We start from the raw sequence: 72,089 nt of genomic DNA on the forward strand, positions 1-72,089 counted from the left end.
AAGTTATTTGGTTGTCTTGTGACTTCAGCTTTCTAATAGGTTCAAGAAAATTATGAATTTGCAATCTGTCTGGCATTGTTGTTGTAAAGGTGGAAGTGATGCACTTTCCAGCTTTGAATATTTGTATAAGTATAAATAGGGAGTAAACAGATTTTTTCAATGAATAAATGAATGATCCGTTGTCCATGGGTAAATTTGATATATAAGAGAAGAGAAAAACTTATTTAAATATTACGGTACATCACGTACTTCACAAAAATGTTTTTGTATCTTAGGTAAACACCTATTCAAAAGATAAGCTCTCTTTTTTTCAAATTTGAGATCACTTTTTTTTTGAGTAGATCCCTCTACAGAGTGAAAATATAGAAAGCAATAGCTCTAGGCCCTTGAGCTCTAATTTGGGAATCTTTTGGAAAAGCCTAGATATGCTTCAGGTTAGTCAGAATCTTTAAATTGTAAAACTCTCTCCTTACACAGCCACCAGTTACATAGAAATGAACTATAATAATGTATTGGTAAATCTGACCTTGTTATTTCTCAACGTGATGCATCCACAATACCCAGTTTTATTGAGTCTTCCCATTTTGGTGAATAGACAATGGGTGTTTTAAGATATCTAAACACTTAATGTTGTCATTGTTATCACTTAGAACATTTGGGGACACAACTGTGGAATAGATGGACTATCTGTTTTTGGTGACGCAGGAAATTGCACCCAAAATAAACATCTTCCATTTTGTGAGCTATAATTCTAAAAAAAAAAATGTTTCATGGTTTTTACAAATGAAAGGGATTTTTAAAGATTATTTAATTCAATGTTGAGGAGGTCCCCAAAAGTAAAGTATCATAAAAGATCACATGTTCAGTTAGAAAAGAATCTGTTCAAATCTGAATCTTCTCATTCTATGCCCAAAGTACTTTACGTCACCTGCTTTACTTTTGTTTGAGTGCTTGCTTTAAAAAAGCCTACCAGAACTTTTATATAAAACATTTTTAACATCTTTTGGAACTCTTTATAGATTAACTTAGGAGTCACACACGAAAATGTCTTGTTACTTTCAAGTCATGCCTCATACACTTAAATTGTTGGTAGAAAATATGTATAAGGAGAGATTTACATTAATCAAATGCTCGCTCTCTCTCTCTCTCTCTCTCTCCCTCTGCACTGTTGGCACAAATGACAAGCATCCACAGTGCATAGTAATTATACATTCCCTAAGATTCTTTGCTCATTAAACTTAAAGGGTATGTAGGATGGTAATTGCCACTTAATCTGCACTCTGTTTTGGAGGAAAGAAATTAACATATATTTATTTTGCAAATATAGCAGTGTCTAAAATTGAACTGATTTCATAACAAGATATTTTTCATTATTTTAATGCAAAGAATGTGACAAATTTTAATACAGCTCAAAAACTCATATAGAAAATGTATTGTACAGTGACATTCTTCATTTTCCACTTTTGTTTAAAGGAAAATATTCCTATTCCCTATGACATATTAGGCCTCAGATAACAGTAAAAAATTTTAAAATATCTAGGTTTTTTTTCAATGAAGGTATATCATCTTTTGTTTATAAATGAAATACAAAACCCCAATTTCTTCTAATGGTATAATGCTGTACGATTTTATTCAATGAATATTTATTTTGCACCTACACACCTAGGTATGAGGTTATAATAGTGAAGACAAAACACAAAAATTTCTGCCATCATAGAGGTTACATTTTAATTAAAGAGGCAAAAATAATCAAAACAGGTAAAATATGTATTATGTTAAATGGTAATGTGATAAGGGAAATATATAAAGACAGTGAGAATGGTATGAAATGTTAGTGTGCCTAAAATTTTATATGGGGGGCCTGAGGAGGGTTCAATTAGAGGGTGGCTTTTGAGAAAAGACATAAAGGAGTGGAAGAAGCTAGTCATGAGTAGAGCTGAGGACAGAGCCTTCCAGAGAGAAAACAACATGTACGAAGACCCTGAGACCAGAGCATACAATGTAGGTTTGAAGAATAGCAGGGAGAAACTTGATTGGCTAGACAGCAAAGATTAGGGAAGGGTGGAGAATGACAGTACTACTAGAAAATGAGATTAGAGAAGTAACAGAGGGCTAAATCATATGAGGACTTGAAGTCCATAGTAAAGAACATGTCTTGTTATCTATATAAGATGGGAATCCTTTAGAATATTGTTAAGGTGAGAAAAGGTACAATTCAATTTATATTTTCTGTTAGAGGGAGATAATTACCATGGTAAAAATAGAACAGAGTAAGGGAGATCAGGAGTTGTGAGGATGAAGGCATATTTCAATCATAAAATGAGTGGTGAGGGTAAACTTCTTTGAAGATATAACATTTGAACAAAGACTTTCAGAGGTGAACAAGTTAACCAAATTGATAACTGGAGGAAGAGTGTTTCAGACATAGGGACCAGTCACTGCATAAACCCTATGTTTGGAGGTTCAAATGTATATCTGGAAAGTAGCAAAGATGCCAACGCGACTAGAAAGAGTTGAATATGAGGACGAGTCTTAGGAGATGCAATGAAAGAGATAATGGGATCAGGTCATGTTAAGCTTTGAAACACATAATAAAAATCTTGCATTTATTCTGAATGAGTTGAGAAACCATTCAATGAATAATTTTGAGCAAATGAATGTTATGGTCTTAGATTTTAAGGAAATCATTCTTGATATTTTATAAGAATAGACTGTAAAAGTGTCAAATAAGGAAGGAGGAGAGGAATTTTGAAGCTCTAGAAAAAAAAATCCCAGCTAAGAGATGGTGGTGGCTTGGAACAGGTGGGAGCAATGGTGGTTGTGAAAACTGGTTGAAATAAACATATATTCTAAAGGTAGAGCCACCAGGATTTGTTGATAAAGCAGATATGGAGCAGGAAAGAGAACTCAAGAGTAACATCCATATTTTCCTATTGCGGTAAAAAAATACATAAAAATTATCATCATATCCATTTTTAAATATATAGTTGAGTGGTGTTAAATGTATTCACATTTTTGTGAAACAGATCTCCAGAACTTTTTCATCTTGAAAATCTGAACTCTATACCCCTTAAATGATAACTTCCCATTTTCCCCTCTCCCTCCAGCCCCAGGTAACCACCTTTCAATTTTCTGTTTCTATGAATTTGACTACAAATACCTCATATAAGTGGAATCATACAGTATTTGTATTTTTGTCACTGACTTATTTCTCTTAGCATAATGTACACAAGGTTCATCCATGTTGTGAGATGTCACATGATTTCCTTCTTCTTTAGGATGAATAATATTTCATTGCATGTATACAACACATTTATTTATTCATTCATCCCTTGATGGATATTTGGATTGCTTCCACCTCTTGGCTATTGTAAATAGTGATGCTATGAATATGGGTGTACAAATATCTCTTCAAGATCCTGATTTCAACTTTTTGAGCACACTCCCAGAAGTGGAATTACTGGATCACATGGTAGTCCTATTTTTAATATTTTGAGGAAATTCCATACTTCTTTCCACAGTGGCTGTACCATTTTACAATCTCACCAAAAGTGAACGAGGGTTCCAATTTGCTTGCATGTTCACCAATACTTGTTATTTTCTGTTTAGCAACCACGTCATTGGTGGTTTCATGAAGTACAGTTTCAGTGGGGTAGTTGGGATAAAACTAAATAGGAGTAATATCAAGAAAGAATGGGAGGGAGGAAATTGAAGGTAGCCAGTACATACAATTCTTTTAAGTTTTGCTTTGAATGAGAGGAGATGAGAACACTAGCTGGAGAAGAAATGAGTTTGAGAAAGTTTTTTTTTTTTTTTTTTTTTTTAAGGTGAAAGCCATAACTGCATTTTTCATGCTTATATACTGAAGGGCACATTTGTTGGAGGTCTCTATTGAGAAAACAGGAAAGAAGGGAGGGAAGATAGAAAAAAGATGAGTGAGTGCGTGTGTAAATGGGAAGTGATCAGAGGAAGAGAAGAAAGGAAACTAATAGTTATTAAGTGCATTCTATGAATCTGGCACCAGACTAGGCATTTTCAGATAAATTATCTTAATCTATACATGTCTATGAGTTAAGTATTATTATTATTATTATCATTACCAATAGTAAAGTAAGGTTCAGAAAATTTCAATAGCTTGCTAATAACCTTCTAAATGTAGCTAATAAACTGCATAAGCAAAATTTAAAACCAGTATGTGGTACTTAACTTTTCAGCATGGGTATTGTGACAGTGGGCTCCCAGAGTTTCAGAGCCAAATGTTCATGTGACAGGGTTAGAAATTTTGAGATATCAAATCTCTTTTTGTCTTACTTATACCAGATGTTAGTCAGACTCTGGATTTGAAACTTTCTCAATCACTCATTCTTTCTGCCTTTCTTTCATTTAACTTGGAACCCAAGTTACCTAAGTTGGGAGGAACCTGAAACAGCAACTCCCTATGGCCAATAACAAAAGATGGTTTGAAGCATGTATGGGACTCCAGGCAGGGACACCTCATTAATTAATTATAGAGATTATTTATGGAAACAGCTAACTTAGGAGCAAATGGAAACTTGTTTTCTCATGCCAAAATAGCTTCTGATGTTCAGTACCATATAGTAATTTTTGGTACAGATACTTCAGAGATATTTTAGAGTATCAGTTTGTATTCCATTTGTTTTACTTAGAATTACATGAAATTCAAGAGATAAATTTATATCTATATTATTTCAGTCTATAGACCTAATACTATTTTAATTGAAATATCAATATTACAACAGCACTATTATCCTATTTATTAACTAACTAGAGCAATCACATATTCTTTCTCTAAGAGTTTATAGTATTTCACATATTCAATGTATCATATTGAAAATAGTTAATTCTATTCTCATCCAGTTATCTCTGCAGTCTCCTTACATAAAAACCTGCTATAATTTGTGTGAATTTTGTTCCCTCTTGACAAATTGTATTCCTTATCTCGTATACCCTTACTTTGTGGTCACTTTAGCTTCTTCATGTCTAAAACTTTTATGCTGTTTCTTCTCACCAGTCACTCTTGCTGCATGCCCAAAGCCAATTCTCACTTCTTTGGTGTTACCTGTGAGCCTGTGGCAGAGACTGGCTAACTATTCACCAAAACGATTGCTTTGCATTGAGGGACACCAGTAGACTGCCTTTCTCAGCTTCTTGTGCAGTTAGGTTTGGCCAATGGAACATGAGCAGAAGCAGTGTATGCCACTTCTAGGTTTGATCTATAAAATCCTCCCATACAATCTTTCATTCTTTCCCTTTCTTTCCATCCAAGGACCCTGAGAACCACATGAAGGAAGGAACCTACATTTCTGAATGATTATGAAAGCATAATGCCCATCATTCCCTAATAGTCCATATTTTCACACTGGCTAGTACTTATTAAGCATTCCACAAATGTTACCTATTTTTTTTTATTATACTAGGTCATATCTTAAAGCATTTCCTTTTCTCTTCTTCCATCACTTAGGGCTACCAAAAAAGATATAACTCATAAATAGGTGATGATTAATTATCTCAGCTTTCATTAATTTTCTTTTTTGGTTCTCTATAACCAAAATAAGTAAATGCATGCAAACATACATACATAAATACATAAATAAATAAAAATGGGCAATATAAATACATTAGGTATTAGCAGAAAACACCTAGTACATTTATATCACCATTTCATTACTCACTGAATATCCACACTCAGGACTGCTTTCTCAGAACGGTACTCCACATTTCAGAAGCTTCCTTCATTTACTTCTCTAATACATTCAAACTTCATTCACTGTTCCCATTCTATAGAAATGTACTGTCTATACAAACCTGGTAATTAATACCTGCTAAAGGACTAAAATCTGGTCAAATCTTATTTATACTTTAAGAAGGGGCTTACACATACCAATAAAGAACTAATAGTTGAAATTCAGAACATTATGACCAGTCAATAGAGAAAATTTGGAAGGGAGAGGCTTTTTGTACTCTTATTTTTTTTAACATTTGATTTATTTAGTATAATTTTGATTATACTAACAACTTCGCACTAAATCTTAGGATAAATAAAATATGAGTCATCTTTTTTGCATATATTTTTCTACCAAAATTAAGTGACAGCATGATGTGACTTCCTTCACTTCATGTTTAACTGACAACACCCTCATAAAGAGTAGGGGACTTTTTTGCAGAGTTTTAGAGCTTCACCAATTTTTCACCAAGACACTCTCAATCCATAGATATTCAAACCTAAATTTCAGTGCCCTGGAGTAAGTCTCAATCATCTCATCTCAGCTACAGGTTGGTCTGACACATGGCAGGTACTCAACAGATATTTCAGAATGGAGTCAAATCTAGAAGGAACAGAAAAAGGCAGAATTTGGAACTAATTGATTCATTTTTTTGGAAACTAAAAAAGCATGAATGTATTGGTTTGGTTTGATAGTGACAGAAACACAACTCTGAGCTGCCTAAGCCAAGACGGGATTTATTGGCACACAGAATCCAAACGAGGGTTGAACAGCCACATTTCAGTAGGGCTGTAAGGCAGCTGGGCCTGATGAACCATTGGAAGTAGGACCACTGTTCTCCTGTTTCTGCTCCTCTCTAAGTATTAGTTTCATTCTTTCATTATGAACTGGTTTACTCCATCTGGTAGGAAACACTGGGGCCATAGGTGTTCACATTTTTTTCTGTGCAATTTTTTTCCAGCTTCATTGACATATAATTGACATATAGCATTGTGTGAGTTTAAGGTGTACAATATGCTGATTTGATACATGAAAATATTGCAAAATGATTACCACATAGGCTTAGTTAACATCTCCATCACCCTACATAATTGTCATTATCTTTTTATGATGAGAACATTTAAGATTTACTCTCTTTGAAACTTTCAAGTATCTAATGCAGTATTGTTAACTATAGTCACCATTCTATATATTAGATCCCCAGAAATTATTCATATTATAACTAGGAGTTTGTAAATTTTGACTGACCCCATTTCCCCCAACCCTAACACTTGGCTTTCACCATTCACTCTTGTTTCCATGAGTTTGGCTTCTTTAGATTCCAAATATAAGTGAGATCACATAGAATTTATCTTTCACTGTCTGACTTATTTCACATAGCAGAATGTTCTCAAGGTCCATCAATGTTTTCACAAATGGCAGGATTTCCTTTTTGATGGCTGAATAATATTTCATTGCATATATATTCCACCTTATTTTTACGCATTCATCCATTGATAGACATTTAGGTTGTTTCTATGTCTTGGCTATTGTGAATAATGCTGCAATGAACATAGGAGTACAGATATCTCTTTGAGATAATAATTTCATTTCCTTTGGATATATATCCATAAGTGAGACTGTGGAATCATATGTAATTCTATTTTTAATTTTTTGACAAGTCTCCATATTGTTTTTCATAGTGGCTGTCCCAATTTACATTCCCACCAACAGTGCACAAGTTTTCCTTTTTCTCTATATCCTTGTCAACACTTATCTCTTGTCTTTTTGATAATAGTCATTCTAACAGTTATGAGGGGATATATCATTGTCGTTTTGATTTGGATTTCACTGATGATTAGTGATGTTGAGCATCTTTTCATATACCTATTGGCCATTTGGATGTCTTCTTTGGAAAAATGTCTATTCAGGTCCTTTACCCATTTTTAATAGGGTTATTTGTTATTTTGCTATTGAGTTATATGGATTCCTTATATATTTTGGATATTAACTCCTTATTAGATATATGGTTTGTAAATATTTCCTCACATTCCATAGGTTGACATTTCATTTTGTTTATTGATTCTTTTGCTGTGCAGAAGCATTTTAGCTTGATGTAGTCCCACTTGTTTATTTTTGCTTCTGTTGCTTGTGTTTTTGGTGTCATACCCAAAAAATTATTGCTAAGACCATTGTCAAGGAACTTTTTCCCTATGTTTTCTTCTAGGAGTTTTATGGTTTCAGCTTTTACATTTAAGTCTTTAATCAATCAAGTTAATTTTTGTGTATGGTATAAGATAAAGGTCTAATTTCATTTTTTATTTTCTTAGTGTAGGCATTTATTGCTATAAACTTCCCTCTTAGAACTGCTTTTCCTGCATCCCATAAGTTTTGGTTTGATGCATTTCTATTTTTGTTTGTTTCAAGAATTTTTTTATTTCTTTTATAATTTTTTTCTTTAACCCACTGTTTTTTTCAGGAGTGTGTTAATTTCCACATACTTGTATATTTTCCAGTTTTCTTCCTGTTATTGCTGACTAGTTTCATTCCATTGTGGTCAGAAATGATTCTTGGTATGATTTCAGTCTTCTTACACTTGCTAAGATTTGTTTTGTGACTTAACATATCCTGGACAATGTTCCATGTGTGCTTGGGAAGAATGTTTATTCTGCTGCTGTTGGAGGGAATGTTCTGTATGCATCTATCAGATCCATTTGATTTAAAGTTTAGTTCAATTCCAATGTTTCTTTTTTGATCTTCTGTCTGAATGACCTATCCAATGTTGAAAGTGAGGTATGGAAGTCCCCTACTATAATTGCATCATTGTGTATTTCTCCCTTCATATATGTTAGTATTTGCTTAATATATTTAGATGCTCCAATGTTGGGTGCCTATCTTTACAATTGTTATATCCTCTTCATGGATTGACCCCTTTCTCATTATATAAAGACCTTCTTCGTCTCTTGTTACAGTTTTTGAAGTTAAAGTTTATTTTTTCATGTTTTTATATTCCTCAAGTATTGAGCTTTTTAAATTGAGGTAACATTGGTTTATAAAATTATATAAATTTCAAGTGTATATCATTATATTCTAACTTCTGTATAGACCACATTGTGATCACCACCAAAAGTCTAGTTTCCGTCTGTCACCATACAAATATCCCCCTTTACCCCTTTTGTCTTCCCTCCACCCCCCTTCCTCTCTGGTAATCACCAATCTATTCTCTGCATCTATATGTTTGTTTATCTTACATTTGTGAGTGAAATCATACTCTATTTGTCTTTCTCCATTTGTAAAGTCTATTTGTTCTGATGTTAAGTGTAGCTACCCCTGCTGTCTTTTGGTTTCCATTTGTGTAGAATATTGTTTTCCATCCCTTCACTTTGAGCCTATGTGTGTCTTTAAAACTGAAATGAGTCTCTTATATGCAGCATAGAGTTGGGTCTTGTTTTTTATCCACTCAGCTACTCTATGTCTTTTGATTGTAGAATTGAATCCACTTACATTTAAATTAATTATTGTAGGGACTCACTGATGCTGTCTTATTAATTGTGTTCTGGTTGTTTTGTATTTCCCTTGTTCCTTTCTTTCTATCTTATGTTGTGAATTGGTAATTTTCTAAAATGGTATATCTTGATTCTTTTCTCTTTATCTTGTGTGCATATACTTCAGGTTCATTGCTTTGTGGTTACCATGTGGCTTACATAAAACATCTTATAACAATTTATTTTAAACTGATAAAGACTTAAGTTTGATCACATACAAAATCTCTACTCTTTTATTCACCACATTCCCACATTTTACGTTTTTGATGTCACAATTTGCTTCTTTTTATGTTAATATTGTATATCCATTGACAAATTATTGTAGCTATAGTTATTTGGAATACTTAGGACCTTTAAGCTTTATAATGGAATTAAATAGTTAATATACCAAGATACAACACTATTAGAGTATTCTCAATGACTATATACTTACCTTCACAAATGTGTTTTATATATTCATATGCTTTTGTGTTACTAATTAGCATCCTTTCATTTAAGCTGAAAAACTCCTTTCAGTATTCCCTGCAAGCAGGTCTAGAGGTGATGAACTCCCTCAGCTTTGTTGTCTGGGAAAGTCCTTATCTTTCGTTCATTTCTGAAGTACTGCTTTGCCAGATAAGGTATTCTTGTTTAGCAGTTTTTTTTCTTTCAGCACGTTTTTTTGAGGAAGATTAGCCCTGAGCTAACTACTGCCCGTCCTCCTCTTTTTGCTGAGGAAACCTGGCCGTGAGCCAACATTGTGCCCATCTTCCTCTACTTTATAGGTGGGACACCTACCAAAGCATGGCGTGCCAAGTGGTGCCATGTCCGCACCCAGGATACGAACCCACGAACCCCAGGCCGCAGAGAAGTGGAACGTGGGAACTTAACCGCTGCGCCACTGGGCAAGCCCTCAGCACTTTTGAACATGTGGCCTGTAAGATTTCTGCAGAGACATCCCCTGATACCCTTATGTGGTTTCCCTCATATGTGACGATTTTCTTTCTGTCGCTGCTTTTAAAATTCTCTTTGTCATTGATTTTAGATAGTTTTATTATAACGTATCTTGGAAAAGATTGTTTTGGGTTGATATCTTGGGGGTACCTATGATCTTCGTGAACTTGGATGTCCAAATCTCTTTCCAGATTTGGGAAGTTCTCAGCCATTTTTTTATTGATAAGCTTTCTATCCCTTTTTCCCTCTCTTCTTCTCCTGGGACTCCAATAATGTGTAGATTGTTTCTTTTAATAGTATCTCTTATATAGGCTTTCTTCTCTCTTTTTCTTCCTTTTTTCTTTTTTCTCCTTTGGACAATTTCAAAGAAATTGTCTTCTACTTCACAGACTCTTTCTCCTGCTTGATCCAGTCTACTGTTGATGCTTCCTATTACATATTTCATTTCATTCATTGTATTCTTCAGCTCCAGAATTTCTGTTTTCTTATGATTTCTATCTGTGTTAAACTTTTTATTTTGTTCATGTATTGTTGTCCTGACTTCATTGTATTGTCTTTGTGTTTTCTTGTAGCTCACTGAGTTTCCTTAAGACAATTATTTTGAGTTCTTTATTGGGAAAATTGCAGATCTCCATTTCTTTATTTTGGTTACTAGAAAATTGTTTTGTTCATTTAGTGGTATCATATTTCTTTGGTTTTTCATGTTTCTTGAAGTCTTACTTTGCTGTGTTTGCATTTGAAGTGGCACTCACCTTCTCCATTCTTTACTGACTGGCTTTGGGAGTGAAATACCTTCCACCAGCCCTATTTGTAATTCTGAGCCTATTCTCATACCTTTTTTATGGATATCCCTTCTCCACACTTCTTTTTTCCCCTTGTGGCAGAATTCTTAAGATTGTATGCTTTCTCTCAATCCTGAAAAGCCAGGCCAGGTACTGACTGTATCCCTTTTGCTTTTTCTAATGTAGTGCTGAATGCTCAAGCTTGTGTAATTTCTCCCAGGCCCACATACTTGGGCCAGCTTTCTGCACACACTCACTAGCCATCTGCAAAAGCCTTCTTTCACTGCCATTGAGAGTGTGTACAGGGATCCCACCTTGGGGTGAGAGGTGTGTGTGGGGTGAGGCACACAGAGCATTGAATGTGTCCATGGGCCAGTTGGAGGAATCTGCAGGCAAGGCATACCCAGTGGCTCATGATTGGACTTCCTGATGGAGTCTGTGAAGTGGTCAGTAAGATCTGTATCCCTTTGATGACCTCTGAGGGCTCTGTCTGCTGTTCTCTCACCTGTTTTCTGCTCTCTAGTCACGTAGCACATCTTAGTATTCTGGATGGGATGAGAAATAAGTGGGTGCATCCCACACAGCTGGGAAATCTGGGTGCTTACTCATACAATTTCACTTTACCCCATGGAAGAAATCACAGGCCAAGGAGGTCTCTCTGGTACTGAGCTGTGCTGCCTTGGTGGAGGGGTATTGTGGGTAGAGTGAACCTGTTCCTCTTACCCTCTTCAATGTGTCTGATCTCAGATTTTTCTTTGCTCGAACAGTGTGCTGACACTTCTCTGCTAGACTCCTAACCTTCCAATAAGACACTTTCATCCATGGGTGATTGTCTAAACCAGTGCTTCTTGGAGAGAAGATAGTAGGAAACTCTTATTCTACCATGGTAATAACATCACTATTGACTTTTTTTTCCTGATACTCCTTATATAGAGGTTTCTATCTGCAAGGTGAGCCCTGTCCCCATTTATGTCTCCATCTTATCTTATAAATATGAAAATAACATGTGCATGAAGACTTTTCTTTTTCACTGTTGTGTATTTTTATAAATCTGGCCTATCGATATATTTTATTTAGTCACAAATATTGGCAGACACTAACTGGAATGCTGATTCCAGTTAAAACTTATCTTTCACTTCTTTAACTCTAATGCATCCATTGTTTCTGTTACTCAAATAGTATCTTATTAAGCAGCGTTATTTAATAACTGATATTTTCAAAATAATTCATGGGTGTTAAATTAGAGTATAAACACATTAGATAGAGGTACTCAATGTTTTGTTAGCTTAGTTAAGGTTAGGTTAGCTCTTATGTATTTCCACAACACTTAATATACTGCCGAGCACATAGTAACAACTCAATTAATCATCGTTGATTGATTACAAAACAGAGATTTAAGATCACCACAGTGATGAAGGATATAGGAGAATTAATTGTGTGTGTCTCCTTGAGAAACACCCTTGTATTTTCTAAGACAGCCAGCGTGTGTTGCTAAGGTATTATGGAGTTTTCAGGCATGGAGGAGTAAACAGGAAAAGAAAAAAAGTAAAAGTTGCTAGTAAATCTTCCTGATCCAAGGCTTTATTCATATGTAGTAGCTTTTCTTGACAGTACTGAAGAATTTTAGAGACTCTAAGGTAGAAACTAAACAGAGAAGGCACAACACAACATTGTGTTCAAATCAAGCTCTATCTCCCAGTAAATTTGTGAGTTTGGGAATTCTCTTAAGTTTTCTAAGAGTCAGTTTTCTCGTTTATAAAAAATGAAATGTTACTTGCACCCAGGATTAAATGAAATTAGGACTGTCCCATTCAAGGCCAATACAGAAATGTTTTCAAGTGGTTTTATGATGCAAGTGTTGGTTACTTTCCACTAAAGATATAATAAATGAGTATTCATTTTACAAAATAATCATTAACTTTAAATATGGATTTCCAATAATATTTCTTTAAGTGCTTTTTAAATATAAGTATGCTTTACTTTTCTGATTTATGTAACCATTTTAATAACATGGTTAAATGTATTTTGAATTATTCATTTATGGAATTTTAAATACACATCCACACATTTTACTAAATAAAGTAATATTTGACTTAGAGTAACATTTCTCTGTGTTATATAGACTTAGTTGTAATAAACTGTACTTATATAAAGAAATATGTTTTAAGTATAAAATAAATAGGCTTCTAAGTCCATCTATGGAAAACACTTTGTAAATTGAATGTAATGATCTAACTCTGAGATAATCCAGGAGAGATAATACTAACCAACATGGCACCCTTTTTTGGGGGCAGTAAAGCCGTCTCAGGTTCAGTTCAATCAGAGGGCATAGGAAATTTCCCTAACTAGATTCCATCCAGAAATCATCTTGCCTCCAATTCTGCAGGTATGGATTTCAGAACCATTATGTGGAAAGCTTCACAGACTCCCAAATCTGATAGTGAGATAGGTAATTACCAAAATATTAATGTGTCACAGAGAAGTGATTTGCGTTCTTGGTTTAGTCTGACTATATGCATTTGAACCTCTCCTTCCCACAGAAAAGGAAATCACTGTGTAGCATTGATTCAAAATACACGTGGATGTATTCTGTATAGTAAATTCAATTCAATTCAATTTAATGAAGGTACACTATGCCAAAGTTGTTTGTATTAAAAAATATATTGTAAATGAATCCTTGCCTCAAGAAGTCTATAATTATATAAATAATTATTATAAAAAGGAAATAACTTAAGTATAATAGGAAAAACAGAAACTCTGCATTGTCACTATAGAGGTTTAAAGAAGAAAACAAGAGCTAGAGAAAGAGAGAGAAAATTAATAAGTTTAGGAAGGACTTCATGAAAAAGGTGACAGAGAAAGGACCGTACACCTAGTAAACTTTCCTATCTTAGATATTTTAGATGTTTTCAAGTCTATAATAGATCAGTGTTATTCAAACTATTCTATAGAACCCTAGATTTGATTTGAATTTGAAGTTTATCATTTAAAAGATATTTTTACTATTTAAAAATGAGATACAAACTTAAATGCATTATATACCTACTTTTAGAATTCTGGAGACCACTAAAGTATTAATATGTGTTTTCAGATGAGGATTTTTTTTTATACATGAGAATAAAATCTTTTTAGCATCTCTGTGGATACATCTTAACTTTTTATGAACATGGCATTAATTTAAAATATTATGGTTCAATTTATTTTTATTTAAAATTATAAGACTTCTGCTCCTGGCTAAGATTCTGTAACAGATGTCAGATTTACCCTTTCACTGGACACAACTAAAACTCTATGCAAAATATAAAAACAAAACAAAGCATAGTTTTCAATACATTGCAAATCAAGCAATGAAGACGTTATACCTGAGATTTGGGAAACAAATGAGTTGAAGCTTATGTTTGCCCCAGCTTTCTGCCCAAAGAGGATTTTCAGGACATGGCACAGAAAAGGAGAGAACGATTAGAGCTCAGTATTCTTTTTACTTTAGAAGACAAAGCTGGGAGCCAGGGAGACCAAGTTGGCTAGAGTTCAAAGGTCAGAATATTGAAAAGGAAAGAGAAGCATAGAGAGAGAACTCTGGAAATCCACAAAGGTCCCCCTTGAGTTTTCAGCTGAGTAGTCAACAGTACATGCATGTGAGGAAACAACCCAAGGCCAGGGGGAAAAAAACACCTGAAAGGATTGAAGAATATAGTCTGTGTAGGTCACACAAGGCTTGGAATAGTGTTATTTCCCTTTAGCTAACATGGGACACCTCATAATCCATGCAGCATAAAGTACAGTACTAAGGATTTTGCCTTAGTGGTGGGCCAAAAATAACAATAGACAATGGTACTCTGGCCCTACATAAGGAAGCTTAAAAGCAAGCCACAAAAGGATCAAACTCTTTCCAAGTAACTTTCCCATATCCTAGAACATAGCATAAGGATATTTATAGGGAAACAAAAATATAGAGTGTCTAACAATATAAATTATGTCTCACATCCAATTTTAAAAAATCAGACATGAGAAAAAGCAAGAAAACTCAACCTGTAATGAAGGAAAAAAAATCAATTAAAACCAACCAAGAGATAATATGGATGATAGAATTAGTAGACAAGGCCATTAAAGCAGTTACGTTAACTGTATTCCATATATACAAAAAGCTTCTTTGTGGGAAAAATGTAAAAGTATTGAATCCATTTTCTAAATAGCTCTAGAACTATTCAACTTTTCTACTTCTAATGTCAACTTAAGACTGTCTATTTCATCTAAACATTCAAATGTGTTGGCATTAAGTTGTTTATAATATCCTTTTATGATTTTTAAAGTATCTCAAAATTCTATTAGAGGTTCCCTTTCTTCATTTGTTCTCTCTCTCTCACCACAGTGGATTTAAACTAAAAATCAAAAATAGAAAGATAGCTGGAAATTCCCAAAATAATTAAAGGTTAAAAAACACAGTGCTAAATAGCACATGGATTAAAGAAGAAATCTCAAGAGAAAGTAAAAAATAATTTGAACTAAATGAAAAGGAAAAAAACAATGCATTGAAATTTGTGGGATGCAGTGAAAGAAGTGCTTAGAGGGAAATTATAGCATTTAATGTATATATTATAAAAGGAGAAGCATCCAAAATGAGTTATTTATTTATTTGTTTGTTTATTTTATGCTTTTTTGGTGAGTAAGATTGGTGTTAAGCTAGCATCTGTTGCCAGTCTTCCTCTTTTTTTTCTCCCCAAGGCCCCAGTTCATAGTTGTATATCCAAGTTGTAGGCCATTCTAGTTCATCTATATGGGAAGCCACCACAGCATGGTTTGATGAGTGGTGTGTAGGTCCATGCCCAGGATCCAAACTGGCAAACCTTGGGCCACTGAAGTGGAGTGCACAAACTTAACCACATGCTACAGGACTGGTCCCTAAAATAAATAATTTAAGCTTCTACCTTAGGAAACTAGAAAAAAGAAGAACAAGTTAAACCAAAATTAAGAAAAAGAAAAACAATAGTAAAAATTAGAGCAGAAATCAATGAAATTTAAAACAAGAAACAGATAAAATCAACAAAATCTAAAGCTGGTTCTTTGAAAAGGTCAATAAAATTGATAAGCCTCTAGCCAGACTAATATAAAGAGGACACAAATTATTAATATCAAAAATGAAAAAGGGGACATCATTACAGATTCCAAGCATGTTAAAAGGATAATAAAAGAATGTTATGAATAACTCTATTCCTACAAATTTGAAAATGTGGATGAAATGGACAAATTCCCTGAAAAACACAGTTTTTCAAAACTTGCACATGAAGATATAAACAATATAAAAAGGCCTATATCTATTAAAGGAATTGAATCAATAAGTAAGAATGTTCCAAAACAGAAAGCCCCAGGCTCAGAAGGGTTTAGTGGTGAAATCTACCAAACACTTAAAGAAGAAATTATAGTAATTTTCTACAGTCTCTTTCAGGAGAAAGAAACAGAGGGAATAAATTTTAATTCATTCTATGAGGCCAGCATTACCCTGGTACCAAAACTACAGAAAGATATTCCAAGAAAACTACAGACCAATATCTCTCCTGAACATAGACACAAAATCCTCAACAAAACATTAGCAAATAAAATCCAACAAAGAATAAAAATATTTATATACCATAATCAAGTGGGATTTTTCCTGGGTATCCAAAATTGGTTCAAAATTAAAAAATAATTAATGTAATTCATTTTATCAACAGAATAAAGAAGGAAAATCACAGGATCATATCAATAGATGAAGAAAAAGCATTTGGCAAAATGCAACACCCATTCATGATTAAAAGATCTCAGAAAACTTGAAATAGGGAGGAAATTCTTCAACTTGATAAAAAACAATTATATTAAAAACAATAACTAACATCATACTTAACAATAAGAAACTTGAGCTTCCCCCTAAGACCAAGAACAAAGCAAGGATGCCCTCTCTCACCACTGCTTTTTACATCATACTGGAAGTTCTAGCTAGTGCAATAAGATAAGAAAAGGAAATAAATGGTATACAGATTGGGAAGAGGGAAATAAAATAGTCTTTGTTTGCAGGCCACATGATAGCCTATGTAGAATAATATCAAAGAATTGACCAAAAAAACCTCTTAAAACAAATAAGCCATTATAGCAAAGTTGCAGTATGCAAAAGTCAACAGCTTTCCTATATACCAGCAATGAAAAAGTGGAATTTCAAATTAAAAACAGTACCATTTATATTAGAATCCCTCAAAAATGAAATACTTAGATATAAATCTAATAAAATATATACAAGATACACGTGATGAAAACTACAAAACTGTGATTAAAGATATCAAAAGAGAACAAAATACATGGAGAAATATTCATGCTTGTGGATAGCAAGACACAATATTGTCAAGATGTCACTTCTTCCCAACTTGATCTATAGATTCAATGCAATCCCAATCAAAATCCCAGCAAGTTATTTTGCGGATATTGACATACTGATTCTAAAGTTAACACAAGAGAGGCAAAAGACTCAGAATAACCAACTCGGTATTTAAGAAGAACAAAGTCAGAACAATGACACTATTTGACATCAAGACAATATAAAGCTACAGTAATCAAAACAGTGTAGTGGGGCTGGCCCCATGGCCGAGTGGTTAAGTTTGCGCGCTCCGCTGCAGGCGGCCCAGTGTTTCGTTGGTTCAAATCCTGGGTGCGGACATGGCACTGCTCATCAAACCACGCTGAGGCAGCGTCCCACATGCCACAACTAGAAGGACTCACAATGAAGAATGTACAACTATGTACCGGGGGCCTTTGGGGAAAAAGAAAAAAATAAAATAAAATCTTTAAAAAAAAACCAAAACAGTGTAGTAATGGTGAAAGAAAAGACATATAGTTCAATGGAACAGAACAGAGAATGCATAAATAAGCCCACATAGAGTCAATTGACCTTTGACAAAGGAGCAAAGGGAATAAAATGGAACAAAGACAGTCTTTTCAACAAATGGTGCTGGAAAAACAGGACATCCACATATCAAAAAAAAAAAAAGAAACTAGACACAGACCTTATACTCTTCATAAAATGTAACTGAAAATGGATCACAGACCTAGATATAAAATGCAAAATTATGAAATTCCTAGAAGATAACATAGGAGAAAACCTAGATGACCTTGGGTATGGTGATGCCTTTTTAGACACAACACCAAAGACACGATCCATGAAAGACAGAATTGATAACCTGGACTTTAGTAAAATTAAAAACTTCTGCTCTGTGATAGACAGTATCAAGAGAATTAGAAGACAAGCCACAGACTAGGAGAAAATATTTTGCAAAAGACACATTGATAACGTACTGTTTTCCAAAATATGCAAAGAACTCTTAAAACTCCAAAGTAAGAAAATAAACAACCAGATTTTTAAAAACTGGGCAAATGACCTAAACAGACACATCACCAAAGAAGATATACAGGTTACAAGTAAACATATGAAAAAATGCTCAATATTATGTGGCATTAGTGAATTGCAAATTAAAACAACAATGAAATACCACTACACGCCTTTTAGATTGGCCAAGATCCAGGACACTGGCAACACCAAATACTGGCAAGGATTTAGAGAAACAAACTCTCATTCATGGCTTGTGAGAATACAAAATGTTATAGCTGCTTTGGAAGACAGTTTGGCAGATTCTTACAAAACTAAACATACTCTTACCATGTGATCCAGCAATTGTACTCCTTGGTATTTACTTAAATGGTTTGAAAACTTATGTCCACACAAAACCTGCACGCAGATATTTATAGCAGCTTTATTTATAATTGCCAAAACTTGGAAGCAACCAAGATTTCCTTCAGGAGATGAAGGGAAAATTAACTGTGACACATCCAGACAATGGGTGATTACTCAGTGCTAAAAAGAAATGGGCAATGAAGCCCTGAAAATACATGGAGGAAACTTAAATGCATATTACTAAGTGAAAGAAACCAATCTGAAAAGGCTACATGCTGTATGATTCCAATTATATGACATCCTGGAAAAGGCAAAACTCTGGAGACAGTAAAAAAGTTAGCCGATGCCCGGGCTTAGGAGGAAGGGGAGGGTGAGTAGGCATATCACAGAAGATTTTTAGGGCAGTGAAGTGATTCTGTATGATACTACATTGGGGAGGGGTACATGTAATAATTCATTTATCCAAACCCATAGAATGTACACCAAGAGTGAAGCTCAATGTAAACTATAGGATTTGGGTGATAATGATGTATCAATGTAGTTTTATTGGTTATAAAAAACGTACCACCATGGTGTGGGGCTTCCAGAGTGCAAGTTTGTGCATGCACAGGGATAGGGAGTGTGTGGGGAACTCTGTTCTTTCTGGTCAATTTTTCTATGAACCTAAAACTTCTGTAAAAGATAATGTTTATTAATTAAAAAAAGAAACATTTGGCAAGCCTGGAACTGAGAAATATAACATTTTAAATTAAGAACTTAATAGGTATGTTCATTACCAGATTAGACATAATTAAAGAAATGATTAGTAAGTAGAGATTGAATCACTGAGAGAAACAAAAATGGAAAATTCAGGAAAAAGTATAAAATACATATAGGATGACATGAAATGTTCTAATACGTGTAATTAGTGCCCCAGAGGTGAGCAAGGAATGGGGAAGAAGCAATACTGGAAGAGAAAATGGCTGATGAATTTCTATAACTGATGAAAGCCATGAAGCCACAGATTCAAGAAGTGACACAGACCTAAAGAGGATAAACATCAAGAAAATCACAACTAGCTGAATAATATTAAAACTCCTAAGTATCAAATACAAAGAGAAAAACCTTAAAGGCAGCTGGAGATAAAAAAGACAGTAATCTCAAAGAAGGGAAAATAACGTTGATAGCTGACTCAACAACATAAACTTTGAAAGCAAGAAGACGATGCTTTGACATCTCCAGAATCCTTAAAAAAAAATACCTGCCAATCCATAATCCCACATCCAGGAAAATATAGTCTTCAAAAAGGAAGGGAAGTTAAAAATATTTTCACACCTGTACCAAATGAAATATTAAAGTCTTTTTTAAGCTGAAGGAGAATGATCCCAGATGGAAGTATGTAAAGTGTGTTTTATGGCCCATAATGTGTTCTATCTTGATAACAGTTCCACATGAGTTTAAGAAGAATGTGTAATCTGCTGTTTTCAATGAAATAGTCTATAAATGTCAATTATATCCAGTTGTATGATGTTGCTGTTAAGTTAAACCTTGTCCTTACTGATTTTCTGCCTGCTAGATCTGTCCATTTCTGACAGAGAGGTGTTAATGTCTCCAACTATAATAGTGAATTCATCTATTTCTCCTTGCAGTTCTATAAGCTTTTGCCTCATATATTTTGATGCCATTTTGTTGTTGCATACACGTTAAAGATTGTTATGTCTTCTTGAAATATTGACCCCTTTTTAATTATGTAATGCCTCTCTTTTTCTCTCATAGCTTTCCTTGCTCTGAAGTCTGTTCTGCCTGAAATTAATGCAGTTATTCCTTCTGTCTTTTGATTAGTGTTAGCACGGTATATCTTTCTCTATTCTTTTACTTTTAATCATGTGTCTTTATGTATATAAAATGAGTTTGTGGTTGACACCATATAGTTGTTTCTTGTTTTCTCATCCATTATGACAATCTCTGTCTTTTAGTTGATGTATTTAAACCATTTAAACATCTAAAGTGATTATCAATATAGAGTTGGGTTGATGTCCACCATATTTGCTACTGTTCTCTATTTGTTGCCATTGTTCTTTGTTCCTATTTTTGTCTTCCACACTTTTTCTGCCTTTTGTGGTTTTACTTGAGCATTTTATGTTATTCCATTTTCTCTCCTTTCTTAGAATATCAGTTATACTTCTTTATTTATTGATGGCCCTAGAGTTTGCAATATACAGTTACAACTAATCCACTTCCATTCTCAAACAATACTAAACTTCTTCACTAATAGTGTAAATACTTTATAACAACAAAAGATTCCTAATTCTTTCCTCCCATGCTGTGTATCATTGCTGTCATTCATTTCACTCATATATAAGCATATATATAAGTGTTTATTTCTCCTTCACTTTTGAAGGATAATTTTGCAGGTTACAGAATTCTATTTCATGCGGTTTTCTTTCCCTTAATACTTTATTTCAGTCTACTCTCTTCTTGCTGCATGGTTTCTGAGGAGAAGTTTGATATAATTCTTATCTTTGCTCCTTTATAGGTAAGGTGTATTTTTCTTGTTTTTCAAGATTTTTCCTTTATCTTTGATTTTTTGAAGGTTGAATATGATAAGCCTAGTTATAGGTTTTTTGGCATTTATTCTGTTTACTATATTCTGAACTTCCTAGATCTGTGGTTTGGTGTCTTAACATTAATTTGGGTAAATTCTCAATCATCATTATTTCAAATATTTCTTCAGTTCCTTTCTCTATTTCTTCTTCTGGTATTCTCATTATGCACATGTTACACTTTATGTAGTTGCCAACAGTTCTTGGATATTCTGTTCTTTTATTCTCTTTGCTTTTAAGTGTTAGACATTTCTAGTGTCATTTCATTAAGCTCAGAGATTCTGTCTTCAGCTCTGTCCAATCTATTAATGAACCCATTCTTCATTTGTATTATGGTGTTTATGATCTCTAACATTTCTTTTTGATTCTTTCTTAAACTATCTGTCTCTCTGCTTATATTATCTATCTGTTCTTGCATGTTTTCTACTTTTTCTACTAAAGCCCTTAGTATATTAATCATAGTTTCTTTAAAAAAATCCTGATCTGATCATTCAATATTCTTCCCATATATAACTCTGGTTCTGATGATTATTAAATCTCTTCAAACTGTGTTTTTTGCCTTCTGGTTTGCCTTATAATTTTTTGTTGTAAGATGAACATGATGTACTGGGTAACGCTGCAGTAAACTGCAATAAGTCAGTCTTTAGTAATGTAGTGACAAGATACGGGGTGAGAGGAAGAATTTTACAGTCCTGCAATTGAGTCTCAGTCTTTTGGTGAGCCTGTGCTCCTGGACTGTGAACTTTACTAGTGCTTCTGAATCCCCCACCATCCTCGAGTAGGGCAGGATGTCTAAAGGGAACTAAAGTTGAGCATTTCTCTTCTCCCAGGTTGGCTAGGCTCTGACAAATCCTCAGTAAATTAGGCTCTGGCTAAATAGTTTGTCCTGAGGGCAGACTTTATTAAGAACAGAATGATCTGGCATATTTCAAAATGGTTCCTTTTCTCTTCCCCTGCCAGAAGCATGAGGAGATTTTTCTCTGGTATTCACTCTGAGGACCTGGTAGAGCTCCTGGAAGCAAAACTCACAAAAGTGTGGGCGTCCCTCTGTGAGGAGGCCCCATGGAGTTTTTATCCCTCAGACTTGTACACACTGAGGCTCCAGCACTTCATCAGTTACACTTCAGGTTTTCCTATCCTGGCACTGATTCCCAGGGGGATTTTTGCTCCTTGGTGTCTGTTCTAAGTTGTGATTTTCTGTATCTGCCTGTTTTTCTCTCCAATTTGGGGGCAGCCGTTTGCTTGTGACCTCACTTTTCTGGTGGATCTAAGAGTTGAATTTTCAGTTTGTTCAGCTTTTTACTTGTGAAGATGGAGTGGTGACTTCTAAGTTCCTTACATGCTGAACTGAAAACCAGAAGTCCCCATATGTTTGGTATTTACAACTTCCTATTCTGTGCTGAAATTCTCATCTTAAACACATTAATTACAGTTATTTTAAATTTTGTGTTTGGTAACCTCAACATCTGGATCTCCTAAATATCTACTTCCATTATCTAGTTTTCTGTTGATATTGGTCACCTGGTCTTATCTGTTTGTAGTATGTTTATTGTTTAAATGGTATAATTACTGTTTACACAAAATAACATTTATTGTTTTTGTTACATGCCAGACATGGTGTTTGAAATGTCTTAGAGATACTTTGAGATTCAAAATTTCTGTCTTTCCTAAGAGAAGATTTACTTTTGCTTCTTGCTATCATTAGAATATAGGTATAACAACACCTCTATAAATTCAGTGATTAGTCTCATTAGAAGCTGGGTTTAATCCTTTGTGTGGTCTTGTCTATATCCAGTTCCCTCTTTTTCTTAAAGATGAGGCTTCAAAAGTCTAAAATGAAGGTCAGCTGTGTTTGAGAGAGACTCTTCTCCTTACGGGACCCTGAATTGCAGTTGTCTCCCCCAAACTCATGAGACTGCTAAAAGCTCTGATGGTCTCTCAGCCTCTCAGAAGCCACATAATAATTGGTTAATATGTTAAGGGGAAAAGTGAACTGAAATGCCAAGCTTATCTTTTAATTTTTCCCTTTGTTTGGGATCTTGGCTCTTCAGACTCTTGCTGCCTTAGTAGCTCACTCATGCCTTAGAAATATCTTAAACAATATTTTCTATGGCTTTTCTAGTTGATTTCTGTAGGATGGTTTGCCTGAGTCAAGCTGATCTGTCACTGCTGGAAATGAAATTCTCCTGCACATATTTTGATATGTTATTTGCTACAAAAGTCTTGTGACTGAATCCTTTAACTATATTTGCAGTCTTTGGTTGGAGGAGTTACTTATCTGTCCTGGGATTCAGGGTGGGAAGGAATATATTCTAGGAGTGCTTTGTCAAGTATTTTACTCTCAAGTTTTCTGACTAATTTCCTCTTTCTTCTTGTTAACAATATCAAAGGGCCTATCAGTTCAAACGGCTAGCTTTTTTTCTACTTTCTGAAGATATAACACCAGTAAATAAAAAAGCCTAAATTAGTATAATATTTTGAAATGGTAATACCTTTTTATTGATGTAAATTAGGCTTCATGGTTATGATGTGTTGTTTTATATTGTATCACCTTGACTAGACTACATTCATCATTTATTCAATCAAATATTAATCTCAGTGATGCTGTGAAGTTATATTGCTGATATAAACTCCCTAATCAGTTGACTCTAAGTAGAGGAGATTGCTCTGGATAATCTAGGTGGGTCTGATTTAATCAGCTGGAAGGCCTTAGAAACAGGCCTGAGACTACACAGAAAGAGAGGGAAAAATTCTGCCTATGGATAACAGCTTGCCCATGGGATCCAGCCGGCCCTAACTGCCTGCCTGCCTATGGATTTTAAGTTTCCGTAGCACCACAATAATGTTTAAGCCAATTCCTTTAAATAAATCTGAGGATTTATTCAGAAAGAATCTGAAGCTTTCATATATATATCTTTAATTGGATCTGCTTCTTTAGTTAAACTGCAACTGATAAAACGTCAATGAACATATTCTTCAGAAAAAAAAATGAGGTCTTATAGTGTAAATGAGCACAAGAGTATGCCATAGCCATGGAATGAAATCTGTGGTATTATATTTAAATGGGTTTCTTTGTGCTGTATCTGGCAAAAATGACTATAAGATACATAATTAAGTCAGACTTCTTTAAAGTAATTAGCTTTGGGAATAGAAATGGAAATAGAAACACAATTAATGAATATGTTAATTTCATCCTGTGAAACATCAGGGGATTGTTGATCTTTATCCATGGCTTAAAAATACATACTGGATTAAATTGATGATTCCCGTAAACGTTTTTTCATTTCTAAAGAACAAAACATAAAAATGCTATTTCAAGGTTAAAGTTAAAACAATGAGAGAAAAACATCAATTTATTATCCTCTAGATTAATTAAATATGAAGTACTATGAGAAAATATTGACTAAATACCAGAAGGCTGTATTGATGTTATAAAAGAAAAGCCAGCGAATAATGATTCTTAATAATGCCCAGTGAGAGTAAGATCCCACCACTTTCTGTTAGTACACACTGTTTTTTTGCAAATAAGCCAACATTACCATAATAAGCATGTAAAACATCATAAATAACTAAGTGTGTATGCGGGAATAAATTACTTCTATACTAAGAAACTATGACCAGAGGGAACAAATATTCTTCTGGATTTGGGGCAAGCAAAGCTTTGTAGCAAAATAAAACATTCATTCCTTGGAAAGAATCTGAAGTTTTCATTTTAGAGTGATTCCCTTTAGAAGATTTTATAAATCTGGTTTTAAGTGAATTATTTTTTTAAAAAAAATCAATCAGCAGTTATATAAAACCTTCTTTTAGAACTCCGTAAAAATGAAATCCAGCATTTCTTAGTTGCTCAAATTGGCAGTTTTTGAAAAAGTAGGTTACTACTGTAGCTTTGGTTCACATAAAATTACACTTTAAGCATGTGCTAAAGGCATTATTATTCATCTACCAAAATATAACATATTAAAATCATATTTAAATGGCAATTTTAGCACACACGTCTGGGTTAGCTTAGGCTCCATGTTTTGTTTAGTCTTACAGCTCCAACTAAAATTTTCTTTTGACCGTCAGGTGTTTTATACAAACCTCTGCCTACTGTAATATTTACATTCTTAGAAGTAAAACAGAAATCTCATAATGTTTAAGTGCAAGGAGACTGATTTGACATCCTAACAATTTTGCAAAACTAAAAAAGTAAAAGAGCCAAGGGAAAGTAGAAAAGAAATGTAACAATATGCTAACCAATGGTACACAGTATTTTCTTTCTAGAGTCAACTTTAGTAGGACTTAAAGTATTATGACTTTGATGATTGCTATTATCATCATTTGCCTCATTCAGTAGGAGACCTTGTGCTGTACAATAGTAATTATCAAGAAAGTACACTTCAGGTATGCTGTACAAACTTGTTTATAACAGCATGGAATAAATGCCAGCTTCTATTTTACTATAATGGGGATTTTATTAACAAGCAGTGGTGAGACAGAGCCTTTTTTGAAAATACAAATGCTACCATACTTAGTTCAATTATTTAGCTCCAGGTTTTAATATTTTTAATATGTCTTAAAAGGAGAATTTTATGACAAAAGAGAATTTCAAACACCTTTTTCCTTTTTAAACTGCCCCTTGAAATAAAAGTCGTTATTTGACATTTGAGAAATATTCACTATCTTAAATAATAATTTAGATTTTCTACTACAAGCATTTAACCCTAGGACTCACAGTTCTTTTATTGATTTTAAAAGGAGACCCATTCCTGATTTATTTTGTATATTTGATTTTATTCTGGATTGTAACTGATATCTACTGCAAAAAAATCAACATACTACGTGCTGCCTCATCATGGTCCTACATCATGCTCCTAATTAAGGGAGGGCAACTCTGCAGATTCTTAATAACACTTAGGATATTATGAGTATCTGAAGCATTTTGATTAATTCATCAGAAAAGTAGCATTGTCTAAATGAATATTGGTACTTCGAAAATTTAGGAAACCAAGAGGACCAAGGTTCTTATTTTCTATGTGTATAGTATGCTTTATTTCTCTCTAGAAATTATAAAAGTCATCAACCTCAAAGGTTACCTATTTCCAATAGACACTCTTACCTTTCTCACACGTATGTATATCCACAAGTCTCCCTTTCTTTTGTTAAGTTTTCTAATTAAATGACTTTGTGTTGACAATAACTCTCTACCATCATTTTCTAAGTATCATAGATATATCACAGAAGATACTCAATGCACCCAAAGTTTATATATTTTTAATGCTCTGTTATAAACTATTGTAGTATAGCATAGTCTGTTTTTTTATTATTATTAAAGATTGGCACCTGAGCTAATCTTGTTGCCAATCTTTTTTCTTTTCTTTCTCCCCGAAGTCCCCCAGTACATATTTGTATATTCTAGTTGTAGGTCCTTATGGTTGTGCCATGTGGGATGCTGCCTCAGCATGGCCTGATGAGCTGGGCCATGTCCGCGCCCAGAATCCAAACCAGCGAAACCCTGGGCCACCGAAGCGGAGTGCGCGAACTTAACCACCTCGCTACCGGGGCGGCCCCAGCGTTGTCTGTTTTTGTATGAACTATAAACCTGTAGAACCACATCTTACCAATGTGCAAACTTTTCTCTGGTAACTTAAGATGCTTCCCAATTCTTCTGTGGCACAATATTGACAACTTAGGGATGCCAGACTTCAAAAGCCAATTAGCATGAAGTATTTCTCCCTGTATTAGACACAGTGAAAAAAGATAAATTTTATGTCAATTTTGTCTTGAAAGAATAGAAAATGCAGTGACCCAAAGTTGAGAGGAGACTTTTTTAGAAGAACATCAAGGAAGGCTGTGGCTAGAGCAAATATAATAAGGGAAAAATAATAGGAAACGGAGTCAGGGAAAAGTAAGGAGGAGGGAGATTATTGTTTAGCATGTAGGTCATTGTAAGCATATTTGTTTACTCTCTAAGTAGGATTGAGAGCCGTGACAAGATCTGACTTAGGTAAGTGGATGTATTTGTTGCTATGTGAATACTAGACTGTGTATATGGGCAAAGGTGGGGAGTGGGCAAGGGTGGGAGCAACTGGAGCAGTTAGTACTCTCTAAGTCAATCAAGAATGGTGGTTTCTTGGATCATGGTGATAGTAATAGATATTGTGAGAAGCTGTTACACTTTAGATTTATATAGAAGGTGGAACCAAAAGAATTTGTTAATGGATGGGATGTGGGGAATGAGAAAGAATTGTCATCAACTAAAAGGCAAAATGACTGTAGGTGGAATCCTTTTGGCAGGGAGAAGATAAGGAATTAGATTTGGGATATATTAAATTTGAGGTGCCTATTGGTAACTTACAGCTACTGCGGAGAAACCATTTGAGGAGACCTATAGCATCTACAATCTTCATGTTTTCTTACACTATTATAAATATGTCAGTCAAGATCTCATTGACAGTATCACAAATATTGACAATCTTGATATTCATTACATATCATAGTATTATATACACTCTCTTATTGGGATATAGAATCTGGGATCTAAAAAGAAGTGTGTCTCCTTGCTATTATGGTATTGACAAGAAGTGAAAAATGTTTTCTCTAACTTAGAAGCTAGTTTAACAACCAGAAATGGCTGGGTGGAAATCTTTCCATCACAGGCATGCATTTCAGCTTTCAAGTGGAAATAGAGAAACTCAAATACGAAATTTTAAAATGGGAAAAACTCACGTGTCCATTTGTATTAAAGTACTTAAGCAGGCAAACTGTTTGTGATACCCTGTCATCTAGCCTTATGCCTAACTCCCCAAACTTGCAAAAAGAATGTTACTAGCTGCTAGTGAGTGACACTAAATCTCCTATACCATGACAGGCATAATCCTTTGATAAAATAGGCTTCTTTATCTGTAATGTTATCATCTGTCAAACAAAGTGATGTGATGTCACGTCAAGGACAGAATATAATATGATTTGGGTATGGATACACTAAGTTTTCTTTTGCATGAAATAATCTGATTTAGAGATATCTGACAAGTACTGTAATTATTTAAAGTACTTATGACAAAGTAGCATAATTTGTCAATATTACAAACATAATTGCAACGTGAGTAGTCAAAATAATTGTGATTAAACCACTCTTTAGACACTATTTAGAAGAGGATAAAATGAGAATGACAAGGAACTGTGGTTACTGAAATTTAGAACTCAAGGAGAATTTTCAACCTATCTATAGGGATTGCTTTCAAAAAAAATGTTTTTCAGTTCTGATTTTGATGTTACAAAAGTATATGATAGTGGTTGTGCATTCATATGGGATTGTCAAATAAATTTTGCCTTTCACATGATGTGGCATACAGTTTATAATTGCCATTCCATCATAATATATCCTTCGAGAAGAACTTCACCAATTGTCCTCTCAGAACCTCCTTTTATTTTTCTTTAAAGAAACCTGGATTATAGGGCAAGTACATTCCCAAATATTTATGTTAATCTTCATCTGAGTCCACTTATGGATATTTATTATTAATCATTTTATTTATACAGCTGAACTCTTTGATTTCAAATGGATATCATATTCTTGTTGCTTATTTGCCTTATGCACTTTATCTGCAACATTCTATCAACTATGCAACTATATTTACTTTGATCGTTTTGGCTGCTGTAAAGATATAGTTTTGTTTAGACTCATGACTTGGATTATTCTTCTTTCTTACCTTTAATTTTTAAGTTGTATCGTATTAAGATAGGCTTCAAATTCGAAAATGCTGATTTATGTGACCGTGACCAAAGTCACACAAGGTCACTTAGTCTCCAAAAGAAAACTAAAATTCTAGATTTTGGTTATCACAATGAACTATTGGCCTAGCAGACTGAGCAATACATAACTCATTAAAAAGCAGTTAAACACCTACTAGAAAAATCATCTCCTTCTAATACTGCAAGAAAGTTTAGTATAAGCATCGTCATAGAAATATGTTTCTAAATATGAGCTTTGATGAAAGATCGGATCTCAAACTGCACACCACCATCCACATAATCTCCCTTTGAGTAAACTGTGTGTTTGTATATATGTGTGTGTGTGTGTGTGTGTGTGTGTCCTTTATGTGTACCCTAAAGGTAGGACATACTACACTGTGCCTCAAAAGGGAAGTCATTCGTGCCCATGCCATCAAAACTAATCAGAAAATCATATTCAAGATCCTCTCTTTCTCAGAATACTTGGATCTCTGTAGTCTGGTACTCATTCACCTGAAGTTGTTTTCTGACTCCTCTATATTTTATAATCCTTGGTGTGTTCAATTAAGATCATGAATTACATTAAACTGACATTTCTATATTTTCAACTCTCCTCTATAATATTATCACAAAGCTTTAAGGCATTGAACTCGATGTTTCAAATTACATATAACAATTGGATGATACTCTATAAGATATTTCAAAATAAACTAAACAGTTCATGATAATTTGTCCAATTCCAACCTGATTAGACACAGGGCTAAAATCTATGGGAGTCCCATTATGCCTAAAATTAAGTATTGCTATGGATAAAAACAAAATTTTCAACTGAAATCTTCATCTATACTAATATTCATACATGATGGCAACTTTAAAACTGGCTGAATACATTATTTACATGCAGTATACTCCTTTTTTCATATTACTAATAACAATAATAGGTAAGATGTTATTCTTCTGGCATCTTAGTAGACATCCTTGTAAAATACATCTTGTTTCACTTATGCCAATTAGATCTATTTTGATAAATAAAATTGGATTTAAAACACGTTTCACCATACTTATTCTATCTGACTGTACCGCTCTTCATGGAAAATCAAGAAATTAGACTTGGGAAGTAAGAGGATGGGATTCTCAGATACCTTGTTTGGGTCTTTATCCTTACAGTAATTAAAACAAATGTGTTGGACAAGAGTCTTTAATTTACAGCTATACTTGATGTCTTTCAATGCATTTGTTATCTTGTTTTTCTGGTATTAGTTCTGTAAAGTGATGAGGAATAGAATTTAGGCAGCTAAGTAACTTCACAAGGCTGGGCTGATGGTCCAGACTTCAAAGACTTCATGCTGTACTATTGCTGAATTCCAGATTGCCCTTGAGCCATCCCCAGCATCACGACCAGCACTCATTTGCAGTCTGCTTGCCCCTTCATTTGTGGCTATATATGAGCTTGTCAATACATCCTGGATTTTGGGACTAAATAACTTTACTTTTACAACTAGAGAGTAGAAAGAACTTGCTGGATATGGTGCTAAAATATAGGACTGTCTATTGTTCAGAGGAAAAGGTTGTACAATACCATCTTACTTACATGCTTCTCAAGGTATAACTGACAGTGAAACAGGAGATGATGCTTGACACAGAAGGTGACCTTTACCTAAACGTTCTAACATCCAAAATATAAATACACAAGGAAACATTCTCAGACTACCTGAATTGAGCTGATTCAGATTATATCTGGTTCCAAAAATGTTTTTGGTAGAAATGTAGTCCCATCATGTAGCAATTCTTAGGTCATTACATTCAGTTCTCTGGAGAGAGCTGTAATATTTTCATCTGAATTTGCTAACAAGCTTGACAGTACTTTGTAATTGTCATATGGTAATTAAATTGGTAATAGTAATCAGTATATAACCTTCCAATTTGACTACATCAAGTGGTACCTCAGGTAATTGGATGCATAATTTCTAGTATGCTTGCTAAAAAGTCTCATTATTCCAGTTATACCTCAAACTTCAGTAGTTAAGCTTAAAGTACTGTTTTTAAGGAAGAATTGAGAAATCTCCTCCATTCCTGATTTTTAGAAATGGAGTTATGATTTCTATTCATTTTATTAGTAGATATTTCTATAATGCTAATCTTTGTTTGATATACAAACCAAGCCAACTTAAAGTATTTTCAAGGTAGTGGAAACTAGTTAAAATGATTTATTTACTTCTTCTCCTAAATTATTGTGACACATTTAAATAATAAGCTTAATATATCATTTTAGGTGATATTAAGATGAACCTTTGTAAACTACATATCACCCCCAAAGATGTTGAAACTTTACAGGAGAGATCCATTTTTCGAAAGTACATAATTTTGCTTATAATCTTTTAGAATATCTCATACTCTACAGTTTTAAATAACTATAATTTTTCAACACATAATCCACCCCCACTTTAGAACATAGTAGTCCCAGTTGGAGAAGATCCTAAGAGAATCTTAATAACAATTTCTATAATGGCTATTGTAATCTGTTTGGCATGAACCAGCCTAATAGTACTCACGTTCTTTTCCTATTCCTTCTCCCAATATATTTTAACTTCATTTTCCAGTACTGCTGCGTTGTGTTTTTTTCAACAGACAAGACTGTAAAAATAGCATTCAGCAGTACTCTCTGGCAGGAAGTTAGACGGTTTTGAGACATTGGACAAAGGGTATAATGTACTGTGTGCTATGTAGTTTAAAAATATGTGTACTTACAGTGTTTAAACAATGTTAGTAACGTAGTTTATGTAGAAGCACAGGATGTATGTTTTAGGAGATGCATATAGAGCCTATGACCTTTGCATCAGACAGTCAGCCTCACTCCTACCAAAAAGTAAGTCTTAGTCTCAATAGATCACAAATTAAAAGAACAACTATGTTTTACAAAATAGAAATCATCGAGGAATAAATGTTAGGTTAAAATTGGATTTTTTAAATTCAGAAAAAGGAAATTTTCACTTTTGTACAAAGAAACGTGAAGAATAAGTTATTTTAATAAACCACAGCCGCTATAGGAGAAAAAGCATATACTTTGGACTCAGACAGATCTGATTTGAATTTGAGCTTTACGATTTACTACCTGTGTGAGCTGGGGCAAGTTATTCAATTTCTCTAAGCTTTGGGTTTCTAATCTGTAAATATGTATAAGAAAATTTACTTCCCAGTGTTGTATTGAGGATTAAGTGGGATAATGAATATAGAATGCTGTTAACTCAGCATATTTATTGTAATATGCAGTAGCCTATTGATATAAGTGTTTTGCTAAGTGATTTTATTAACTTATTGTAATGAGACTAGATTTTGGATAAAGGCCTAGCCAGTCCAAGTTTCTTGTCCTTGCCCTGTTGCCTGCCCTTGCCAGATTTCATCCTGGCTACCTAATTTAACATCTAAGGGTATATTTTTTAAATTGTGGTTTTGAGCTTATGAAAATTTGTTTTAGAATTGAGTTTTTTTATCCAGAATGTCCGGATAATTTTATGGATCTAAATTATTTCCTTCATCCTAAACCAGAAGTCACAGTGAGTTAAGCTATTGTACTTTAAGGAATTCAGAATAAATACATTTACCAACCTACGGTGTGTTAAAATATGGACACTCAAGTACTAGGTAACAAAAAACAGCGACAAAAAGCAAATCAGAAAGAACTTCTTTATCTTTTAATAAAAAGTCTGGATTCTTAGAGAAATAGACATAAAGTAGTTGACATCAGGCCCAGCTGGCCCACCACGCCTCTTGAATGCTAAAGAATAGAGTTAAACATGCATGGTTGAGGCAAGAGTGTGATTGAATGGGTTGGGTTGGGAAAAAATAGTAAAAGAAATGTTTTGTAAATCAAAAATTAGAAAATAAAGGATAATAATAGGAAAATCTGTAAAGCAGTGTCATGGGTGAGGATAGAAGGGCTAACCCAGGAGTGAGTCTTCAGCATCTGGAAGAAGTCCATAGCATTTTTTGATCCATCAAAAATATGAAGCTCCTTGGGGCCGTCCTGGTAGTGTAGTGGCTAAGGTGGCATGCTCCACTTCAGAGGCCTGGGGATGGTGGGTTCTGATCCCAGGTGCAGACTTATGCACTACTTATCAAGCCATGCTGTGGCAGGCATCTAACATATGAAATAGAAGATGATGGGCACAGATGTTAGCTCAGGGTCAATCCTTCTCAGCAAAAAAAAAAAAAAAAAAAAAAAAAAGAGCTCCTGATATTTTTTCAAACTATAGTATGATCAGACTATTATTTTTAACTCTGGTACAATCCACTTACATGATTTTGATATAAGGGATTATTTACTAGTTTCTAACCAGCTTCCCTCATAGTTTTCTCTTAGTTTCAGTACTTTCAAATTAAAGATACACACTCTAGACTATTGTTAGTAATCTAATGTTGCTCCTTCTCATCCATTTTCTGCTCTGCACAGAAACTTGATAATTTTGCAACTTACTAGGAAGACTTCATTTGGAATTGTATGTGGAAGTCATTAATGCTTTCACCAAATATTCCAGTTTGCCTCTCCTTAGTTACACAAGGCAGGATTGCATTTTCTGTACTGCCTCCTTAGGGTTAGATGGAGCCATAACTAGTTCTGGCTGGAGTGGTGAGGCATTCACTTGCCAATGCAGAGCATTTAATTTGAGATGAAAAACCTTCTAGAGCTTTCTTTTTCCTTTTCCATAATGACTGATACTGTTCAAGCTGGTGATTATTCTATCTTCCTGGGTTTCAGAGTAAGGTGACTCAGAGCAGAGTCCCTAGACAACCAGTAATAGTCCGGTATTGTGTGTGAGAAATACATCTCTATTGTTCTAAGTCACTGACATTTTGAAGTTGTTTGTTACTGCAACATAATTTATCATGATGAAATTATAAAATTATGTTGAGCATCACATGTAAGCATCAAAGATATGCAGTCAGAATTATTGCAGAAAAAAATGATCGCTACAACAGCCCTCAGTGATAAAATGCTTTTCATTTCTTCCTTACGTGATATTCTTTCAGACAGGGGGAGGGCTCCATGCATGAAGATGTTTTAGTTAAGCCCAGATTTTATGCTTTTTGGTGAGGAAGATTGGCCTGAGCTAACTAACATCTGTTGCCAATCTTTCTCCCTTTTTTGTCCTCCTCAAATCCCTAGTGCATAGTTATATATCCTAGTTGTGAGTCACTCTACTTCTTCCACGTGGGATGCTGCCACAGGATGGCTTGATGAGTGGTGTGTGGGTCCATGCCCAGGATCCCAACTGGCGAACCCCAGGCCACTGAAGTTGAGTGTGTGAACTTAACCACTCAGCCTCGGGGCCAGCCCCCAAATCCAGATTTTTTAGTGCTTAACATTATATCAGAGAAATACAAGAATTCATCAAGAGAATATAGATGTACAGTTTGGAAATAGACTTAAGGTACTATATTGCCTGACACTGTGTGTATTTCTTTGGCTGTACAAAAGTTATAATATCTTCCAAATGATTGCCTTCATTTTCTTTTAAATCACCCAAGAACTCAAGAGTCCACAAAAACAGAAAGGATCTCTTGACAAAGAAGGTAGTTAATGGCTCTTAAAAGTATGTTTTCTCTCCCTCGGTGGGCAGGAGGGAACTCCTCAATATCTATCCAATAGCTCCAATATGAGACATCAAATTGATACACAGAATCAAAAATTCTTTAGAGAGCCAAGAAAAGTGACATTAATTGCTACTGGTTTTTTTCCCCTGCCTTTCTCTTTTCTTCCCTTCTCTCTGTCTTTACACATCTCCATCACTCGGCACTGATTCCCTACTATGTCTTCCTCTCAGTTTCCCCACATTTTGATCATGTGTTGTAAATAGAAAGTATTTTAAGCATTTCCGGAAATAGAAAGTAATACAGAAAAGTAACACCATATTATTTGGGCTTATGTGGGTTTTAAACACCTGGCTTAAGGGATCAATGGAAAATATTAACGTAGACATTTTTTATCTTGATCCGTATGTCTAGTTGGAGTTGATATGCTCTTTATATAAGATTATTTGAAATACTCCTCAGTGGTTTTCCTCAATGCCTGTTAGCTATTTTGTCAAATGAGAGTTGACACACAATTTGGTAGGACTCACTAGAATAAGCATCATTTTTTTCTTAAATCTATAAAAGACTGAGTAGGAGCATTTTAAATTTACTAAAATTCCCATTGCATCCACAAGCAAGAGGTGATAAAGAAAAGCACTGTTAAGAAGGCAGACGTTCTGCAAAGGGATCTGGTTTAGTGAGTTAAAAAGAACAATGAGAATACATAGAAATAGTTCAGTGTTTTTAGTAGTTGGTTTTATTTCTTATACAACTATCATTTAACTTGTGAAAAACAATAGAATAATCCTGATGTTTCACTCTTTATTTAACCAAGAAAAATCTTAAGTTACATTATTTAAAATTTTAGATTACTCCAGAACATAAATAGCATTGAAAACTACATTTGTCCACTGTTCTTTTCCCTCAAACCTCGCCAATAAACTTTGAAAGAAGATCTTCATTTAGGGGGAAGGATTATAAATACTATAGAATCACTGATGGGGAAATTATCTGCATTTGGGGAGAGCTTCAAAGAGGAGGTGGCATTTGAACCATAAAATGTAGTAGTTTCTCATATGGTATGAAGTTCCACAGGCGAAGGGAATAGTATAAACCAAGAAACAGACATTCCGTTGTGTGATGGGTTTAAGAACATGCACGATGGGTAGAGCACATCACATTCAGGAGGAATAACAGAGAATGAGGCTTGGAAGGAAAGCTCAGCCAAGCTGGAAAGCACCTTGTATATCACTGTTAGTCAGGGTATAGTGCAGGAAATACACTGCTTTAGGTACTTTAAGTTATTTTTCCAATTATTAACAAAACTAATAGTTAACAGAATTGAGATTTGATTGTAGGCAGGCTTGTCTCCAGAGTTTGTGCTCTTAAGCACTATGCTGTAGATCAATGTATGGATAACAGCTTTTATGAATAAAGTACAAGCTAAGGATCAGGAATCAAGGGATAATTGTGTAGGGTTGCATTCATTATAATTGTCGTGGGGGAAGTAAAGTTTGGATTGGTACTTGAAGTATGTTATTTTCATGGTGAGCAGAGAGGAAGCGGGAGGTAGCCAAAAGAAGAGCAAATATTCTCAAACCTCATTTGATTCTTTGTCTTAAAGTAATTTTGCATTTTCTCTCTGTCTTTTCTCCCTTCTCCTGCTCTTTGTTCCCCTCCTTCCTTTCTCTCTCTTTCTCTTTCTCTCTCTAGCTCTTGCTCGCTCTCTCTTATCAGGAGGCTGGAATAGAGAGATGGACCAAGTTACCAGGCCCTTCTAACTTTGTTTATAGTTTAAAACAAGAAATAGTTGTTTCTGAGGTATATTTTGCAGTTAATAGACAAATAGAAACATACAGTGTATTTCTAGACCATATTTACAAACTACAAATGTATGAGACTTTAGTTCTCTTTAGATCTCTCACTACGGTGTTTATATAACACATTGTGGATCTGCGTTAAAATTACATTAACGAAGAACTCTATCACCCTATCTACTTATTACACCCAATTATAAAACTTGAGCTGCTTGGCTAAGGGATTCAGTAACCTTTTCAGAGCTTATAATAGGAAGCCTAATCACGTGGAGGCGGTAGACTGCATTCTGAAAATGAGTCCAGTTGTCATGTAGAGTAAATTTTAATGCCCAAATTCTCTGTAAATTGGGCAGTTTCCTGAAATTGAATGAGGAGGCTCTATTTAATCAGCTTAAAACTATGAAATTTGAATTCATTTGCACTATAAAAATAATGACTATATCTGAGATAAATGCTAAAGGAACCTTTTTGCTTTTTATTCTAATTAGAGTTCCTGCATTTATTAATTTTATTTCTCTTTATATGTTTTAAGGCTTTTAAATTCTGATCGAAATTGTATGTTCAGTAATAAACATTGTTAATTTTTGTCTCCCATTCCAACATTCTCTTAAAATACAGAAAGAAAACTATCTTGTTTTTCATAAACACATTTATCATAAGTTTCATATTGCTTCTGTAGTATATAATGCAGTCCAGCCTCGGTGATTTACCATATCTGGAGTACCTTTAATTCAAATTGTTTGTTCTTAAATTGTTAGCATTTCTTGACTTGACACTATTACACTGTATATAAAATTCTATGCATAAGAATGATTTAGCAATCAGTTAATTTCAGTCTTCAAACCGCTCACCTTTTCCATAACATTTGGCATTGTTAGTAAGTCCCAACTCCTAGAATGTTTCTTTTCCTTTGTTTTATAACTACTGTCTCCTTTTTCCTCCTACCTCTTTGAACATCCTTTATTTGTTCCTATCACTTACACTTCCATTTAATTATGAGCTTCCTTGAGGCACTATGCATGTCTATCTTTATATTCTCATGCTGACAATGTTTTTTGGAAAACATAATTTCTTCCCTTGTCTTCAATTTTTATCTATACGCTAATCTAATTCTTAATTTTTCATTTAAGCACTCATTCATTTAAGTAGTATTTTTGAGCACCTACTACGTGTTAACTATTTTGATATGCGTTGAATTAAGCATAGTCCCTGTCTTCTAGGAACTTGTAGACTAATGAAGGACTCAGGCAAATCGATGTGGGGGTTTTTAATCCAAGTAAAGGCTTTGGTAAGTACTTTTGTGGTTGGATCAGAGTATAGGGGGATGAGGGTGGTAAGAAATGAGGTATAAAGTTCTTTTTAAACATTTGGAAGAAATATTTGCAGTTTGAGGTTATTTTATTAAAATAATATTTAACCTGGATGTATATATACATATAAATATTTTGTGATAGTGACAGAAATCTCTTAACATTAGTAACATCCATTATTCATTTTAACAGCCTCTTCTCAAAACCAAGTTCAGTAGTGCCTTCTTAATGTATTCTCAGGATATTCAATAGAGACATACGATTTTATGTGACAAAGTTCTGAAAAATGACCGACATTAACATAGAGACACAGGCATTGATTATCAGAGTGAGAGTTGTCTTACTGTTAATCATTTTGAAAATATAGGTTGGTGATAGATATAACATTTCCTTATCCACTTGGCTCTTCACCTATATTCTTATTTAAACTATGACAACTAATTTCATCATTAAATATTCTGAGAATTATTTCCAACATAGAGATGCAATTTTTGGTTTAAGAATTCTTTGAGCAAAATGCTGGCATAGGAAAGACCTCACTAATATAATCTTGCTATAAAATATTGTTATTAAACGCCTGAAGCTATTGGCAAGGATTTCTAGAGGCCAATATGTGAAGGGAAGAGACAACTATCTGCACATTTAAATATTCCCATGTCTTAATAACAGTGCAAGGGAAGTTAGAAGTCAGTCATCAAATGATGCTTTGAATCATATCAGCAATTTCTTGTGTAAGTGACATGGAAATTGGAGTAGATGGAGATGTGGATAATTTATTAATTTCAGTGCCACCTGTAAATGCAGTCATGATTTTTGCAATTAAATTCTATTTTACCTTTAGTTGACAAATGAAAGGATACAGACAACTAAACGATTTCTTGTTAAAAGCAGAAGAGCAAGCCTATCTTTAAAACATCAAGAAACCTAAGCGCTGAAGTAGTAGCAATTGAGTTTTTAGCCCTGGACATTAATAAATGCTCCTGGAGTAAATTTCTCTCATCATAAGATTGAAAGAAAGAGAAAACGCTGTTGAAAAGCATAGTGGTTAAGAGGACAGACTCAAAAGCTAGACTATATTGATTCAAACCTCATCTCTACCACCTATCGGCTGTGTTGCCTTCAGCAAGTTATTTAACCTTTCAATGGCTCAATTTCGTCATCAACAAAATAAGGACAATAATTAGAATACCTACCTCATAAGGTTGTTGTGATGATTAAAGAAGATTAATATAGGTAAAGCACTTACAACACTGCTTGGTGTGTTCTTGCTATTACCTTTTTGGGACCAGTACAATATAATGCAAAATGTTAAAGAAAAAACGTAATGCTTATAATTTATGTGAAAGTAAGTTAGAAACTATAAGCCTCATAAAACTAAAGGTTTTATTTTATATATTTCAATACTTATGTATAAACAAGACTTTCAGTTTAAGATAATGGAATGGTATAGACACTTGAATAACTCACCAGTGATACAAGTGCTATCTTATGATAATGCAAATCTTAGTGAAACCACGCCCCTAAAAATCCCCTGGCAAAACTTGTGAGCAGAGAGGAAAAATTTTTAAAAGAAGGAAAGTGATACAACTTCCAGAATTTAAAAAAAAGTTTTCTCTAGAGTACTGAAGATCATACTGGGATCAGATATCTCATAAGCAACAATTGACGATAATTTTAACACATCTATGGAGTTCTAAAGGGGAAGAAAAGATTGCCTATCTAGAAAGCTGTATGTGCTATTTGATCATTCCAGGGGAAAATCAAAATATAGTTATTGACTCAAAATAATACTAATATAAGATAAAAACAGCTAACATTTATTGAGCACTTACTATGTGATAGTCACTGTTCTAAATTATATACATATAAATTTTAGTACTACCTGTAAATGTAGTCATGCATTATATATAATGCACACAATTACATATAATGCATGCAAACTTTGTTTGCCTATATATAAATATATATTATAATTTAATCCTTAAAAACCACCCTATGAGTCAGGTACTAATACTATTCCCTATGCCTCACAGGAATTTTTTATGGAGATATCGTTTTCCTTTATTTTATCAATGAGGAAACTGAAAAACTAAAGCACAAGGTCACACAGCTAGGAGGATTCAAACCCAAGTAACTTGCTTTCAGAGTCCTTGCTTTTACTCGTCATGGCATACAACTTCCCATAGAAACTTTTCACAGAAAAACACCCTAGTCCAAATACATTGGAAATTTATTTACAATAAAATGAGGAAGGAGAAGATAGGAGCAAGATGGACAAACAAATAGTAAAATGGCCTGAACTTTCAATATGCTATTTAAATCAATTTTTCTTTCTATAACTCCCAACCTTCTGCTGGTTGTACATAAGAACCCAGTATCTCACCATATTAAAATGGTATAACCTATATATAGCTTTCATAGCTTTCCTTCAGCTTTACTTGACTCTCAGTTCATAGGAAGTGACACTGAATGGGAGAATTCTTGAAGTAAAAGGAGATCTGAAGTCATTATCCTAAAAGCTATCTTTACAGGAAAGTTACAAATACACACACACATATTTATCACACTTCAATGGCAGAAGCCAACTGGCCTTCACAAATAATTGGTAACTGTGAGTAAACTCGTATATAAAATCCCTACATAGTTTTTGCAAGAATGATCTAGACAAGAAAAAGTTATTTTCAAGGTAATTTTTAGATTTGGGCCCCCAAAGCTACACATATATTTACAAAGATGGAATTCAATCTAATCTACCAAAGACCTGAATTCCAAAGTCCCAAGAAGAGATGGGATAACGTCAATGGAGAGAATGGTAGAGCCCTTTATTCTGTCCCAATTTTTGGACCTTATTTTGTTTTCACATGATATCAGCAATTTCAGTTCCAGCTTCTGAAGCACATGTAGCACTGGGAAATAGGCTGGGTGTTTGTATTGTTTTGTTTTGGTAAAATAAATGTTTTACTTGTTAGTATGTTCTAATCAATAACCTGCTAATCATATATCATACAGTCTATTACACAAGTCAGAGATGAGTGAAAATAAAAATGAACAGGGAACTGAGGACAATGGTAAGAGTGGAGTTGGAGCGATTGGCTTTGTGCTGGCATGGGGATGGAGTGATTGAAATCTAGGAGGTCATTAAAGTAGAAGAATGATGAGCACTTGAATATTACAACCTGTTTGAAGAAAGGTTTACAAAGAGAGAGGAAGTGGAAAAGAGGTGATTACCAGACAAGGTTATCACAGGTGTGTTTCTAGTTGCCAGTAAAGTTCTTTGTATGTAGGAGTTTTTCAATAAATGTTTGTTGAATGAATAAATGAATAATATTGTGTATCTGGGTCATCAATCTTGACCTTAATGTAATTAGGGTGCTCATTGAAGTTGAAGGGGAAGATTCTGCATTTACTCTGTTTTTCTTTTCCTTTTTTACACAAGATTTCACAATCCAGTGCAAATGAGATATTTTGGTGAATAGAATACATCTCAAAATTCTCAAACCACCACCATAATTTTGTAATTTCTCAATATGTTATCATTATAACACCTGAATTTAAGGATGCAGTAAATTATTACTCAGTTTTTTTACTAATGAGTAAGTCCATTATATTCCTTTAAGCAGGTGTAATTTTGTAGAAGGGAAAAATTATTCAGTAATTCTCCTGGCACAATGTTCTGATACAATGACTACATAAATTGTTTATCTATTGCTAACGAGTGCTGGAACTGTACACCAGCAATAATTGTTGTAAGTTGTCATTAAACATGGCAAGATTCCATGTGAACTGTGAGATAAAAGTCATGACTCGAAAAAAACATTTCCTAGTAATAGAAAAGGAGTGGAAATAAAAGAAGGAAATGAGGACGGTACTGCAAATTCAAGCTTCACCTCTAGGTTGCAGAATCTGCCTGAAAACATCGTCTCACCACAATTCCTCAACGTGATGTCCACACTGAGTAAAGAAAATTCTGCTAGTTTTATAACATGATTTTCACATTCTGGACTTAAAAAAAAAGTCTCTCAGTTGGCTTAGGTCAGACGTAAAGTAATTCATTTGAAAATTCTAAATGGGTGGTATATTTTCTGAATCATTCTACAGCTGAAGATTTTCTTCTATTGCCTTCACACATGGAAGTCATCGTGGCTGAATATAAAAGAGCTCTTTAGATGTTGTTATATTGCCTTCAGGACTAAGATGTTTCTAGATTATCTTTATTATTTTTCCCCTTCCCAGATGTCTTTAAGACTTCAAAATGTATCCTTATAAGGCAGGAATTTAACAAGAATATATTTAGATATGGGTTTCTTTTCATTATTTTTGCCTGAAATTTTGTATGCCCTTTTAACATGCATACATGGGCGTTTCTTTAACTGAGGAAAGTTGTCTTCCACTATACTTTTTATTACAACTTCTGTTACATTTGTTTCTCAGATACATCAATTATTCATAGGCTGGATCTCCATTTTCTTTCCTCCACAGCTACCATTTTTCCTCTTGTTTTCATTCCTTTTTCCTTTTCTTGGGACGCCAATAAAACTTTCTAAGATTTTATTCTACATTATTAATTTGATACTCTACAGTATATTTCTTTTTAGCAACTCCAATATGCATTTTAATTTCCAATCTCCCATTGCATTTTTGCTTAGGTTAAAACACTTCTTTATCTTTCAAATCTCCCTTTTCACCTATTTTTGTTGTCTATACATCTCAGAATGTTGTCCATATGACTTTGCACTTTTGTATCTCCAAGGCATGGTTTCTCCCCCACTATGTTTAGGATGTCAAAGAGTTGTAAGATATTTTCTTCTGGATCTTGCAAGGACTCATTTGCTGTGATATTCTCTTCTTGTGAATTTTATGTTCCATTTCTCCAGTCTTCTGTGATTTTTTTCATAGCCGGTGTACTGAGATTTTTCTCTTTACTCATGTTCAAATGAGGCAAGTTCTCTTCAGGCAAAATATTTGGCAATAGAACCAGTGAGTTGTTTGCCCTTGGTCCCAGTCTTTGCCAACTCAAAGAACAGTGGAATACCTTTTTTAGTCCATAGTTAGAGGATAGGTTAATATCCACGTATTTTAGCCCTATTTCTAGTTTTTAGCTGCCATGAGCTTAACATAGTTATGCTTTACTTCAGTAAATTTTTCTTCACTCGATCTTGTTTCATAATGCATGATAAAAATTTATAATTTCCACCCCCCAGCTATAACATTGATTTGTGGGTCTTAGATGTTCCCAGGATAAAATATACTACTACCAATTGCCTGTCCAGTCATTTTTCTAGGAGTTTCTGTCTCTCAATGAACATAGAGAGATAGACAGCTTAGACAGACTGTTTGCCTTATAAAGTAACACTTCACAGTGGAGATATGGTTGTCCAGAGATCTGGTTGGTGTGGATCCTGGGACTCTGAGCCATGGACCACAGTGTAGAATTGCATAACCTCACCCATCTTATCCCTACCCATCTCACTTTTATCTTCCATCCGTCTCACTTTCATGAGGCAAACTCCTCTAGTTTCTTAGTCTGGTCTCATGAGCCCAGATACTGGCCTTTGTTGTTTGTTTTGTCTGTTTTTACCTTTTGCTCTGTGCCTTCTCATAATTTTCTGTGAATTCACAATATTCTCATAGGAAGTTGGAAGAGACTTCATCAGAGGTTAAAGGTCAGATATATTTTAAATCAGAAATTGCCAATCAATTATTCAGCATAGCGTACATTACAGATGGATAAAAATGTTTGACAGAATTGATGCAAGTTAATCAGCACTACTGGGGAAAACATCTCAATGCTCTATTATTGGTTATTTAATAGTTTCATCATATTTTTAGACTGATAGAACATCACACACACGAAAAGCTACCTTGATCGATAAGTGAAACAGTAGTGGCTCCTTTCAAGTAGTCTCAGAGCAAAAATGTAGCTTAGAAAATCCACTTACTAAAATTGTTTCGAGTGGTATGAATATCTCATTGCCCTAACATAAAATATATAATTGATGTTAATTTGCTTAACTCATGAAGGCTGTAGTAAGGTTTAAAGTTTAACCTTATAGTATTAATAAGCAATTTATAAGTTAATACTTTACCCTGACAACATAATAGTATTACTGGGTACATTAAAAATATGCCTCCACACACATAAGAGTTTAGTTAACCAAAAACCTCAAACACTCTCTGCTTACATTAGCTGCCTTTTCCACACCATACCTAGAAAAGAATATCACTTTACTATCTTCCATATGCCTTATCTTCACCATATCCTCTGATAAATCCAAGTTGGCATCATCCTTAGAGGGGAGTAAACTACTTCAGTTCCCTCCTTGTGCTTTGTGTCAGTAGCCAAAAGCTCTTTTGCTTTGCCCAGATCGTCAAGTCCATCTGCCAGTATCCTCTCCAGCTCATTATGCCATCTGCCAGGCACTGACCTATCACTCCCCTTGGTCTGGATGCCACATTGTATGTGTCTGGCATCTCCAAATATTCCCTACTGTCTCACATTCTTCCAGAATATAGAGAAATGACTCAACCTGACATTTCAAATCTAGCTAGAGCTGGAGCAAAAAGAGCTGGTATTTTACCCTGTGAAGCATTCCAACTATTCAATGTAATAAGTATTTTCTCAAAATAGCAGTGGAGTTTTTCACCATAGAATAAGATGGTTGGAATTTTTTCTAGGGAATACTGATTGAAAGGGAGGCAAATATTCATTTACATTCGATGACTTTTCTGAGTAAATACGAATGCAGTTTTGAAAGGAGTATACATTTAAAGACTTTAAGTTAAAATTTAACCCTCCAAATATAGTGTTAACATTACTGGGAGACATCACAGAGTAGAAAAATAACCACAGGCTTTGCAATAGGAGGGCAATGATGGAATCTCAGCTCTCTCTCACCAGTTCTGGGACCTTGGGCAATGTTTTTAGCCTTTCTGAGTTTTAGTTTATTCATCTGCAAAATAGGGATAAAACCCTACTTTACAGGATTGCTGCAGGATTTAACGGAAGCTGTGTACCGTGAAACATTACTTTAATTATAATACACTTAAAGTCACTCAGTTACTATTTGGTTGGATTTTAGGGATGCTCAACACTAAAAACGATAGCACTGCCTTTACTTGAGTGACTAACTCCTGGAGAGTAACTTGGACGCTGGGGAAAAAGCCCCCTATAGTAAAATGTAAAACAGGTAAAAATGAGCTTCCTTTCATTTTTCTTATTGAGTTTCCTGGTACGTCAATGGAGATTAGGCAACAAAACACAGTGACAACCCCCTAACACCATCAAACCCTCTATATATCGAGAGAAGTCTGTTTTGTGGACATTGGTATCTCTGGCTCAATTTAAAATTTTCATTCTTTCATTTCTGATGGATGGAGGATAAAAAACCACTAAGTTGGATGAGATATCATTGACAGCTGAATCAAAGATAGCAGCAGAAAATCTTCAATCCAACACACACACGCACAAACACACATTTTAAAATGAGAAAATATACCAGAACGTTGTTTTGAAATTCTCATTTATTAAAAAAGGGCATTCGCTATTTAAATACCATGAAAAGCAATGCGATGAAGCTGTGATGATCAAACTATCATCCTGTTATACCAATATTCACTGAACGAAAAAATAGAAGAAAGATAAGTCACCTACGACCACAAAACTCATTGGGATGAAAAAGAGGTACAAAATTTTGCTTTTAAATTGCAGCCGAGGACCATTTTCCTGATGTGTAAAATGGCAATTGTGGTATTTTTATAAAATCATTAGGCAAATGATGACATTTTTAATAAATTTCACACTAAACACTCTCCAGCACAAGTGAAATGAATATATATGTCTAAGACCTACATAAAGACATGTGCATCCGTATACAGATATATGTGGACAGACTACTACACTATTTTGTTTAAATTTTCCCTTTTACTTAAGCAAACATTCAATGTAACATATGCAGATCACATAAATAATATTCAACTTAAAATGACCAACACCAAAAACTATCTCTTACTGCCTTAGGTCCCATTTACTACAGCCAGAATTGTCAAAAACACTATAGTGATGAAGACTCCTAGAAAAATAGAAAACATTAGCTTATGACTACTAGAGATAGAACAAGAAAAAATAGTAAAAATTTAAGGACAATATTTTAGACAGGCTTAGCTTACCTGTAATAATATTTCCATATAGCTAGCCCCTGGCCGATACCTCCTTACGTAATACCTGGGCATTCTTCTATATCTCTTGAAAATATTAAACACTATTATTAAGTAGTTGAGTTGTATTGCTTTCTGAAAATTTCTTAGCTCAAATCTATTGCACTAAGGGGGTGAAAATATTTTTTAAATGAGACATTTTTTGAAGGAAGAGAGAGTATGGATTAAAACTTTCTTTAATAAGACCTTTGTGTTTTTAATTATGTTATAGTGTAGATATACATTACATGTTTATGAATATTATATATATATATATATATATATATATATATAACTGCAACATTTATCTCCCCAGAATGCTCTATTTCTAATTTCTTGGTACTTTATAACCAATCTATAATTTTTAATTCAATGTAACTATTTATCGAACACCTACTAAATGTCAGGCACTATGCTTGGGGCTAGGAATACAAAGGGAACAAAATGCTCGTGATTCCTGTCCTCGTGGAGCTTGTAGAATTACTGTGTCCACATTGAAATTCAAAGAAAAGAGAAAATTGTGGTTAGCATAATTTTAAGGAAAATTCACATTCAAGTTTTCTGAATAATTGGTGCTAGAATACAAGGCCAATAGGTTCACAGTTGACTATGTGTTTAACAACATTCTCTGAGCTCTTCATTGGGTCTCACACTTGACTATTTTTATCCAGTCTGTCTCTTTTCATAAACAAGCCAATGTGAATGTACAGATGTGACTTTATAAATAAAGCCCTAAGGGTTTATATTTGTCATCTGTCATTCTTAATGTCAAGAAGGAGCCATATAAAGTATATTTGAGTAGGTAGCTATCTTTGTACCAATCACTCAATATAAATGCAGATGTCACCCTCATTTTGGCGTTCTATTTCCTAGGATCTCAAGGACGGAAGGCACCTCGAAGTGTTTTGATTCTATAATATAGAGATGTGTTCATTTTTTTGTAAAATTTCAAAAGTCTTTTTATCCTACCTTTACAATATCTTACAATTTTATACTTAACAGTGTATATATATTCTGAAGCATCAGGTTAATTATTGGCTCAGTGCGTTGGTGTTTATTGTTACCATTTTATATTTCAACATGAAGAAACATACTAAGATACACAGAGAATGCTGTATTTAAATTTAATCCTATTAAGAATTTTCTAGGCAGTGTCTATTTTCACTTTTTGCCAGATACTTAAGATTGAGATCATGTTCTAGACAAATACAAATAATCACAGGATAACTATACAAAAGATTATCTCCAACTACATAGCATAGATGCTTTATTCACTGAATGGTTGTTCAATTCTCCCTTATAAATTATGTACTATGATGTATAGATTTATGAGAATAGATTGAAATCTGTTATTTATAATTTAAGCATCCCTCATTTTTAATGTAAATATAATTGTGGAACTGATTAAACATTTATTTAATTAAATTACAATACAATTACTTAGCAATTATCTTAAAAGGTAGATAAAAAGGATATAGGAAATATGACTAGTAATTTTTTATAGTATGTCTAGACGTGAAGTGATGAAAAATATAATCATAATATAATATTGATTTCAAAAAGCAAGATAAAACAGTATGTAAAATATAAGATCAATAGGTAACTATATATATAGAAGTATATTTCACTGTAAAAAGGCTGAAATTATGCTGAAATATTAATAATGTTTATCTTTGAATGGTAGAAATATGGATGTTTTTGTTTTCTGTATACAGGTCTTTATTTTCTAAATATTATAATGTGGTCATGCTTGACTTTATAACTATAAAACCTGTCAAATGTGACTTGTAAAAAAGTGATAAAATGTTACATAGATTTTATAATGATTCCTCTTAAAAGTGTTTATAATTAAACATCTTGGTGCTTTAAATGATAAGCTGTAGTTATCTGGAAAATCCACTTATGTTTAACTACTCAGTTCTCCACAAAGCCAAAATGAAAGAGACGTTTGTATAGTCAGAATTAAAGGCCGGATTGCCATATCCATAATAGTTTTAGTCAAGTAACAAGACTGCGGTGTATGGGAATACTCTATAAGCAAAGCATTCCATTAAATGTTCCTGTCCAAATATAATAGGCTACCAAATGAGACAAAGCCTACAAAAGCACTCTGTAAATTAGAGACTGCTACACAATTGTTAGTTGTTATTAATTATTTTGACATGTCAGTGTTCATTAAAATAAGTCAGCCAGAATTTATTTGAACAAAGACACACTTGTAGAAGAGCATTTTCATGTAGAGTAGCTTTGTACAGCTTGTTTTATGTTTTACCTCCCTTTACATTCACATGGTTGGATGCTTCTCATCCCAATTTTAAAGGACTTCTTCATAAAATTTAGAAATTGATTGGAGGATGCAGACAACAGAGAGATCTCACTTTGAATAAGTCAGAGCTTATTACTTTGTTAGATTATGGCATTTGCTAGTTTGTTTTAAACAGTGAAGTACCACATTAGCCTTAGAGTATGAATACTCATAAAAGAATCTCTAAAAATATACAATATGGTCATGTATGCATCCACAAAAATAGGCTTCCATGATGCTATAGGCTCCAAAATTTAAAAGAGTTCAAGTTACTAAACTAAACTAACAATCAACTACCCTCCTATTGAGTGATCCTTGGATAAATATTTTGCAGTTCGCCAAGCCAATAATAACTTTTATTTTAAAAGAGTTGTAGACATTTGTCCTGAGGTATCAGGAGCCCCAGGCAGACAGGGATACTGCAGCATAATATTGATATATTCTTAAAATAAAAAATAATAACTAAAAAAGCAGAGCTAATACCAACATATATTAGAGGAAAGGAAAAATGAAAAGCAAGTTTATATTTACATTTATATTTCTCCATTACTTACATTGTAGAAGTCACCTTTTACTAGACATCTACCTCTTTGTTGCTTTGTATTTTTTCATTTTCTATTGAAGTATAATTTATACATAGTAAAATGCATACTTCATGAAGAAATTCTGTCTATGTATATATACTCTTGTAACCATATCTGGATCAATATTACATTTTCCTCACCTCCAGAGATGCCGCTTCCCAGACAACATCTTTCCCAATCAGTACTCCTCCAATTGTAACAACTATTCTGATTTCTAACACCTTAATTAGCCTTGTTTCTTCTAGAACTTCATATAATTTGAATTACGCAACATATGCTCTTGTGCCTGGCTTCGTTTTTTGTTTGACAGACTCTGTTAGATTCATCCATGATGTTCCATATATCAGTAGTTCGTACGTTTTATTGCTGGATAGTATAAAACTTTGTGAATATACCACAGTTTGTTTATCTATTCCAGCTTGATTGATATTTGAGTTGTTTTTAGTGTGTGTTTGTTGTTTTAGCTATTATCAATAAAGTTGCTAAGAGCATACCTGTAAAAATCTTTCTTTGGACACACACACTTATTTTCATTTTTTCTTCAGTATAGACCTAGTAGGGAATTGATGGATAATAGAGTAGACATATTTTTAATTTATGAGATTGTCAAATAACTTTACAAAGTGATTGTATAACCATTTTACACTCCAATCAGCAATATATGAGTCTGTCTCTTTGTTTTTAATTGGCTCAGTAAGGTTTTCAGCTAAAATTATTAATGAAAGCATTGCTTAAATATCAAATTTTTAATTTTTATTCACATATTTTGCCTACCAGATATCCTCTCATAAGCAAGGCAGAATATTAATAATGAGTAAATTAATTTATGACTGAAAGCTTCTTTGTAGTTGACAGTTTATTACAAGTGCCCACTTTCCCAACTCTTATATCATTTGTGCTATACCTTCCTTAAGGTACTTATCACTTTCTAACTTTATGCAGAGTTTATGAAATCTAGACTAGCTTTCTGAATATGCCTGCCTACTGGCATCAAAGAGGAAGGGGTCACATGGGAAAAATGATCTCTCACCAAGTTCCTAGAAAAGCAGAACTGATTTCAGAAGGACAGAGAAAATAGGATAATGTAAACAACTGCTAGATTGGCCTGCTAACGGGATACAGCCAATAGAGTAAACGTGCAGTAGAGGAAATCCATGAAGGACAAGATTATGGCAGCTGGCGATCAGAAAAGAGAGATCCTTTGTCAGCAGCAGTATTAATATCACAGGCTGGGCCATGCTAATGCTGTTAAATCTTAATTACTGAGTGCTTACTATATGCTCATCTAATTTAATCTTCAGAGTAAAGTTATGAAGCAGCTACTGCTATTACCTCATTTTAGATATAGAGAAATGGAGGCTCAGAAATGTTAGATAAATTACCCAAGGTCAAACTGCTAGTAAGTGTTGGAGCCAGGACTGGAACCCAGGCTATGACTCCAGGGCAAGTGCTTTCCCCATGACATCATAGTGTCTCATGGAGATGACTCTGCTGGATTAATGTGCATTAGAATTCCACTTTATAGAGACATATGAACCAGAGTGAAATCAGATCATAATGAGTTACCATGATAAGCAACTGTGAACATGACAATAATAACGTATAAATATATAAATAAGTGTTGGTTATGTAGAGCAAGCTGTATAAATCAATGGTAGAGGGATGCAAGATATAGACATATGATTTTGCTAATTATGGAAGAATTCTTGCAATAGAATATTTCTTTTTAAATCAGATTTTATTAGAAATCAAGTATAAATATGGCCAGGGAGAATAGTCACTGAACAATTAAGTGGAGGCAGAGATAAAGAAGTAAGAAAGTTTCATTAGTGATGAGAAAGTTTTCTTGGCTAGAGAGCAGATCATGGTAGAGAGTATCTAAAAATAAAGTTGGTGAATTGTAGCATAATGAGATGGGAAAGTGAGAGCTGATGGAAGCCATAGATACTTGATAAGAGAATTTTTACAAAAAGCAATAGCAAGAAACTATAGGCTTTTGAAAAGGAAAATGACATGGTCAAATGGATTTAAAGTAAGATGATTATTGTTTCACTGAGCAGCAGTTTTAGGAATGGCAGAGGACAAGTAAGCCAGCTATTCTTATTTTCCATAAAATTAAGTCTGAGGTTTTAATGTTCTTTAACTTCACCTATCAGTATATTTCCTATTGCAAAATATATCCTGATCGCAAAATAAGTTAAGGAAATCTAAAGTTTTTGAATGGCTAATTTTTATCACAAATAAAAGGCTAAGCATGTAAAAAGATAATATTATCATTCTATATGTAATACATTTGCCCAAACCATACTCAGAAAGCTAAATTTAAGTATAATTTTTAAAATTTCAATTTAAGAGATTTTGAGTATATTTTGGATATTTTTCTTTGGGGGTTTATTTATGTTATGAAGCTACATTTACCTTTTTAAAAATATATAAGTGGCTTCTAAGGAGGAAACAGTTTAAAGGATCAGATGAGTGATGCTATGCTAAATAAAATATGATAAAAATAAATTATATTGGTGGCTGGAGATACAATTAGTATTTTCCTTTAAAAAATCGGGTTACAATTTATGATATTGTCTGGATTAATAGCTTTCCTTATTTAAACAAAAGCCACTTATATTACAATAGCAAGATAGGAGTAATATAATTCAGGCAGCCAATATAATAGCATGGCAAAATTTTCATTTGGAAACTGATGCTTTGTTGGAAAATACTCTTCTAAATTCATGGATGACTTCACTGATGAAAAAAATGGGAGAGTGAAAAGCACACAATGCAGTGCCAATTACATTTGGTTCTATAGATATTTTAAGCCTGCCATTTATAAACCTGTAGAGGAATGCAGTAATGAGGCAGCTTGATCTGATAGGCAATAGGGGCCAGGTAATGACTACACATAAAAGTACATACCATGCCATTTATTTTGTAGGTGGTATATAGAAAATAGAAATGACTACAAAAATACTGCTTTTGTCTCCTCAATTTTTCATTTATTTTGTTTAAATCTAGATCTTTTCAAAACTGCTCATAAGTCAAACTTCGCAGGACTTTGTTTTCAAGAATTTAATACAAGGAAACTCTTGCCTCTCTGATCATCTTTTCTCTGACTTTTTCCTTATTCCTATGAAATGAAATTCTGATTTTTTTCTTTAATTTATTCAGCATCCAAATACTGAGCAGTTACAATATGCAAGGCATTATGCTAAGTGTTGCAATTATAAATATGAATAAGACCCAGGGCTATTTTCCGAAATTCTTTTGTTCTCTCTTTTTTCCTTGGCAATATAGCTCTGACCTTTCTCCCAAATTCCAGTCCTGTATTTCTAATTTCCTGATTGATATCTTTCTCGATGTCTCACCGATACCACAAGTTATACATATCCAAACTGAATTTATCATCTATTTTATCATAATTTTTACTTCATATTAGTCACTTACTTGATTTCTGTTTTTTCTTGTATTCACCTTCCTACCCATTCTATATATTCCATTATGACTCCTGTGAAAATATAGCCTGTACTGCAAGCACATTCAAAATCATTGATGGATATTTCCACTCCTGTATATGATTTCCTCTCTAAGTTAACAATGAAAAAACTAGACAAAATATATGAAACAGATGTTTTTCTATTATTGGAACTTCAAAAGCCACAGGATTGGAACTCCTGCTTCAAGCAAGATGAAAAAAGGGAACAAATTACGTTCCCACCTGAAACAACTAAAATTCTGGACAAAATATATGAAACAACATTTTTCTAAAGATCAGACATTAGCCAACACAGGACAGTGATTCCTGAGATGGGGGAAATAAATGAGGTAAACCCTATGACTGCTTCCAGCTTACCTCCTGGAGAGGTGTTCCCTGTTTCAATGCAGTGGGCAGAAGCTGGGAGGAACTTGGCAATCTATCTGAGTGGAAGAGACGAGTGGAGAGATCAAAGAGGTAAAAGACTAGAGTTCACAGGATAGAGTAATGGAGAGGTGAGGGTTACACTGAGAGAATGCTCTGAAGATATGCACAGGGTTCCTTTTGAGTCTTGAACCAAGTGCCTGCATGTGCGGAAAACTACCTGAAATCAGAAAAAGCACCACTGAAAAGGAGCAAAGAGAAGAATCCGTGAAAACCACATAGAGCCGAGAAAATTACCTATTCTCATCAACCGGCAGAAATCCTTGTAATTCACAAGGACTTGGGTATAGTGTCAGAAGGATATTGCCTCGGTAGTGGTGCAAAAGTATCCCTAGACTAAAGGCTATTGTGTTCCCATCTAATAAACTTAAAAGTAAGTCTTGAAATAATCAAGCTGGGAAAACTGGACAGCTACATGCAAAAGAATGAAAGCAGACCATTATCTTACATCATACACAAAAATTAACTCAAAATGGATTAAAGACTTCAATGTAAGATCTGAAACCATAAAAATCCTAGAAGAAATATCGGCAGTATGCTCTTTGACATGGGTCTTAGCAACATCTTTCCAAATACCATATCTACTCAGGGAAGGGAAACAAAAGAAAAAAATAAACAAATAAGACTACATCAGACTAAAAATCTTTTGCAAGGCAAAGAAAACTATGAACAAAATGAAAAGACAACCCACCAACTGGGAGAAGTTATTTGCAAGTCATATATCTGACAAGGGGTTAATATCCAAAATATATAAAGAACAACTCAACAACAAAAAAGCAAACAACCCTATTAAAAGATGGGTAAAGGATCTGAACAGACATTTTTCCAAAGAAGATATATAGATAGCCAGCAAGCACATAAAAAGATGTTCAACATTGCTAATTATTAGGAAAGTGCAAATCAAAACTACAATGAGATATCACCTCACACCCATCAGAATAGGTATTATTAAAAAGACAAGAAACAATAATTGTTGGAGAGGATGTGGAGAAAAAGGAACCTTCAAACACTGCTGGGGGGAATGTAAACTGGTGCAGCCACTATGGAAAACAGTATGGAGATTTCTCAAAAAATTAAAAATAGAAATACCATATGATCCAGCTATTCCACTTCTGGGTATTTATCCAAAGAACATGAAAACATTAATTTGAAAAGATATTTGCACCCTAATGTTCATCACAGCATTGCTCACAATAGCCAAGACTTTGAAACAGCTCAAGTGCCCATCAACAGATGAATAGATAAAGAAGATGTTGTATATGCATACATAATGGAATACTATTGAGCCATAAAAAGACAAAATCTTGTCACCTGCAAGAGCATAGATGTATCTTGAGGGTATTATGCAAAGCAAAATAAGTCAAGCAAAGAAAAACAAATACCATATGATTTCACTCTTATGTGGAAGATAAAGAAACAAATACCTAGATACAGAGAACAGATTGGTGGTTACCAGAGAGAAAAGGGAGTGGGGGGAGGGCGAAAAGGGTAAAGGGCATATTTGTACAGTAATAGATGGAAACTAGACTTTTAGTGGTGAACACAAAGTAGTCTATATAGAAGTTGAAGTATAATGATGTATGTCTGAAATTTGTATAATGTTATAAATCAACGTTTCCTCAATAAATAAAAAGAAGAAAAAATAGAAACCAGTAAGGATATAGGAGACATGAAAAACACTATCAACAACCACTATCAATTGACCTAATTGATATTTGTAGAACTCTCTACCTAACAACAGCAGAATACATATTCTTTTCAGTTGTACACGGACATTCTCCAAGATACACCATGTTCAGGACCACATGGCAAATATCAATAAAATTAAACAGGTTGAAACCATGCTGTGTATTTCCTGTGAACCTGAATAAAATTAAATTAGAATCCAATAGCTAAAAGATATCTGAAATATACCCAAATATTCATAAATTAAAGAACACTCTTGGCTCAAATAAGAAACCACAAGGTAAATTAGAAATTATTTTGAAATGAATAATAGTGAAAAAATATCAAAAACATGATATACAGCTAATACAGCATTCAGAGGAAATTCTATAGCATTAAATACTCACATTAAAAAAGAAAGTCTAAGATAAATGATTTAAGCTGCCATTTTATGAATGTGTAAAATAAACAAGCAAAATAAACCTAAAATAGAAGGAAAGAATAAAGATAACAGACCCATGACAGAAAATGAATAAACACTAGAGGAAATCAAAAGCTGGTTCTTACAAAAAAATCAAGAGTCAATAAAACTGATAGGTCTCTAGTTAAATAGATTAAGAAATAAAGAAAGAAAACACAAATTAGCAATATCAGGAATGTAAAGGCGAAAATCAGTAGCAATTCAACAGATTTTAAAAGAATAAAGGACTATTATGTATAAATATAATATGCCAATAAATATAACTTTGATAAAATAGAGAAATTTATTGAAAGATGCAAACTACTAAAACTGACCCAAGAAAACATAGAAAACACAAATACATATACATCCTTTAAAGAAATGGAATTTGTAATGAAATACTTTCTCACAAAGAAAATTCTGTGCCCAAATAATGGTTTCAATGGTGAATTCAATCAAATATCAAGACAGAGATACTATCAATCCTTTAAAGACTCTTTCAGAAATATAAAAGGAGGGAATGCATCCCAGCTATTTTCATGAGGTCAGAACTAACCTTAACAAATGTTTAATAAAAGTTAAATTTTATTAAAAAATAAAAAGTTTAATAGCAAGTATAATACATTGTGACCAAGTGGAGTACATCCTAAGAATGTATGCCTGGTTTAACATTTGAAAATCAATTAATGTAATTCACCATATTAACAAAGTGAAGAAAAAAACCACATGATCATTTCAATAAATGCAGAAAGAACATTTGAAGAAATACGACATCCGTTCAGCAAAACTCTAACAAGATTAAGAATAGTAGGAAAATTCCTGAGCTTAAGAAATGACATCCACAAGAATCCTACAGTTAATATTGTACTTAATGGAGAAGGACTGAATTCTTTTCCCTAAAAATTAGAAACCACAAGAATGTCAGCTCCTACCACATCTATTCATCATAACACTGGAAGTTCTATGCAGTGCATTAAAGCAAGAAAACAAAATTTAAAAAAACAGAGAAATTGTAAATAATTATATAAAACTATATTTGATGACACCATGATAACGCATGTAGAATATCATAAAGAATCTACGTGAAAGCTACTACTAATTATGGATTAATTTAGCAAGGTCAATATAGAAAAATCAATTGTATTTCTAGATACAAACAAGAAGCAATTGGAAAATTAAATTTTAAAAATAAAATTTGCCATAGCATCCAAAACCATCACATACTTAAAGATAATTTTAACAATATATGGGCAAAACTCATACATTAAAATAATAATTAAAAGAAACATTGTTGAGAAAAATTAAGGAAGGCCTAAATAAAGTTTACCATGTTCATAATATGGAAGACTCAATATAGTTATGATGCTAATTATTCCCAAATTTAAGTATAGATTCAATTGAATTCTGATTGTATTGACAAGCTAATTATAGAATTCATGTGGAAATGTAAATGATTTTGAATAGCCAAAATAGTTTTGGAAAGGAGCAACTTGGAGGATTCAACTACTGAGTATCAAGACTTACTATAAATCTATAATAATCAAGACAGTGTGTTATTGGCATAGAGTAGACATATCCATGGAACAATATAACGAGTCCAGAAATAGAACCACACATATTTGGGTAATTGGTTTTTCATAAAAATGCCAAGGCAATTTGAAAGGGAAGTGTGGTAGGCAGGATTTTGGCCCTCATGATCTTTGCCTTTTCGTGTTATGCCTGTATATATTATGTTTCATGGCAAGGGACTTTGCAGATGAAATTAAGTTATGGAACATATGTAGGGAGATCCTCCTGGTTAATCCACATGGGCTCAGTGTAAACATATGGATTCTTAAAAGCAGAAGAAGCCAGTGACAGGAGATAGACGTGACAGAAAAGGAGGCAGGAGACATTCAAAATGTGAGTGGTATATGACCAACCATTGCTGGCAATGAAGATAGAAGAAGGGGACTCAGGAATGGGGGTGACCTCTAGAAGTTGGTAGAAATCCTCAGCCTATATCCAGCAAGGAAACGAGGACTTCATTCCTACAACCACAAGGAACTGAGTTCTTTCAGTAACCTGAATGAGCAAGCAAATGGATTCTCCCTTACAGCCTCCAGATAGGAATACAGCCCTGAGAGCCTCTTGATTTTAGTGCAGTGAAACTCATGTCATACTTCTGAACTACAGACAGTAAGATAATAAAATTCTTTTATTTTAAGCTCTTAAGTTTTTGGGAATTTGTTGCAGCAGCAATAGGAAACTAATACAGGAAACAGTAGTATTTTTAACAAATGGTGCCAGAACAACTGGATATCTTTATGTAAAACTATAAACCTCAAGTGTTACCTCATGACTATAAACAAAAATTAACACAAAATTAATCAAAAATCTAAAGATAAGGGGCTAGCCCAATGGCATATTGTTTAAGTTCATTTGCTCCACTTTGGTGGCCTGTGTTTGTGAGTTTGGATCCCAGGTGTGGACCTACACACCGCTCATCAAGCCATGCTGTGGTGGCATCCCACATACAAAATAGAGGACGATTGATAGGATAGATGTTAGATTGGGACAATCTTCTTCAAATAAAAAGAGGAAGATTGACAACAGATGTTAGCTCAAGGCCAAACTTCCTCACCAAAAGAAAAACAAAAAAATCCTAAAGATAAAAGGTAAAACTATAATATTTATGGAAAAAATATAATCTTATTCGTAAAATATCATATTGCCCTAAACTAGAAGTAGCCAAATATTCCTTATATAGGAGGCAAAAGGCAAGACTTATAAAAGAAAAAAACTGATAAATTGAATTTCATTTAAATAAAAACATTCTGCTCTTTGAAAGACTTAGTAACATGAAAAGGCAAGATATATACTGGGAGAAAATATTTGTAGAACATGTATCTAACCGAGAACTTATATCAAGACCATATAAAAACTCCTATAAACCAATAATGAAAAGATAAATAACCCAATAAAAGTGGCAAAAACTTGGACATCATCTCACAAATGAAGATGTACAAATGATTAATAAGTGCACAAATAGATGCTCAATATTATTATTCATAAAGGAAATAAAAAGTAAATCCCTAATGAGATATACTATATACCCATTAGAATAGCTAAAATTAGCAAGACTGACAATATCAAGAGTTGACAAGGATGGAGCAACTGGAACTCTCATATACTGCTTGTCAGAATCTAACACGGTACACACCCTCTGGAAATCACCTTGGCAATTTCTTATGAATTTAACATGCATTTATGATGTGACCCAGAAATTCCACACCTAGTTATTTACAAAAGAGAAATAAAAATATGTCCATACAAAGACTTGTATGCAAGTATCCATAGCAACTTTATTTATAGTAGCTAATTTCTGGAAAAAAGCCAAAAGTCCCTCAGTAAGTGGATACTCAAATTGTGAAATATCTATACAATGCAATACTATTTAAGAATAAAAATGGATTATCTACTGATTCACATGACAACTTGGATTAATCTCAAAAATACTGAGTGAATGAGACCAGTCAGAAAAGTGTACATAAGGTATTATTATGTTAATATTCATTTCTAGAGTAGCCAAAATAATCTATGGTAACAGAAGACAGATAAGAGGTTGCCTCTGTTTGGGAGAAGGAGTTGAAATTTAAGTGCACAGAGATGTGAGGGGACTTTTAGGGTGCTGGAAATTCTTGTCTTGATTTCGCTGGTGGTTACATGGTTTTATACATTTTTCAAAAGTTCTCAAATTGTAGTTTCAAAATTGGCTCATTTTATGTATAAATTATGCCTCCATAAAGTTTATTTAAAATATGATTTGCATGGGAAAACAAACAAACAACAACAACGACTCCCCTTTGGATGATACTCTGAAGCTTAGCAAATTCTAGGAATCTAATTTTGGCTTTCAAGTCATTTCCAAGTTTGGCCCAAACCCACATTTTCACACTTCCACACTTGCTGCCACTGACCTACATACACCAAAAGTGATTTTCAAGTTTCCAGGAAAACATGATTATTTGTTGTCCTGATATTTTCTATCTTCTTTCCTTTTTTTTGGGTGGGGGGGAAACTAGCCCTGAACTAACTCCTGCCGATCCTCCTCTTTTCGCTGAGGAAGACTGGCCCTGAGCTAACATCCATGCCCATCTTCCTCTACTTTATACGTGGGACGCCTACCACAGCATGGCGTGCCAAGCGGTGCCATGTCTGCACCCAGGATCCAAACCGGGGAACCCCAGGCCCCCGAAGCAGAACGTGTGCACTTAACCGCTGTGCCACTGGGCCAGCCCCTTCTTTCCCTTTTTTCAGACTCTTTTTTGCATTTGATATCCTCTCTCAACTATATTTGTTCAAATGTTATTTCCACTAACTAAATGGTCCACTTAAATATCAACTTCTCCATGACACCTTTCTTGAATACTCCCCTCTTATATGCACTTCTCTTGATCTCCCCCAAACTTTCCATTTTGTATTAAATTTGCTTATGTAAATCTTATTAGAACTAAGATACGTATTTTGTTATCCATAACAGTACTTTGTCTGTTTTGTTGCATATTATAGTCCCTATATAAATAATGAATTCATGAACAAATGAATGAATGAATATATGAATATGGAAATGTGTAAGAGGCAAAAAAAACTAGGGACAAAAGTGGGTCAACAAAAATTTGCAGTTAAATAGCATTGCTCTCTCCTATATTTTGTTACAATTTGTAAGATGTAACTAAAAAATTCAGTCAAGTATCCATGAACATATCAAGTACAAATTGATGATTGTCACAATCCAAAAGAACAGCTTTCAAATACTGAGAAATCCCCTGGAAAATATGGTGGCTCATTGACAACTATCTTCCTCAGAAACTTAATTGGCCTTTTAAATATCCAAAATTCTTTATCTATTTCATGCTGAAATTGAGACTACTGCATGGTGCTATCATAAACTGTTACAGTTTGGTCATTCTTTCCTTTTCAGAGTTAAACACTATTACTTATACCTTCCCTCTTTTTTCTCACTCCCACCTCCTTCACAAGTCCATTATGTTTGGAAGGTCTTTGACATTCTCAATAAGTCTTTTTGCAAAGCTGAATATTTAAACTATTTTATTGTTGCCATTGATAAAGTATCTTCCCTATTTCATTAAAAATTAAATGAAGACCCATGGGGCCAAGAGAAAGTGGGTTGCCAATTTTTCTCTTTGCTCTTGAGAATGATTTATGAAGCTCAAATACATTCATAAACTGAGATACCATACCCAAGGGAAAATAAGCTGAAATTTATTCCATTGTTAGTGGTTTGCAGTATAAAATGGTCTCTACCAAATTTACATGGCGAATTTAAGTCATATTTAACCACATAATGTCATCCCAGATGATGAGAAATGGGAAAAGCAAACTTCTATTTGCCATCCAGATCAAAAACCTTAGAGCAGTTTGGAATCATGTGTCTATTTTACATGGTTAAATCTAAAATTATATCACCACAACTGAGTTCGGTTCATTAAAGCTTATTTATTCGGAGGAACAACATTCTTTCTGCTGTATTTTCATATGACTTGAGCTATTTATTCAACTTATGTTTTCACAAAATGACACAGAAAATAACAGCATCACAGAATTGAGGTTGGGTTTTAATCTATATTTATTGTACCAATCAGAAAAACCACAGCCTGGATTCTTTGTTTAAAATTTTCAAATGTATGTGTGTTAAGTTTATGGTCATCCTGCCCCTGACCTTTCCATTGACTACAGCCTCACGATGCTCTAAATATTGTAGGACAATAGGCACACTTTTTCACATTATCCAGAATAATTCAGCAATAATCTAAAACAGCTAATGCAACTCTCACTGTGATTACCAAAATTTTGGTTAAAACTTTCAAGAAAAACAGGGACCATCTAACAAATTGGTACAATTATCAGCATGACCAGCCAAGGGGTACACTGTATTTGAATAAAATAGACCTTTGATTTCCCGCTCAATTTCTATTCCATGCCCTTGTTCAAGGTCTGTTCCACCACAGGCCCAGCTGGGCTAGGACGGCGGGCGATCAGGCCGAGAGACTGAAGAAACGACCAGGAGACTGCGAACAAGACGTATGGGTTTATTGGGGCTTGCTTACAGGGAGGGTGTCCAGTGGCGGCCAGCTGGACAGAAGTGTACACCCGCAGCCGCCCCCTAAGAGAAGCTTGCTTAACTAGCCAGAGGAACAAAGGCAGCATGCTTGCCAAAGGGTTGTCCTTGGTACCACCAGTGTTCCCAGGAATAGTGGCTCACATGGAGGGGCTCTGTGTCACTGTAAGACATGGCGTTCTTCTCATGAGATAAGGGAGGATCCGGACTGGCCAGGCCCGGATTGTTACTATTCCCAATAGCTGGGCTGCCTGCCCAGAAGGGAGCCACAAGGACACATGGTTGCAATGGGCCTGGGGGTTTCTGCTGAGCAAGCAAGGCCCAGGCCCTACAAGGTCACTCTCCAGATTAAAATCCTTCTTTTGTTTGTCATTGCCTATAAGTACGATTTGCTTAGGGAAATTCCAGTTTATACCTGTAGTCCTGGCATTATCATTAATAGTTCTACCTTTCACTCTCAAAAGTGTTCCGGTTTAGTTGATATATTATATGGTAAGCCTATCCATAGGATATAATCCCACTAACACAATTTTGAATTTCTTTATAGTTTGGCCCCAGGCTGTGCTTAGCACTCTGTCTCTTATACTCATACCTTGCCCTCCAGACACATGAAACTATTTACTCTACCCTGAAAACCCCATGCGTTGATGTACCTTTATATTCTTCCACATGTAGTTCTTCCTGCCTGAACTGCGCTTCCTCTGCTTTTTCACATAATGATTTCTTATTTGTTCTTAGAGGCTCAAACATCAAGTCCTCTGGGATGACTTAGCTAATTACACTGGGCTAAGAATAAGAAAGCAGTTTCAACTAGTTGTCTTACAAATGGATTGTTAAACCATATTTCAGTTCAGTGAGAAAGTGCCTGGAGCCATTAGCAAAGGAGTTCTGCCTTTGGGAAGGGAGTAGAATGTGGCAAGTGAGTCTGCTACTTTACTATGCCTTCCCTAAGCGGTGTTCGATGCCCCCTGCTCTGAGGTTTCGGGCATTTAATTTATTTATATCTTTTATATCACTGTGCTAGGCAGAATTCTAAGATAAACCCCAAGATTTCGACTCTCTGGTGTATATGATCTGTATAATCCTCTTCCGTTAGGTGTGGAAGGGCCTGAAAATACGGTGGGATATCATTCCCATTATTATAGCACTAATCAGTTAAAATTAAGTCAATTGAAAGAGATATTATCCTGGGCGGCCTGACCTAATCAGAAGAGCCTTTAAAAGGGATTGAGCCCTTCCTTAAGTCAGAGAGATTTGAAGTATAAGAGTGTGAGAAGGCCTGTAGAAGATGCCATGTTGCAAGGACCCTAGAGTGGCCTATAGTATCTGAGAGTGATCCGTGGCTCAGAGCCAGCCAGAAAACAGATCTCAGTCCTACAACTGCATTGAATTTTTTTCCAACAACCTGAATGATCTTTGAAGAGGCTCCTGATCTCCTCATCAAAACGCAGTTTAACCACCACCTTGATTTCAGCCTGGTGAATCCCTGATCAGAGGACCCAGTTAACCTGTGCTTGGACTTCTGAACTACAGAACTGTGAGGTAAGAAATGGATGTGTAATAAATTGCTAGGTTTGTGGTAACTGGTTATGTAGAAATACAAAATAAATACAATCACTTAATACATTGATTATTATTTACTTTTGCTTAGCAATTATGTAGTTTTTGTTTAATAATTGCTTAGTAATAATTGCTGTGAGTTTCTTGAGGACAGGGACTATATTTTATTTTCTTTATTATGCTCAATGCCTATCAGAGTCTGTCTAATAAATGAATATTTGTCAAATAAATGAATGACTGTACCTAATTTCCTCCTGTTGCTTGGGGCCCCATGATGCAGCTAACCATATAGGTCCAATTACCCTGGGCAATGCCCCACGTCCTGGATCTCTCCCTCTTACTTTTTGCCCTATCCAAATTTACCTGCTGGCAGGTTCTGGTTATTAGAAATCCATTTTCCACTTTTCATGTCAGTAGTTGTTACCCTCTCTCAATGTTGTTCTAGAGAGAGAATTAAGAAAGAGAATTAAGCACAAATACCCTAAAGCAATCCTTGTATGTAATGAAATAACTTTACTTGTGCATCTAGAATGGTTGCAGTTCTGTACCATTTTTGGGAAAATTGAGAATAGAGGCACTCGAATAATTTTCTTATGTTCTGTGTTTTAGATAAGGAATCCATTCATTCTAAACATGAATGGCTTTAGGTGTCATTTCTCCTAGTACCAAATTTGTTTTTAAATCAAGGATTTTTGGAGACTCTATTTCCAATGGAATGAACATATTGGAATCCTTTCAAGTACCATGCAAAGTTACCCATAAACTATTTTGGAATAGTGTTCAGAATTTTTCAAATAGTTTTACATAGTCCATTTCTAGGACCAGAAGAAAGTCCCAGAACTCTACATCCAAAATTAAATATCAAATTTAACAGCCTTCCACTTTGTGCATGCTGATATTTGTACATTTTTTTTTAGAAAGATTAGCCCTGAGCTAATATTCACTGCCAATCCTCCTCTTTTTGCTGAGGAAGATTGGCCCCAAGCTAACATTCATGCCCATCTTCCTCTATTTTATATGTGGGACTTTTGCCACAGTGTGGCTTGATGAGCGGTGCTACGTCCGCACCCAGGATCTGAACGTGTGAACCCTGGGCTGCCAAAGTGGAATATGCACACTTAACCACTGCATCACCAGGCTGGCCCCTGATATTTTTACATATTTTTGCATAATTGTTAATTACTTATTTAAGATATAGAAGTAGACATGGTGTAATGTATATTGTAAAATTGTCCTCCAAATGGTGGCATACATTTAATTCACTCAAGATGTATATGAGGCTGATCATTTTCTGCATTCCAGTCAAAAATAATCACCAACTTGTTTGGAAAGTGACATCATCAAGATGGTGAAATAGGTGGTCCTTGACTTTGGTTCCCCTCACAAGAAGACCACCTAGCAGCTATCCATAGACAAAATACCATTGGGAAAATCTCAGAACCCAGAGGTGTGGCTGAAGCAACCCCTTGGACAACAAAAGACCGAGAAAGACCTCATTAGAAGGGTAAGAGGAGTGGTTCCACTTTGATTGCATAGCCCCTCCCCTAGGCCAGCAAAGTGCCATAATGAGAAGGCCCCCTGGGTCTAAGATTTCTTCAGTAGGAAAAAGAGATGCCAAGGTGGCCATCCAGCTTCCCCAGCATTGAGGGATGCTTCCTTGGAGACCCACTTGGTTCTCAACTCACAGGCATCACTGGGTAAATCTGTGGAACTGGACTACTGAGGATCAGATAGAAACATAGAAAAGGGGGCAGGGCTTACAGCAACCAACGTTCAGGTCTTGGCAGATCATGTTCTTGCAGGTGGTGGCCACCTAGCAGAGATCCTAGTCAGTGGCTTGGCCCATTTGCAGAGCCTACCTGGTGGCCTTGTCTGGCCAGGAAACTCGATAGGCAGTTTTGACTAGTTTGACTCCCCAGCTAACATATCATACTGGCAGTCGAGCCCATTCTACAGCCCCACTCAAGCAGGGAAGCAAGTTCACAGCCCTGCCCAACTGCTTATCATAGCCTCCGGTCTGCCCTGTCAGGAAGCCTGGCCATAGATACCCAGCAGCTGTGGAGCACATTCTATGGCCCATTAGCACAGGGAAGCAAGTCAGCAGCCTCCTACCAGCTGTTGAGTATAGCCTCCAGTCCTGCTCAACCAGGACACCTAGCCAAAGAACCAGGGCAGCTGCAGAGCCCATCCTACAGCCCTGCTTCACAACAGAGGTCAGCTAATTTCTGAACAAAGGCTGTGGCCTTGCCTAGGCAGGGAGCCAAGCTAGTGACCCAGCCAAATCATGGAGCATAGCCTGTGGCCCCATCCAACCAGGCACACTGGACAATGACCCCACTTGACCTCAGAGCACAGCCTCCAGCCCCACCCAACTGTGGGGTACAGCTGGAGCCCCCCGCCTGACCAGGTAGCCTGGCCAGCAACCTTGTCCAACAGCAAAGCACAATAAGCAGTCTGCCAGATTGTGGAGCCCCATCTGTGGTCCTTCCCAACGTTGGGCACAGCCTGTGGCCCTGCCTGAATGCAGAGTCCAGCCAGTGGCACCATCTGGTCAGGGAGCACAGCCTGATGCCCTGGCCAACCAGAATCAATTGTGGAGCCAAGACTATAGTCTTGCCCAGTCATGAAGTCCAACCAGCAGCAGTGCCCTGTCATGGAACACAGTCTGTGACCCTGTTCGACCAGAGGTGATTGTGGTGCCCAGCTAGTGGCCCTCCCTGAACACAGAGCACAGCCCAGTAGCCCCACCCCACTATGGAGGCTAGCCAGTGACCCTGCTTGAATGTGGAGCCCAACCAGCAGGCCCACCCAACTATAGATCTTAGCCAGCAACACCTACACCCCAACCTCAGAGCAGGAGCAGTTTCTTTAGCCAACTAGAGACCCTGAGAGCAAGCCCCACCTGCCCACAGATGGTACCAGCTGATCTGTCCACAATCCCAAATTGAGCTAACTGCTGAAGGTCTTTTGATGCTGAAGGAAATCTATAAAGTTTGAAAGAGGAAACCAACTACTCAAATGTGCAGATACCAATGAAGAGGTACAAGGATCACAAAGAATCAGGTAAACATGACACCACCAAAGGAAACTTATAAAGTTCCAATAACAGATCCTAAAGAAATGGAGATCCATGAACTGTCTGACAAAGAATTCAGAATAATCCTCTTAAAGAAGTTCAGTGAACAACAAAAGCACACAGACAACTAAACAAAATTAGGAAAACAATGCATGAAAAAATTGAGAAGTTCAATTTGTTTGAAAAGAAATAGAAACCATCAAAAAAAAAAAAAAAAAACCAAACAGAAATCACACAGCTAGAGTATACAATGACTGAAGAACTCAATAGAAAGCTTCAACAACAAACTCCACCAAACAGAAGAATGAATCAATGAACTCAAAGCCAAGACATATGAAATTATCCAGTCAAAGAAACAAAAAAACAAAGAATGGAAAAGAATGAAGAAGTCTATGGGAGTTATGGGATACCATCAAAAGAAACAATATTCATGTTATGGGAATCCTAGGAGAAAGAGAGAGAAAGGGACAGAAAGTCTATTTAAAGAAATAATGAGTGATAACTTCACAAACACGGAGAGAGAAATGGAAATCCAGATTCATGAGGTCCAAGAGTCCCCAAATAGGTTGAACCAAAAAGGGCTACAATGAGACACCTTATAATTATGTTTTCAAAAGTAAAAGACAAAGAAAGAACATCTCACACCTGTTAGAATGGCTATTATCAAAATAAGAGATAACATATGCTGGCAAGGATGTGGAGAAATGGAACTCTTGCACCTTTGGTGGGAATGTAAGTTGGTACAGCCACTGTGGAAAACAGTATGGAGGTTCCTCAAAAAATTAAAAATAGAACTACCATATAATCCTTAATCTCACTTCTGAGTATATACATGAAGGAAAAGAAAACAGGAGATCTGAAAGAGATAGCTGCATCTGTATGTTCCTTGCAGCATTATTTACAATAGCCAAGACATGGAAACAACCTAAGTGTCCATCAATGGAGCAATAAACTGTGATATAAATATATGTGATGGAATATTATTCAGCCATAAAAATTCCTAACATTTGCAACAACATGGATGGACTTTGAGGGCATTATGCGCTATGTGAAATAAGTCAAACAGAGAAAGACAAACTCTGTATGACCTCATTTATATTTGGAATCTAAAAAAGCCAGACTTACAGAAACAGAGAGTAGAATGGTGATTACCAGGAGCTGGGGGTAGGGAAAATGTAGAGGTGTTGGTCAGAGGGTACAAAGTTCCAGTTATAATTATACGATGAATTAATTCTGGGCATCTAATATACAGCATGGTGATTACAGTTAACAATACTATATTGTATAGCTGAAAGTTACTAAGAAAGTAAATCTTAAATGTTTTCATTACGCAAAAAAATGATAACTATATTTGATGATGGATGTGTTAACTAACCTTATTTTGGGAATCATTTTGCAATATATATGAGTATCAAATCATCATCTTGTACACCTTAAACTTACAAAATGTTATATGTTAAATATATGTCAATTAGCTTAGAAAAAATAAATTAAAATTTTAAAGATTAAAAAACACAACAAACAAACAAAATATTCATCAATGTGTTTGGCACAAAAGCACTAGTTCATTATTGTACACTCACTGATTTATTAATGAGACTATATATTTTGTCATTCCAATTATCTGTAATTTTTTCTTTTGCTAATGCCATTATATACACTTTGGTAATTTTCTATGATAATATTTGTGCTCTGTTTTTTTAAGAGTTCTTTACTTATTGGCAATATTCGCTGTTAAATATTTTGCTGTACTAGTTTTCTATTGCTGTGCAACACTTCACTGCAAGATTTGTGGCTTAAAACAACGCACATTTATTAACTCACAGTTTCCATGGATCTCTTCCAAAGAGCCTTGCCATGACTTAGCTGGGACCTCAGATAAGGGTCTCACAAAGCTGCAATCAGTGTCAACCTAAATAAAGAGGTAAACTGAGGCAAGCTCAAAATAATAATAAATTTACTTGGGAATAGCAGGGGAATTGTAATTTGGAACAAGCAAACAATGGTGAACCGTAGGCAAGTCCAAAGAGACAAAGGGAAGGTCAACTTTTATTAGGTTTTAGGAAGAAATTGGGGAGGGTTGTTTTGAATAAAAGTTCCCTCTTGTTCTTAGAGAAGTACAAGAGTTCAAGGTTGTGGCAGTATCTTATTGGCTATAAGGGGTGGTCAGTGCATTGTTTCTGGGTAGGGAGAGATCTTTCCTCCTTTTCTTAAAAGCAGGAGATGAAATTCCCATGTGAAAAATGTCCTCCCTTTTACCAGAAGAAAAGTAACATCCTTATCATCATGGATAAGAAGTTGAGATGGAGAGAATTTTACACAAAGAATTCTATACAAATAGACCTTGTTATCTTCCTTCTTCCTGCTGGTTATGTAAGCTGCAACGAATGATACATGCGTGAGAACTCCCCCTTTAGGGCTTCCTGACTCCATTTTAAATGAAGTTTTCCTTTATTTATTTTCACATCAGCAAGGCTGCATTCCTTTCTGGAGTCTGGGGTCCTCTCAAAGCTCACCTGATTGTTGACCAAAGTCAATTCTTTGCAGTTGTAGGACTGAGCCCCTCAGCTCCTAGAGACTGTCCACGGCTTCCTGTCACTTGGTCCTCTCCATAGGCAGTTCATATCATAGCAACTTATTTTTTTAGGACCAGCAGGGAGTTGCTTGCTCTAGTCTGTTAAGACTGAGCCTTGTGTAATGTAACTTAAACATGGGAGTGACAAGCCATTGCATTTGCTATATAGTATAACCTAATCAAGAGAGAGACTTGCCATCACCTTTTCCATATTTTATTGGTTAAAAAGAAGTCACAGGTGCCACCCTCACTTAAGGCGAGGGGATTATAGAAGGAAATGACCCATTGGAGGTCACCTAATGCTGTGTCTGCCATATTTGCATTTTCATAGATTACTATTTTCTTTCTACAAGTTTGTTTATGATATGTCCTGATTTTGCAAATTTTGGTAAACAATCAATATATGGTATTTTCTTTGTAGTTTTTTTCCCTTTGCTATTATATTCTGAAAGAATTTTCCAACATTGAAATAATATAAATATTCACCATATTTTCTACTAGTTTTCTTATCTTACTTGTTATATTGAAATATTTTTACTGAACTCTTTAATAATAATAGATAATATTTGCATAGCATGTAACCCTAGAGCTAGGCACTCTTATTTTCAATATTTCTTAATTAAACATTTTATTTTAACATGAATGTAGATTTACATGCAGTTTTAAGAGGTAGTTCCAAGAGATTCCATGTACCCTTACCCAGTTTGTCCAAATGGTAACATTTTGCATATCTATCCTGTAATATCACAACTGCAATATAGACATGGATAGAGTCAATATACAGAATACTTCCATCACCACAAAGACCCCCTCATGTTACCCTTTTGTAGCTATACTCACTTCTCTCCCACCCATATCTCCTTTCCTTATCTCATTGAAACTGCTAAACTCTTCTCCATTTCTATAATTTTGTCATTTCAAAAATATTGCATACGTAGAATCATACAATAGATAACCTTTTGGGATAGACTTTTTCACTCAGCATAATTCTGTATCCTTGTTTCATTCATTTTTATTGTTGAGTATTCCATGTATTGCTGTTTACTTAACTGTTCATCCAATGCAGGGCACGTGGGTTTTGTCCAGTTTTTGGTTATTATGAATAAAGCTGCCATAAGCATTGATGTGCATCTTTTTATATCCACATAAGTCTTCATTTCTTCTGGGATTAATGTCTAGTAGTATAATTGCTGGGCCACATGGTGGTGCATATTTAGTTTTGTAAGAAACTGCCAAACTGATTTACAAAGTGACTGTACCATTTTATATTCCCACCAGCAGAGTTATGCAGTTTGTGTGCATCCTTGCTAGCATTTGATGTTGTCACTGTTTTTCACTTTTAGCCATTACGTTAGGTGTGTTGTGATACTCATTGTGTTTTTAATTTGTATTTCCCTGATGGTTAATGGTGCTGGGCATCCTTTCACGTGGTCATTTAACAATGGTATATCTTAAATGAAATGTCTCTTCCTGCCTTATGCTTATACTCTAATTAGGCTGTTTATTTTTTTACCTTAGAGTTTTGAGAATTCTTTACATATTTTAGATAGTAGTCCTCTGTCAGATATGTAGTTTACACATATTTTCTCCCAGTCTGTTAACTTGTCTTTTCAGTCTTTTAATAAGCTATTTCATAAAAAAATTTTTTTTTAATTTTGTTGAAGACCAATTTGTCAATTTTTCAATTTATGGAGTGCGCCTCTGATGTCAAGTCTAAGAACACTTTACCTAGTCCTAGGAGAAAATTCAAAAGATTTTCTTCTCTGTGTTTTGCTAAATGTTTTCTGGTTTTTCATTTTTAAGTCTATGATCCATTTTGAGTTAATTTTTGTATGTGATGTGAGACTTCAGTTGTGGTTTATTATTTTGGGCATATTAATGTCTAATTTCTCCTACATCATATGTTGAAAAGACTATCTTTCCTCCATTGAATTGCTTTTGCACTTCTGTGAAAATCAGATGGATATATTTGTGCAGATCTATTTTAGGGTTCCTTATTCAGTTCCATCAACATATGTGTCTATTCTTCCAACAACAACACACAAATTTATGCTATATCTATAGAATTATTGAAATCAGGAACATTGATTTCACCTACCATATTCTTCGTTTTCAAAATATATTTATCCATTCCAGTTCTTTTGCCTTTTAATGTACATTTTAGAACAAAAAAACTTGCTGGGATTTTGTTAGGAATTGTATTAAACCTGCATATCATTTTGGGAGAATTATTATTATTTTTTTTTTTTGCTGAGGAAGATTAGCCCTGAGCTAATATCCATGTCAATCTTCCTGTACTTTACATGTGGGTTGCCACTACAGTCTGGCTGACAAATAGTCTAGGTCTGTGTCTGGGGTCTGAAGCTGCGAACCCAGGCCACCGAAATGGAGCATGCCAAACTTAACCACTAGGCCACAAGGCTGGGCCCCAGAATTAACATTTTTATTATGTTGAATTTTACAATTATTGGGCATAGTATGTCTCTCTATTTAGTTAGATCTTCTTTGATTTTTTTTTATCACCACCATATAGTTTTTCATATACAGTTATATACATGTTTTGTTCGATTTACCCCAAGTATTTCACTATTTTGAGAAATTGGAAATGGTATTGTATTTTAAATTTTAGTGTCTACATGTTCATTTCTAGCATGTAGAAATATAATAGATTTTTATGTGTTTTCATATATACTAGGATCTTGCTGGACTCACTTATGTGTTCTTTGATTCTTCTGTGATTCCTTCAGATTTTCTATATAGACAATCATGTCATCTGCAAATAAGGACAATTTTGTTTCTTCCTTATGATTCATTTTCCTTTTGTTTTTTGCCTCATTGCACCTTCATCACTATGTCAAATGAGAATTGTGAGAATGGACATCCCTGTAATGTCCATGATTTTAGGAGAAAAAATTGAGTTTTTCGCCATTATAAATAATGTTAGATGTAGACTTTTTGTAGATAATCTTAAACAAGATGAAAAAGGTTCACTCTATTCCTATTTTTTGTGATTTATTTATCATGAATGGGTATTGAATTTTGTCAAATGCTTTTTCTGCATTGATTAATATGATAATGTGAGTTTTTTTCTTTAGACTTTTAACATGATGGATTACGTTAATTGATTTTCAAATATTTTACCAGCCTCGCATCCCTGGAAAAATGTTACTTTCATGGTCATTGTGAGTAATTCTTTTGATATATTGCTGAATTTTGTTTGCTAATATTTTTTAAGGACTTTTAGATTTATACTCGTGAAGGATATTCTTCTTTAGATTTCTTTTCTTTTACCCTTTTTGGTTTTGATATCAGGGTAATAATAGCTTAATAAAGTGAATTGGGAATTGGTATTAATTCTTCAAATGTTTGGTAGATTTCTCCAGTAAAACCACCTGAACCTGGAGATTTGGGGGGGGGGGCATTTTTAAATTACCAATTAAAGGTCATTGATAATTTCAGGGCTATTAAAATGATGTATTTCCTATTAAATAAATCATGGTGGTTTTTGTTTTTCAAGGCATGGGTCCTTTTCACCCAGTTTGTCAAATTTATCTGCTCAGAGATGTTTGTAGCTTTCCCCTTATTATCCTTTGATGTCTCAGGGTTTACATTGAGATCCTTTGTTTCATACCTGATATCAATGCTTTGTATTTTTGCTATTTGTCAGTTTTGCTAAAGGTTTGTAAATTTTATTGAAATTTTCAAAGAATCAGATCTTTAGTTTCATTGATTTTCTGTATTATTATCCCATTTTCAATTCTATTGTTTTTTTACCTTTATTGTGTCCTTCCTTCCATTTTGGGGGTGCCTATTTTACTCTTCTTTTCCTAGGTTTATGAGATGGGAGCTTAGATTATTGAGTTGAGTCTTTTCTTCTTTTCTAATATACGTATTTAATGCTATAAATTTCCTTCTCAGTACTGCTTTAGCTGCTTCCTACAAATGTTGATATTTTTTTTCTTTCA

The sequence above is a fragment of the Equus przewalskii genome, chromosome X (assembly GCF_037783145.1).
Source record: "Equus przewalskii isolate Varuska chromosome X, EquPr2, whole genome shotgun sequence".
NCBI classification, from domain to species: domain Eukaryota; kingdom Metazoa; phylum Chordata; class Mammalia; order Perissodactyla; family Equidae; genus Equus; species Equus przewalskii.